Source organism: Gallinula chloropus (assembly GCF_964237585.1).
Source record: "Gallinula chloropus genome assembly, chromosome: 3".
Taxonomy (NCBI): domain Eukaryota; kingdom Metazoa; phylum Chordata; class Aves; order Gruiformes; family Rallidae; genus Gallinula; species Gallinula chloropus.
In genome coordinates, this window is record NC_140087.1 from 107375665 (window position 1) to 107437940 (window position 62276).

Below are 62276 nucleotides of genomic sequence, written 5' to 3' on the forward strand. Positions count from 1 at the left end.
CTTGAATACCTGAAATATCCTCGTACCTCACCTCTGCTCTGGAGAAGTTTCCATCTTTAAGTTTTGACTGGAACGTTTCGTGGTTTGAAACTGACCACAGAAATAAAGGATCATCTCTTTCAAATTCTCCTAAATTAAGTTTCTCTACTTACCAATACTTCCAATTTCCTTCCTTAACTGGCTAAACTGAAGCTAACTGAGCCATACTAGTCCCCAGCTACATGCACACATGGGATATTACACACAGTGTTCTTGCCCACGTATCCTCGTAACCCAAACAACATCAGGCCCCATCCTAAGCACTGGAGCATGATCACCTATGCTCTGCTCCTAGTAATACTTAAATTGCAGCAACGCAGTTACCATGGCATTGTGCAGAAGCAATTTGTTGTAACCTGTCTAAAATATCCCAGACAGAGGGTACTTGCTGTGGAGATCTGTTTAAAACATTGCCTCATCTATTTAACAACAGTGTCATAGTCCTGTTGGGAAATGTGCCCTTTACATCTGGGAAAGGAGAAAAACAAAGTAGCTATGACGAGCATGGGGAGAACTTCCCTTTTGTTGCAGTTTACAAGAGTATCAGCAAAATCCTAATAGACAAGATAATTACTTTTCACCACAGTCTCATTTGCGTAAGTGATTAAAACCTTACAGGTAGGCATGCAGTCTTTTCTGACCCCTTCTGTATTCACTTCACTTGTGATATGAAGTCTCATATTATTACATATTACAAATGTTTAAAACACATAAGAAAATATATTTACAGAATAAATGTTGGTAAATAGAACAGATGTGATACTAATTACTAAATTCAGATGATATAGAACTTGAATAGTGAATCTTTTGTGTAGCTAATGTAATTGTGCATGTATGGAATTGTACATAGTAAAATCATCATACTGTAGTAAAATCATTGAAAAAAATCATAGAACAAAACACCCCCACCCAAAACACCCAGACCCTTACCAAAGCAGAGCTAGCACAGCAATACAGATTTACACAGGGCAGGAACAGTGAATTTTTTGGGGGTTAAAGCAACATTTCCCCCTGCCTACCCCCCACGACATGCACAGGAGTGCATGCCAGCTCTTCGAACCTCCCCTGTGAGCTTTGATGCCACAGCTCTCCACATCTCCCACCCACTCTTTCCTTTTTAGGCCTCGGTCTCAAATCTGTACGTTATCTGTACACATTTGTGCTATAGATCCCGATATTAAAACTGGAGAGTAGATAGGCACCCCAGAAGAAATAGCCAGATGTTAAAACAGGAGATAATAAGTAGGAGAGACAGAGCAGCTTTGGCAGAAACCGCTGTAGGGAAGGGAAGGGTGGTTCCAGGAATTGGGAGCATAAATTTTGATTAGGGCTGGGCTGGTATTTCCCACTTCAACTGCCTAGTTTTCTCTTTAATGAGGAAATGGGATTTTCACTTTTGCCCCACTCAATGAAGAATTAAATGGGAACAAGGACTTGCCTTCATCAGTAAGCTGACCCACATGTCACTTACAAAGCAAGACCATACTGAGAACGATAGTGTTTTAAACTCATACCTGATCTTGCTGTAAAGCTACTGTACTTAAAACTAATTGAGTGCAACTGTCAAAGGAGGTACAGCACTTAACGCCTGCAATTACTTCTTTCAAACAGCAAGAAAAAATTACTCCTTTCTGAACATGCTCAGGGTCGATCCCCACCCATGCAACACTGCCATCTGAAACACCATGCAAAGAACAGGAGGCCAGATCCTGAAAAACAGTCAGCAGCAGAGACATTCCTGAATGTAAACCAGTATTGGTGATTTACAGCCACTGCAGTTTTCACTCACTTGTACCCACACCGCTTTACCTCTCTGCGTGTGAGCGTGCAAACTAGTCTATACCAGGGGACAGCCACAAGTGTTTTGTATGGAAATGCCACTTCCAGCACAAGCACAGGGTAACCTGTGACACATCAGCCACAGAAATTTGCCACTAGACCCCATGTGGATCAAGGACCAGGGCCAAATTAAAAAGCAAAGGAGGAAGGAAACGATACTAAAACCGAGCTAACACAAGCAGTGTCCCCAGAGAGAAGAATGGGGCAGAGAGAAGGCCTAAATTATAGGCCTGGGAATGGGTGTGGAAATCAGCAATACCCAGTTTTATCAGCTCACAACAGAGTGACTTACAAACCGCGTCGCAAGGTTTACAGTTCTCCATCTACAGTGTCTTTAAAACACAGGGATTTTTTTCCTCTGGTTGTAGGAACTGCAAGCTCTGCTGAATCTTATTTTTTTTCTGCAGGCTCTACTCCAAGTCGTTCATTTTGGTGATACAACTACTTCGTGTTCACCACAAAGAGGCAGTTGTTGAGTAAAATGGGCTTTGAAACACAGAGATAACTATCAAGAGCTGAAGTTTATTAATAGATTTATGTGCTTTATTCAGCTTTAAACCCCCATGCTTCCCAGGATCAGACAAAATATATTAGCTATGGAAACAAGCCAAAAAAGGTATTTAATGTTTATGAAAGAGATAAAAAGATAAAAACTAGTGAGTGATTCAGATGAAGGACGGGACAACGGGGGAAAAACGACACCACTCAATTAACGCTACATGCCTCTTCTTATGCCCTACAACCATTCAGGGAGTCATTAGGATAGAGAGGTCCTCTAAAGTTCATTAGTCCGTTGCTCCTCCTCAAGGCAGCCTCCAATATACCTGTGGGGTTCCTGCAGATGTTTAATCTAACATCACCAAGTCTTTCAGTGGGCACTGCCCAATGTCCCCAGGTAAGCAGCTACACTGTCCTTCTGCATCTGAAAGGTGGCCCGTCCTTCTTGGAATTCAAGTCTACTAATTTTCCCATCTGGAAACATGGAGAACACAAACGTAAAGGGCTGCTGCAAAGCAAGATGGAGCCACTGGAAAACTGTTACACCTTCCCTCACAACCCTTCCCAAAGTTGGTAATCTGAAATCATTCCCAACTTAAACTCCATATATAAACAAACCCCATGAGGATAAAAATGTCTATATACATTTTACATGCTATTTATATGGGGAATTTTTTAATTGTACTTCACTATTTTATTCAGATATTAAAGATCAGCAGTGTGGTAGAGTAAATTCTTTCATCGTTTGTATAAACTGATGGATGCCCTCCATGTTTTCAGACAATTATACCAGCCACAAGCACACAGCATGCTTCCTGGATTGGTAACAAATAGTTTTGTTTCAGTGTTTGCTCTATGACTAATAGCCTATCTGAAGTAAAATATATGACTTGAGTAATAAAATACTGAAGTCTCGGTGATGCATCCCATCCAGATCTTTTATTTCATTAGTATTTTACTCACATTTAATTACTATCTCTAAATTTATTTATAAGGAGTTTTTAAATTGATTCTCACCACTAAATTCTCACACATATGAAACAAAGTTTTCAGGACACTACAGCATCTGATCACTCTTACCTTAGAGCACGAACCTTCAATGTCAAACAGGATCCCAGCAGCTGTTCAGATTCAAGTAATGGCAACACTGGATCAATACAGTGGAAAATTAGGTCTGAAAAAATTAGGACTGAAAAAAATGGTTGATAGCTAAGAAATGCTTGCTTTGGTTGTATTACAAAGTTAATTGGTTGCAATGATGTTGCATTAGTATGTTGGATTCTATTGAAATTCTCAGATCCTCCTTCTACTAGCTGTTCAGACCAGCTTTAACAATCCCAATCCCTACCTTACCGGTCTCAAGAATCTACACAGGGTTCATGCCAGAGCCCCATGTGGGACCTTAAGGCTCACAGCTGCTCCCCAACCTTGCCAAGGGTTTGGCTGTCTGTGCTCAGGGAACAGTATGGCCAAGCTAATGAGATGTGGGAGAAGGAGCTGTGAACAGCCTTGCCAGACTTGCCCTGTCTTTGCTTGAGTGATACACCCTTGCTCCTTGCCTGAACTATGCTGCAGTGTGCCCTTGCCTGCCCAAGTGCCTCACTGATCCTGACCTGCTCACTTGACCTTGGACCTGTCTTGCTATTACACACTTGTGTGCCTGGTCTGTCGGTTGAACCTCACTGCTGTCACCCTGCTGCTCTTGCTGTTTGGTAGCTGCAGTGCTGCACCTCCTGCCAGGGAGCTCACTGGTCCTGCATGCCTTGTCACCCTGAGCTCCTGGCCTGCCTTCCCTCATACAGCTGCCAGCTCCTGCTGCTCCCCATACCTCAAAAAGCAAGGCTTGCAAGGCCTCTTCATCCTATTTCACCAAAAAGCTCTTGGGCTCACATGTGTGCCAGGCAGCTTGTAGCTCACCTGTGTTTCAGAGGTGTAAGGCTGGACACCTTGAGGAGCCATGCCCCACTGTGAAACACACACATCAAACACTTCTCCTGACCAAAGTGAGCAGCACAAAGCACACCAACATCTTTCAAACCTTTACAGGTCAGATTACAGCCTCAGAAATCCACTTTTCTGGGTATCACTAGTTCTAACAGCTGACGATTCATGGGAAAAAGTAGCCTGAAATTAAATATTAGTTCAATTAATTTATGAATTTTTAAATTATATACTTTCTTCCTGCTTTAGACATTCCAATACAGGCAGAGGGATACACAACATGACACATCCTTCCTTCAAGGATATGGCCATAGCAGGAAAACACCCCTGGCACTACAGATGAATTTTTGGTTAATTCTCTCTGGTCTCTCAAAACCTATACCAACTGCTGGTTATCCAGCAGAGCACAAATTCAGTCACAGCAAGATAAGGAGCACACAGAGCTTTGGCTCTTCTCCACCTGACACCAACATCCTGTTCCACCATGATCTCATGCAAGCCCCAAGTAATCCACCAGTGCACAAATGAAGAAACTGTTGAATGAAGAAGCATCCACAAGGCAGCTGCTCCCAGGCAAAGACAAGCAGATGAATTTACAACGGAGTACACCCCTGCTCCTTGGAGAAGCACATCACAACCAGTTGTTAACGTATGCTGTTCACCAATATTCAGATTCTTGGGCCAACTCTCAGGTTCATTACTCACAAATGCTCTCTGTGACCTCCAATTTTCTAGAATCATTCTCCAGAACAGCTGGTATCTATTACTTACGTTACCTCTACTTAGCCTTAATCACAGTCACAGTCCTATCTTTCTGGGCATCTCACTGGTTATGCCCAGTATATTTAAGCACAGTTTAAAGTACATCCCAAATATCCTTTATGTGAAACAACCAGTGTGCAGTTTGCATGTGCCTTCTCCCTAATGCAGTCCTTCATAAGTGGATGAAAATCAAAGCCTACACTGATCTAAACCAGTGTCAGTCATGAGAGTCTCAAACCAGAGAACGCTTTTTAAGCTGAAGTTAAGCAGGTCAAACCCTGCTCGCTACTATCAAGCGGATGGACAAGATCTTGTTTTTACTGCTCTTAACAACCAACAAAATCATTGCTGAAATAAGGATGCTTTAAACTATAAATGCACCTCTACCTCTTGATCAAACATAAACGGATTTAGGCCTTCCATGAAAAGAGGAAGACTCCTCCAAATTCCTGTTCTTACAGTGCCAGGTTTGTCCACCTGATCCCTGGTTTGTCCCCTAATCCTCTCGGTGTCAATCAGAACGGTGGCGAGTTTCCCCCATTGCTCTTTCCATATCCAGTGTAGATATGGATATGAAGCAAACACACCTGAACTGCATGCAGATAATTTCCAAGAGATAACACAATGCTCCAGGGCAAGATGTTACACTAGTACAAATTTTAACTTGTCGCTGCACTTGGATTTTAAAGGTTTGAACATCATCAAAGGACAAGACTCCAAAAAGAGGGATATATCCTGGAGCAACCACAACTACATTATGTTTCCTCAGTGGCTAAAGAGAAGTAATAATGGTACTTCTTGATATGCAGCAGGGGTGAGACTGACACTGAACTACTGGATAGGTCTGTGTTAAACAAGAGGCACGAGAAGCTTATGGACACTGCAGAAATTTGACAAAAAATAGATAATGAGGGACTCATCCTTCAGCTGATGCAAGGACAGAGAGGTGATGGTTACAAGGTATGTTTTAAAGGTGCAAATAACAGGAGCAAAAGGCATTTTTAAATTAAAGGAAATAATATAATAAAAAACAACAGTAAGGAATTAAAGCAGATAAAATTCATCAGTAGAAGAAAATAAATTTAACCATGTGACTGATTATTCTACCATCTTAATAAAAAAGCACCAGGCTATGGGTAACCAAGGTTTTTACTGAAATAAGTGCAAAAATTCTATGGTAAATCCTGTCCAGAGACCTGATCAGATTAATTATCTCTGGTTTATAAAGCTAAACTTTTGAGAACCTCCCAGTCTCTGAAAAAGATTCACAGTGATGGTGAGATTCACTGATTCTTGTTGGATCTACAGTTCAGTTTCCTGGATTTAGGAAAAAGAAAAAATTTAGAGCCTTTTAAAAAGCAATCACCAAAGCTCCTTCAGGATCAACGTAAAGAAATTCATTTTTGCATTAAGTAGTGAACTACTTAGACACATGATTAAGTTTGCAAGATAAAAAACAAGAAGAGATGCTGTATCCTGGTTAGCAACAAGCGTTTTGTTGGGAATCAAAGTCATACGGAAATGACCGATTCTTTTCAAATGTAGGTTTTAGTTTCTTAACCTATTTAAGTACATTTAACTTTCTGAATAATAGGAAACTACTGTCATGGCCTTCATGTGCTTGTTATTTGATTGTATACAACTTGATCTACCTTGAGCTATGTCTGGCTTATCAAAAGATAACAAACCTCATTCTTAGGATTCTAGTAAAGGCAATATTGAAAAAAAATAACTTAGTAAGACTATCCTTCTGAGATTCACCTTTGTTCATTGGTGTGGCAAGAGAGGTTTCCTTACAGAGTGCCTTTGCCCAATTTTAAGTTCCTCTTTCTCAAGCGGTGGTCTCTCATGATGACCATTTGTATCTCGTCCTGGCCTAAGGCAATCCAAGCATATAGAGTCAAAGTCAGTTTTTGGAAAACAAAGCTGTCTGTCATCCTTCAAGGGAATTTTGCTGTGCCCTTGTAAAGATAAGTTTTTAGACAAAATAACTTACTGTTGATCTTCTATCTAAGCATTCATAAATAATGATTTGAGAAATCAAAACCCCACAACTTTTAAGTTAAGTAAGAGACAGCCAATCTTGCTGTATATAAAATTCTTATTTAGAAAAGATCCAGGGTTACACAATAACCAGTCGCTGGTGATTTCTGCACAAATACAGTTCACACTGGAATTTAACACACACCACACTTGTAATGTCCTTTGGTCAGTATTTTACTCTTATAAACTTTCAATAATTATCACAGGGTTTAGCAAGTTCTGGTTGTGTTCATCGATGAATCTGAATCCAAGTACATATACATATACACACACATCGGTTCTGTGTCTCAATTCAAAAAAGTCCCGTTTTCAAATAAAAAAAAAAGAGATAAAAAGTTTCTTAAAAAGTCCCCATAAAATAAATCAGCGGAACAATCGTCCTCTTCCACGTTTACTCTTGAGATGATTAGCAGAACGCCTGAGAGTTTTCCTCTCTTGACGATGTTGTTTCTCAGCTTCCTGCTGTTTCTTTTGCTGCTCTGACTGGAATATTAAAAGAAAAATAGTCTTAGGTTCCTGTAAACTTATGTATCACCTTATTGTTCAAGTATCTCTATATAAACTCAGAGTTCTATTAGGGAAATCTGAAAATGTTATTGTAAATGGTCCCTTGCTATCTTGTCTTATACCTACCTGTTGATCCTGGGTATCCCTAGGCGTTACCATGTGAGAACTTACATTTAATGCACTTAAGGTAGAGCACAACTTGAGGCTATTTAATGTCTACTTTGGTTAACTAGTATTACCACATTAAATATTTGCACAAATGAATTTTAGAAAGACAGAACAATTAGTTAAAATTGAAAAAAAACCCCACCAGGTTATCTAAAAAGTGTTCTTAAAAGGTCTTGACAGAGTGCTTAACATGCTGTATGCAATTCTAGAAAGACTTTCCACATGAAAATAATTTAAAGTCTCTGCTCCTGTGGCACATGTTCTATTAATGTTTTTCCTGTTCATCAAAAGCATGCTGAAAGGGTTTAATTTACATACCACATAGATAAAACAGCTCTTGCAGCCACACACTATTTTCTTTGGAAGACGAAAGCTTGTCTTCAAACTAAGCATAAACTGGAACAAGCAGACTTGAACTAGCCAAGCTCAGGCAAATGTCTGTGCTATAAAATACTCCAGCAATTACAGCAATTTCAAGCCCAGCACTGGATAAACACATTAACAGCGTGACAGAATCACTGGATATGCAGCCATATCCCCACTGCATCTAATTCTGTAATCAGCAATTCTCTTCCTGAATCTCCCATTAAAGTACCATAGACAACATTTTGGCTCAAGTGAGACATGAGCCAATTTACCAAATGTAGCAATAAGCCCATACCAGTATCACGGTAATAAAAGCTAGCAGGCTTCAGACATGGCTGGAATTTATTGTATCCCTCCACTGCAAGGAGGGAAACAAGAAACCCACTACATTTAAAATGTAAGTAGTTTCTCTTTGTCTCCAGATTTTGTCTGAAACAGTCTTGAGAAATCTTACTTAATACAATGTTGACTGCTACTGCTAGTGTAGTGAAAACGAATGATCTATTGATTTGCAGAGCTTTGGGGTTTTCTTCAGAAAAAAATGCCCTCTGTGCCTCCCTATTTGTGCCAGTACTTAAGTATTTTAGAAATCCTGCTATTTTCTTAGATCTATTTGCTATGATAAAGCATGCTGAAATTGGCAGTCAGGATGTCACGGTTTAGGAACCATACTAAAATGCCCTGAGACCTAAACTGTGAAATATAAGTGACGAACAATTTCTCCACTGGATCTGTCAGTTGCTGGGCATTTGGGAAGCTGCTAACCTACCAAAACCGCAGCAGCCAACTTCAGTCTCAACTCCACTGACTTCCTCAACACACCTGCACTTTAAGGAAAAGGCTGCAGAAGATCATGAACAGAGTAACACAAAAATCCCTGTTTCAGTTTGCCAACTTTATCTCTTCATCCTCTGACAAGGAGTGTTGAGACACAGCACACTGCATAGCAGGACTTCTTCCTAGCTCTCCCTGCTCCATTCCCTGGGATTTCTGAAGATATACACAGGGGTCGTTTATTTCAGAGAAGACTTGTAAGTCTTATTTTGCTCTTCTGTTCATAGGAGACCAAATCTCCACTTCATGCATTATTTTTCCTTTAATTAGACTTAAAGGTGCTAGTTTCATTATTCAGTACCTTAGCAGTTTAAAGCCACTACAGAAAAAGACTCTGCTTTCAAAGCCCTGCAAAGCCCATTTCATCAGCTGCCAGACACTGACATATCAGTTACAGCAGCTGGTAGAGTCCCCAGAATGGTTATCCTACACAGCACCACAGAGGAATCTGTGACTTATTCCACAGTCAACACATCTTAAATTCCAGCACCACAGGAATCAAAAACAGATGAAAAAAGCCATCTACAAGCAGACAATAATCAGGTAAAACTAGAAAGATAGAAACAGTCCAATACACTTGGTTATTAAAGGTTTGGGGGTTTTCAGGCATACCCAAGTTACAGTCAAATGACCATGTAGCCATTCTTCTGACAGCAGTTTTACTGGTGAGAATAACATCTGACCACAGGTAAGGAGAAATGTGTAATAGCAAAGAGGCTTATCTGGGGAAAAATCATTTTATCTGAAGTACATTTTGTCAGCTCAGGTATGAATTAATGCCGGTCCTCAGCTTTCATTACGTGTCCTTTCCTCAGTTCTGAAAGGTTTTTCTAGAAGATGGCTTGTGTTCTCCAGCAGTAGCAGATGCACACACACATTTATCTCTGCCCACACTACAAAGTAATCACCTGTCTGCGATCTACAAAACTCCTCAGGATGGGAAATCAAAACCCTTTGGGAAAGGCAGATAGGCAGCAGTCAACCACACACTTCAAATGGAATTTGGCAAGCGGAACAGGACCCGAGCTCGTTCTTGTGGTCGGTGTTACAGAAGTTCAGTGACAAAGGTGGTTTAGGAGCTCTCTGTGTCATGCCGAGACCTAGTAACACTATCAGCCCGTCACCTACAGCACCCTGACCGCATCTGGACCTGCAGACCAAGATCTGATCAGTCCTGGCACAGAAGTCAGGTAAGGTCACAAGCTTCTGATGGTATGTCTGCAAATAAACTATTAAAAGACAGAAGCCAGTATTTTCCACCGGAACACAAGATTTTATGAGTGCTGCTTGAGTTATAAGGGTATAAACACTCAGAGTACTACCGGAGGCTTTCATTCTCTTGGCAAGAAGCAGGAGAGTTGGCAGCTTATAAAGAAATGAAGAGGGACATTTGTTTGACGGTTTTAAAGTTCCTGTTCTTTCATGCAAAAACTAAAGTTACTTGTGTATTATCTTAAAAATTATATATAGCTCACCTTCTTTAATTTGAAAGTTGCCTGTTTGCTGCCTACTGTGGTATCAGACACATTGAGCGTGCCAAGTTTTTCTTCAAGCTTTAAACGATCTCCAAGAGTTTTCCTGCAAAGAATAATTAACATTAGTTGCTATTCTTGCCATCTTTTTCCTATATTGAAGGCTGATAATGCAGTCAAAACTAATCTCAATTTCTCAAAACCTTGAAATACCAGAACTCTAAAAAAATAAACATTCAGTAAACAGAAAACCAAGTTCAAATCATTTTCTTCAGATATTGCTTTCAGTTAAAACATTTAAAATTTTTTTTTAAGTTCATGGTTTTTTCTTCTAAGAAAGCAATAGCACTCTAGTTGAGACAGAAACCACACCCTTCTATTGCTGTAGTTTCTATGAAATTTTAGAAAAAGTCCAGAATAGCCAGCTGCAGTAAGAGATACATACACAAACAAAAAAATAAGGCTAGGTATATTCAGTTTTCTTGAAATCTTGTAATTTCTGAATTTGAAACACTCTCAAGGGAAGAAAATTATCTTGATTAGAAAACAAATTAATTTATCACCAAATGGATGACTTCAGTGACAGAGAGAAGCCACTTAGCCCAAATAATTCACTTCCCAGACACTGCACCCACAACAGTCCAGTGCAATTAGTTTTCCAAATAAAAGAACAATGCAAGCAAGTAAATGCAGTAACTAAGACAGACCCTGATCCCAAAGAGGAGCTCCAAGTGAGCCTGCGCCTTCATGCTCATGGTACTCAGGGGTTTGTTTCTGCAAGGGACCTGTTGTAGAGCCTTTCCCTTGGGCACTGACCTCCAGCATTTCTATGGAGGAGGAGATAGCTGTTGTGGCCAAAACCAATATTGCTCTCAGCACTCTTCCACTGGAGGTTAAAGCCCCCACAAAAAACACATGGACATGCTCCAGCTGCTCCAGGTCACAAGCTGATATTTAATATCACCCTTACTGACTTCACTACATGCTTGTAAACGGGAACAGCTGGGGAGTGGAAATGCACCTTGTTCCTGCATAGCCTCCAGCACAGGGGTGAGGCAGGCAGGGATGGTGCTGGCTCCAGCCAGCCTCCCTGAAGGCACCTCTGAGTTGTAACAGGGCTCGTCCTTCTGTAAGGTGGATTCTATGAGTAGGTAGTGCCACCTGAGAATACGATGCGGCTTGTACGAGCGAACCCACTGTGTGATGGGGTCATTTGCCTAACTGAAAGAGAATTAGTTTCTGCATTTGTGCCTTGTTAGATCTCTCTCTGAAGAGGGCTGAGAGACATTTGTTGTACAACTTTTAAAGCGGAAAATAAGTCATCACTAAACTACAGACGATTAGCAGCCACCAAACTCAATGACATTTGCTCTGGATGAAGGGCTCATGGACTGTGGCCGGTGCCTGAAGTCTCTGAAGTCCACTGCATTTTGGTTAATGAGCCATTTTATGTAACAAAGACTTTACAGAGTAACAATGAAAAATTACTGTCAAGAATTACTTTATTTCTCATGACTAGGTACTTTGATTGTATTTTTTTCCTGTAGTATATTTTTCATTGAGTACATGTAAAAACTTGTTCCATCTGTGTGAATCGGGAAGACAAGCTAAGCCCCAGAGCTAACGATGGCAGCAGATCAGTCACTGACACTCTGGTGGGATTTCTACATTCAAGTGAAGTCCCATTTTTCTCCCCTTTGAAAGTGAACTGGAGAAATATGGCTACTGCCCAGCAATTATTTAGCATGATTGCCTAGATACTGCTTCAGTCAGGAGAAAAATTAAAAAGAGGAGATACCAGCAAAATGCTGTGGGGTTGCAATTTTACTGAATAAATGCAAGTATGTCTATATTTATCTGAAAACATGCAGATCTCAACTGATAGCGAGCTGCACACACCAATGCACAAACCCAACAGCTGGCTTGTGTGTTGTTTGTTTGTTTTTCTTTAAATCATCCTAAACAAATTGATTCAAGGGATACATTAACAATGTTATTAAAAGCAACTTCCCCTGCCCTACAGTAAAAAACAAACAAAAAATTTGCCCAGGCAATTCTTTTTTCCTCATTATAAAGACAACCATTTTTCAGGACTTTTCCTGTCGTTTTACTTTAGCAATACCTTGGAATGTCAACTATGCTTTTGTTGGCTTTTGTTGACTCCCTTGGCCACTTCTGAAGATGTATATGTTGACTCTCACACTTTATAAAGCATGGCTACTGTGGTTTTTAGTTTTGATATGCTCTAAACCTCAGTAACAAACCTTCTGAAGGGAAATCAAGACAAAAGAGCTTTTAGCATACTGATAAAAACTCCTTTTAAGGATTCACTTTAAGTTACTGTGTAAGGAACTTAAGCACTAGGGAAGTACAATTTTGAAGGTTTCCATGTGTAAGCATAAGAGTCCAAAAAGTGAAAAATGAAATGTAAATGGATTTGAGAGAAGGCTTTTTTTTTTTTTTTTTACCATGAGTAAGTTTTGCAGCTTTTCTGTACAAAAAATAAATACACAGACTGTTGGTCTATGAAGAAATTCATAGTACGCAGCACTGCTTTAGAAGCTGGGCTTGCAGCCGTGCTGAGTCAGGAACATGTTGAAAGAAACACCCAGCTTTATATAAGTCATAAACTGTTTCCTCAGGTAGAACATTATATGATTAGAAGGAAAAAAGGAGAAAAAAAAAAAAAAGAAACACCTAGCCATTAAATGCCTAGTGAAGGTATTAAGGTACTTAATTATATTGGTCACAGAGCGTCATTCCCTAACTTGGATAAATCAAATCAAAGACAAACACGCCAGCCTCACCAAACTGTGCACTCCACTGCAGTCTTTCCAATTTTCAGTACATTACTTGAATTAATTATTTTTATGCTGAGTGCTTATCAATGAATCAGGCCAGCAGAAAACACATTTAAGTGTTTTCTTCATGAAGTTCTAATCTGTAAAAATGCCCATTAGCCAAACAAGTTAGCTCACAACTCAGACTAAGTCGATATGACTACAGAATCTTATCAGATGGAGGCTATAAGAAATACTAGCAATTAATTTTGAAATTCTGTAGAATTTGAGGGGCTGATTATAGAACTAATTGCTTAGACAAAAAAAATCATAGAAAGATAATTTAATGATAGCAACTCAGGAAAATATAAAGGATGTAGTGCTGGTCATTCTAGTTTATCTACAATTTTCTCTATTTTTTAAATTTTAAAAAATTATTTCACGTTACATCCCATGTGTACACCTACCACACAGAGTGAATCTAACCTAAGCCACCCTAATTATGCATCATGCCTTGCAAAATATTCTGCAGGCGTTTGTCATCGCTGATATTCCTGAATCCACTGGACAGGTCTGTGGTACTTGCTTTTGCTTTTCACAAGCTGAAGCAATGATTCTTTTTCTCCCTCTACACACCAGGTGAAATAATTTACTTTGTCCTGTGTCACACTGTACTATTCTTTTCCTAAATGTTTCTCTTCCTTACACCTGTCTTGGCTTATTCACTTTGCTTTCAGTATGTTCACATTTAAGCCTTCCATGTCTTGAACAAAATGAAATCTTCATAGTTCAAACTAAGAGTCCTTGTGAATTTCCTTTAGAGGTCAGTAGCTGAATTTGTGTATAAACAGTATGGGAGTAGGCTGTATCCATACTGCCTCTGGGGAAGGATTTCAATGGCAGTGACAATACAGTGCCATTTGACCAGTTTCTCAGGCTCCTTTCAAGTCACTTGCTAGCATGACTATAAGTATAATGAAAATATCCTTAACCTACAATACTGACATGGTGTCCAGAGGAGATTTTCTCCTGATAAAGAAAAAAAACTGACAACAGTAAAAAGTTGCTTCATCTTCTGGAAGAAAGAAAAATAATCAGAAGAAAGTTGATTTAGAAATCTCAGAAAGTTAAGAGTCCAGAATGAGTGGTTATATTCAGCATAAAGAACAAAGAAAAAAATCCCTGTGTAAAACACTAGCTTATAAAAACAGCTAAGGAAAACACAGGAGTAGTTCTGCAGAACTGCTATAAATCCCAATTTACAAAAAATGTCTATTTAAGTAAGTCCTACACGTACAATATGGAAATCACGGACTACTAGAAATACTGTCTCAGTAATACTTAAATATTCAGCCTGCCCCTTAAATGTACAAGTTTAACTGGAATTGTGATGTAAATTGGTCTTTATCAAGTGCTTCTTGACATGCCTCCAGAAAATTTCCATCATGAAACAACTAGGTTGTAAAGCCAGTCATTAAAGACATAAAGAAACAGCCCCATTATATATATTAATCACTTCCTTTTCTTTGACTGTATTATTTCACTCTAAGTAAAAATGCAATGGCTGTAACGAGATCCATCTAGCCCAGCAACTCATCTCTAACATTAGTCAAAATTCTGGTCTGCATCGAGGGTGCTGCAAAAACTCTGAAGCTATTGTCTTTCAAGGCCTTACTATTAGTGTCTGTGCTCCAAATAATAAAAGGTTATTAAATCTCATCTTCTAAAGGGCTCAACTCACTTCCCCAAAACCCAAAAAATTGTATTTGCCAGCACTAACCACCTCAAGGCCAAGTCCCTCAATTTGACAGGCTCCTTATACAGTACCCAGATATTTCAGCTGGTCATCAACTTAAGGAAATCCAAATAAATAAAAAAATCCAAACAAAACTCCCCACCTTGAGTCTGATTTTTGTACTAAAATACCACAGAACTAAACACATGGAACTAGTAAGACCTGACAATGTAAGGACAATATAGTTTGAGAGTTTCTGGATGCCACTCAGGCAGAACAATTTTTCTTTTACCACCTTTTACTATCTACCCCCAAAATAGTAACTAGTCATGCAGTATCCTACATCCTTTTAGAGGGTCAGATGAAAAACATCCAGATTGTCAAGCTCGATCTGACAATGGTTGCAAAATATAACCAAGTCTCATAGACATCAGCATTGTTATTTGTGAGAGTAGCAGTCTGCTGACACTGAGCAATGGATCCCCAAATCTGGCTTGAAGTATTAATCTCCTACTCATCTGTGTTGTCTCTCTGCCATACTTTAAACATGGTATTTTTTTAAACTACAAAATGAAGCTTTCAGCAAGGATGTCACTTTAAGTTATATCCCTGAACTGCCAGATGTGGCTTTACTAGTAAGTGCTTCCAAGCCAAAATGCCACTGGCCTGTCTCACAGAGAAATACTTGAGCATTGTCCACCCCCAGCTATTAAAAAAAGAACATTAGTCTTACTTCATTAATTTTTGTTTTTTGGCAGAGTCTTTGAAGCTTCTGAATTCCTCTCCTTCTTTAATCTCAAAAAACTGAGGTTTCAGTAATGTTTGCTGATCCTCCTTGAGCCTTTCCTGCCGCTTCACTTTTTCCTCTTGGCGTAGGAGCTTGCGCTGTTTCCTGACCTCTTCAACCCAGCCTTTTTCATCATCTGAACTCTCCGAACTTTCTGCATCACTTGCTCTTCCTTCTGGTTCTTCCTCGTCTTCCTGCAGGCAAAAATAGTACAAAATAAGAAATCACTAACTGATTTTGTTTGCAAACCATTCCTGCAATTAGAGCACATGACAGCTTTTACAGACACAGTTGAAGAGAACTAAAATCTGAACAAAAGAAGTAACAGCAAATGAAGCAGAAGATACATTATGAAATTGTTTTTACCTACATGTTTTATGTTTTTCAAACCTATATTCATGTAGACACAATATTGTTCACATCCAAAAAACGAGGATAACATTACAAATTGCACTTAATTACTGTAGCTGATAAGAGATTCTTGCATTGCCTCCATCCTTCCTTCTTTCTAGGGGGAAAAATCTGAATGCTTGAAACAGGAAAAAACCCCACAAAAACCCTCCCAGCAAAACACAAAACCATATGGATTTTTCCTAAAGGAAATGGAAAACATGTTACCTGATTTTCTGCTTCTAGTTCCTCTAACATCTTTAGTTTCCTCTTTCTTTTTTCACTTATTTTAGAAACAAGTGGGTTAAGTAGCCTAAATTCTTCACTCTGCTCATCCACCTGGAAATCAGGATTCTCAAACATGACCTTAAAGCGATCATCTTTGAGAAGGTTAGGCAAGTTCTGGAAAGGAAGCAAAGTATGAGCGAGTTATAAAATTCTGAAACAGCCATTGATAAAGTCAGTAACACCTTCTAATTAAACAAAACTCAGAACCAAAACGTGAAACACCAGTTGCTTTATCCTTCCAGGTCATATAAAAATCAAGATTTATGCTCATTGTATTTTAGTACTTTCCCAAAGATCAAATAAATATCGTTCTAAGCTACCTGTAAGCAAGACAGGGCTTTTTATGCACACTATAGACATCTTAAATACACAATTGCTAATATTTTTGAATTAACATTTCACATACATTCAGCCAGCTTGTCTGGAGATGTGTTGTTATCTATTGACTAATCAGTAGTACCTCCAAGGCAAATACCCTGCCTGACAGGGATGATTCTAAAACATGTACAGCAAATTATCAGGGTAAACACGTCTTTATGCAACACTACTACTGTTTTACTGTAAATATGTATGAGCAAGTGTTTTTATGCATCTTACAACACTTTTTCTTCACTGCCCTTGCACATAAAGCTGCTAAGGCAGTTTCATTCATGTCAGAGTAACCTGAAATCAGTGTAAATTATGCTGCTGTTGAATTAGGAACACGTCAAGCTACAATTTCAGCTTATGTGAATACATGTTGCTGTCATTTAATACATGTTGTCGCTGAATACACAGCTCTATTTAGAAAGCTGATCTTTCAACATTGCCAACTTGTACAAGTACATTCATCCCACCCCAGCACTAAACTTGCATTGTTACCTAGATGAAAAAAAAAAAGATACAGGAAATCACAAGTGTGAATTTCAAACACAAAAACTGCTGCAATCATGTGGCTTGTATTCCCACAGCCAAAAATTAACTCCCAAAGCCTAAAGAAAATTGCTCTAGGACTCTAATGCCACTTCAGGAAAATAACCAGGGCATGGATTTTTTTCTGTATACTCCTTTAAGTCCACTTCACACAACCTCCTACACAAACCAGCCCGTATTTATTCAACTCCCATTTCCACTGTAGCCCTGGCTTAGGCAGTCTGCATTGGAGGTTTTACCACCACCTATTTTTTCAGTGGTTCATGCTTACTAACTGTAACACACAGGACTTCACTAGATGCCACATGAAGCTCATGCTTGCCTTTCAGGAATGCTATATTCCTGTGAAGTGCTACCCACTGAAACTCACGTGTCGTCTGCCAGTGTTGTTCCCTCCCACCGCCCCCAGAAATCAAACATTAACTTGTTTTTAACCTTAGACTTCATGTAGAATAAAAATTAGATTATTTTCAACCTCGGGAAAAGTTCCTGTTACTGTGTACACAAAAAGGTAGGCAACTGTATCTTCAGTTTTACAGATGATATCGATCTTCTCATGGTCACCATCAAAATACCAACAAATGGAAACAAAATGTCTTTTTAGAAGAACTCCAGTATTGACTCTGCATTTAGCTAGCTTCTGGAGTCCTACAAACCCCCTATCATCTTCACAGTGATTATTTCATCACTGTAAGCTTTCAGATGCTACATGGCCTTTTTGGTGCTGCAGCTACAGTGATGTCTACCTTAAAGCCACCTACTACAATAAATTATTTATGAGAAACAGAAAAAATGGAAATTGGAATCTGTTTGACCAGGTAACAAAACCAACCCTAACCACCACCAAAAAATCCGTACTGTAAGCATTACTAGTTACATGCTCCCTGTTAGAGATGTCTCCAAAACAAAAGCTCACCTTCTGTTTCCTTTTTCTGGCAACCTGTTGCTCCTCTTCCTCTTCTTCAATCAGTTTGAGTGCAAGCTCTTTATTGACTTTTGGAAGTTTCTAGAGACAGGAAAGCAATTAATCACTAAATTATTCTTTTACACATGCAAAATCTACATACTTCACAGTTTTAAGTGTGGTGAAGAGAGAAATCTTGTTCATTCCTTTAGCTCTTGTTGAAAAGCTCCTTGACTAGTTCCAAATATTTCTAGTTACTAGTAAATCAATAGCACTTGGAGAAAATTTAAGTAAGACTTCTGCATCATTCTTCCCCTGCAACACATCAGCTTCAGTATGTTAAATGCAATTATTTCTCCTTGTACGTGGAGCAAATTCAAACTAGAAAGCTACTAGTTATAAATACAATACAATTTCCATGTATCTTTACAGAGTGTTAAACTAAATAACTTAAATCATTAAAACTTAACGACAGAGGTAGAAAGTGCAACTTTTACCAGTGGATTATCTGCTCAAGTGGCAGATGCGATGAGAACTCTTTCACTGTCTCTCACCTGTGAGAATCACACATGTGGGAATTTTATAGTCCCATTCCAAAAGTTCTATAAATTACTTTGTGTCTCTGATGACAAACAGAATCAAATCCTAAGTCATTACACCTCTGAGAATACATTACTCTAAGAATAGCTTTCCCAGAGGTAGACCCATTGTTTACAGGATTTACCTTTAGTTGAACTCTCTGTGCACGTGTTTCTTCTATCTTCTGCCTTATTTTCTCTCTTCTGTATTCTTCGTAGGCAAAGGGGTTGGCCATCATTTTTGCCTTTCAGCAAGCAGGAGGAAGTAAAAGAAAACACCACACAGTTCATTATTTGGAGAAAAGAGAAACCAAAATACGCGCCCCCCTCCCCCCAAACCCAACACACCTCTGGTCGTTAAAGAGTAAAAATTTCAAGGATTTGCCTTACTTACCTTATGATAAAGTCTTATGTCCATGAAAAAGCCATGCATATATGCTCTGAGCAATGATGATCCAATGAGATGAGCAAGGCCTGGGAAGAAAGTTACCGAGGATTTCAAAGACCTTTCATATACAAAAAACTCCTATTCTAAGCCAGCCACTTCACTTACTCAATTCAAAAGGAACAAGCACTGCCAACACAACACATCAATCTAACAGTCACATCCATTACATCAAGACTAAGTAAAAACACCGCCAAAAAAGAAAAATCAGTTTGGCAAGCAAGAAATCTGAGCTTCTTCACAGTAACACCATCCAGTGTTCTTGTCATAATACATGTCACTGTACAATCTTTTAAAATGCCCACATGCACCATGCTTTATAAAAGTTTACAAAGAAAAATTCGAGAGGACTTTTTTTTTGAAAGTGCATAGATGTTCATCAACCACTTTCAGTGTGGTATAGGTATGTTCTTAATTAGAAGAATCAACATGCTGAAAAAAAATACAGTCACCCCTAGGCCCTACCCTAAGCTAAGTAAGAATGAAAATGCTTATCAGTTCTCTGATTTTCCTTCTCTCTATCTTCACAAAACTCCAAGACTGACAAAAGGAAAAGCTTTTTATAGCTATATACCCTCTACAGGCCTCAAATCCACACAAAATAAAAACTACCAAACTTCCTTCTAGAACCAAATGGCAAAATAAGAGAGAGAAATCATCCTGCAGCTAGGAAAGCAACATTGTCTCTAAAAACGTTGTAGCTATTTACAGGAAACAATCTTCCTGCATATTCCAAAATGAAAGTATTCCAACTAATGGCGAGGAATATGAAGAAACCCTGACATAAGAAACACAAAACATCCCTCAAACTGGGTCTTCATTTGAAAGCCTGCATTTACGGGGTAGTGAACTTGACTGAGTTTGAGCAACACGATGAAGGGTCTAGAGCACAAGCCTGATGAAGAGCTGTTGAGGGAACTGGTGGTGTTTGGTCTGGAGAACAGAAAAATCAGGGGAGGATTTATTGCTCTCTACTACTACCTGAAAGGAGGTTGTAGCCAGATGGGGGGTTAGTCTCTTCTCCCAGGTAGCAGATAGGACAAGAGCAAACAACCTCAAGTTGCTCCAGGGGAGCTTTAGGTTGGATATTGTGAAACATTTCTTTACCAAAAGGGCTGTCAATCACTGGAACAGGCTGCCCAGGGAAGTGGTTGACTCACCATCCCTGGAGGTATTTAAAAGATGTGTAGATGTGGTACTGAGGGATATGGTTTAGTGGTGGATTTGGCAGTGCTAGGTTAATAGTTAAACTTGATGATCTGAAAGGTCTTTTCCAAGAAAGATAACTCTGATGGCAAGGTATCATTAATTTAAAGCAGAAAAATATTCCCAGGCAAGTGTCTGTTGATAATGCTACTTTGCCTACATCGCCGTATTCCAGTATGATTGGGATAGGGTTCTTCAAGGTACATGCAGACCATCTAGAACTCTAATGCTGAAGATGCTCTGGATGACCTCCTTGTATGGCCTGCTGCCAGGCCAAACCCAACTCCCATCTTCAGACATAAATTAATTTAACTGGAGCAAAACTTTGTAATCAACACATGTAACAGACAGAAAAAGGGCTAACCACTTTGAGAGAGCGTATTACGCTTACCTCCTCTGCTATCTAATTTTCAGCATTCCCATTTCCTGAAACTGTTTCTATTAGCCCTAAAATGATTTGTATTTTCTGGAAATTACTACATTCAAATAAGGTAGCTGTTGGCAGATTTTGCTGCGAGTTCCAACATACTGTTTGAATACCTGAAAAATATTTCAAAACCTAATCCCACTTCTCTTCCTATGCCTTCCATTTAGTGTCTGAAAGCTCATGCAACAGATTTAGACCCATTAAATCAGCAAATATCAGTCACCATCTTACGATAAAAATCTTTAGAAACACAAATATCCAGTGTAGTGTTGCTTGGGAACCAAAGAACATAAAGCCATCAGTCTGGTACAGCAATAACCAAGAAGACTGCAGGAAACTCCTGCCAGTGAATTTCTAGCAGTCCTCATATATCACATTAGGATTACAACATTCAACATGTGTGCATCATCAGACACTGAACAAAGTTGTCAGCCAAACAGGACAGTTGATTGTTTTACCTAAATTTTCAAGGTCTTTTCTGGTAACAAATTTGTAATCATCATAAACTGTGCTCTCTGGATTCTCTTCCAGTTCTTCAGTCAAGTTGTCCAAGAAGGAACACCATTTTGGGGCAGGTCCTAAAACCTGTAGATATTACAGAAAGTTATAACATTATATATTCTTACAGGGATAACCACCACCCACCAAACAGGCTTTCGGCTACAGAGCTGTAATGGAATAACAAATTAATCCCTCTGAAATCAAGCTGACCTTAAGCACAACAGTAGTTAGAGAACACAATTAAACTTATTACTTGTATCACCAATAATGAGTACTACAGTTAGGCAAGTGTTAATTTAGGTCAATTATGAGACCAACAATCTAGAGGTTTCAAGTTCAAGTGTTTCAAGTGGTCCCAGTCTGTTTGATTAATTTATTAAAAGGTCAGGGCCAAACATTATAGATAAAATTATGAACTAATAGCATTAGATAGCAACTAATCTGTAAAGCACTGTTGGATCATGAACTCATTAGATTCCCTACTCAATCGTGTTAAAACCTATTCTCCTCTATTTTAATTACAACACCACAGATACATTTGATGTATTTTTGGTCAAGGATATCTGTTCATACAGCCTGGGTTCAATTGGAAATATTAATAAACATGCATATTTCCACCATGAGGCAAAGGATCTATTTGAACAGTATTATGTTGCACTATCAATGTACTTTTCCATATAAGCTTCCTCCAATTTCCCCAGTTAACAATTAGCTCCCTTCACTTTTTCCTCCCAGTGTTCTGATTGAAATTCCTCTCTACCCTGATGCATGCAGCCACACTCAACTGTTCCAGTACTATTATTTCAGAAGGTGAGTTAGCTAAATGGAAAAACACAACACTACGTTTTTCTCTCTAGAGCAAATCAGTTGACATTTCAGAATGTAAAGTGGCCACTTAACTCCTAGAGTAAGACTTTCAATAAGGCTTCTGATTTTTTGTTAAAAATTCACATCAACATGAGCACAGGAATGGTTGGGATTCAACACTATAAGATCCTCTTCGACTACGGCCACAAGCAGGATGATTTTATATGTATAAAATACATGATAACGTGGCAACAGGATGAGATAATGCTGTTCATTTAAAAAGCGTGTTACTACTCATTCAAGTCTTCTTTTGAGTGACGACCACAGACAACTACACACAAAAAATTGTAAAATTGTATTCTAGACCATAATGTTCTACTGCAATACTCCAGAAAATAACACTGTATTCTGGACCACTATTGTCTCTGTATCAAGTATGATTCACCTTCATAAGATTCCAGCACAGCTGAGAACCATGACATGCCAAATGAAAAATAGGTTTTATTCCTCCTCTCAGAGCTGAGTACTTTATTCCAATTAATAAGAGCTTCCAAGGAAAGACCCAAGATAACCTTCTTAATGAATTAAACAAATCCCCATGTCTTCTCCAGTAATAGTCATCTTAGACACTATATAACATTCAGCCTAAGTTCTTGCCAACATTGCAGAAGTTTTTGTCTCCATCCAGATTTTAAATTTTTCAGGTTTTTTCCCCAAGCAAGTTGCTTACCAACTAAACAAAACTTCTAATAAAATTAAGTACAAGATTCTCTCCTGAAGATTATTAGAAATGAGATTAAAGAACCCTTGACTCACATCCATTTCTATTAAATAAAAAGTTCCCCTTCATTCCATCTTGCTGATTCATCATGTAAAGATCTCTATCACTTCAATAAACCTTTTTCATTATTTCCATGCCTATGACACTATGTGCTCAAGCCTTACAAAGCACAGGTTACTCTTTAGAAATCAAGCCACTCGAACCAGTTAGGGAAAACCTCTGATGGTATAGATCTTTGAACAAATACCTAAAGCAGAGGTCTCGTAAATAAAACCTTTTGTGGCACACAAAGCCAAAAGACCTGGTTATTCACTTCAATCTGTGGAGAGAGTTAGATAACAGATCACAGAAAACAAGGGGGGGAGGGGGCGGAAATGAGGTAATTAATGGAAAAAACCAGTGGCAGAATACCAGGAAAAAATAGAAAGTCCAACCACTATTCAAATTTCACATATAAACTGACACAAAGGAAAACCCTACAGAGATATCTGTGTATGTTTAATTGACTGATTTCCCCACTGAAACTGCTTGTCTACCTATTCTAAGACACCTCAGGAGCTTTACTTTGTATTTTCAAATGGAACAGTTAAAGCTTAGGAAGAAATTTAGAAACAGAAAAAGCAAACACCACCAGTCACAATGGTAGAAATGTAAGAGAAGTGTCATCTCCTCTTGCAACAGGAGTTCTTCACAGAATTTAACAGCCACTACATTTTAGCTGTAGAGTTTAACGCTCCACTGTCAACCAAGAGATGTCCCAGGATATTCCCAAGAACTCCCTGAAACATCAGGCTCCACCATTCCCGTGCCAAGGTACAAATGCCACAGCTCTGAGGGTTGGTCTGCACCAGGCCACCAAGGGTGAGGCAGGGGGTTGCAACCTGTTTGTCACCCCATTCCACACAGCATCAGCTCCATGAAGCAGGCACATGGAAGCACAGGTGGGACCCCAGGGACTCCTTGGAGCTCCTGGAACAGTGGTCCCCACCAGAACAATGAAGCTGTGGAGGTTAGGTAGCCTAATTAATATACTTGTCAGTTTAGATTGGGAACCTACAATGCTACCATGCCTAAGAGAGAAAAATGCACTGGAATTCACAGCAAGAGTAAGAAAAATGTTCCTGAGGCAGGTAATTGCATGCAACTAAGCCAACAGGTTTCATTTTTACAATCAAGTAGGTTCCTCTGCAAGATTTATAAAAGTTGCACACAGCTAATGGGAAAATCATTACTGACTGCATATCTGCACTGGGCTCTGGCTCAAGTATTTCTCTGGACAAGAAAACCAGACATCACCAACAGTGATCAAAGCAAGATTTTTGCTATTTTCATCATTATTCTATTTTCAGTAGAATAACTACGTATTGAGACAACTTCCAGAAATTGCTGGTGAAAGTCAAGAAAATATGTGTCTTCTAAGATATTTTTGCCACAGGACCCATGGGGTAACCAAAGCACAGTTATTCCACATCATCACCTAGAGCAGCAGCTGGGTGACACAGGACAGGAGAGGAGCAGTAGATAGGGAGCATGGTGCGGTCCTCCTCTCCCCACAGCTGGCTTACCACAGGGGCTTCCCATCAACACACTGGTAACACAAACATCTTGCCATTGCCTTTTGTGTCTTACACCAAGCCACCAGAAGTAAAGATATGGACTTTATCATTGTCAGTATCGTGTCACATAATGCCACAGTTTTTAAATATTTAAATATTTTAAAGTTATTTCTCACACCCCACACCCCACAGTTCTTTATATTCTATTTTACAAGATGCTTAACTTAGGATTTGTGGTGCTACAAAACGATTATGTGGTACAGCCCTGCAATGCCCTGTGCTTACAGCCATGGCTAACTTCTGAGCACTTCTGTAGAAAATACCATCCTGTCATCAGTCAGTAATCCAGCTGGAATTAATGAACGCTAGGACAGAGTAGGTATTATTCCCAACCCACAACAGATGTTCCTTATCTTCAATCTGGAACACCAGACACCACTTTACACACTTTTAAATGCCACTAAACAACCTGACAGCCAGCTCCACAGAGACCTCAGAGCCACAGAAAAACTGGGTCTAACTCATACTAAACACACTCCACAACGTAAAAGAAGCCCAGGATTTCCAGAGTCTCCAGAGTCAGATGTCACAAGACTAAAACTAACTGACTTTGAATGCACATACAGACAAGTATTGTTAAGTATCTGTTTGAAGGTTTCAGGGACCAATTCTACACAAATGAACCAAACAGCACTCTTTTCTTCTTAGGGACTCAAAACAGGTTCCAAAAATCTATTTTTTAGAATATCAGAATAGCAAGTCCCTGGAAGATTTCATACAAGGCAGTGAAACTCTTCAGCTGCAAAAATATATTAAGACTTAACCAGGAGAAACTCTTCCCAGCCCTCACTGATGTATTTTAGCAATCAATCAAAAACATGAAAAATGTCCACAGATGGCATAAATCAGATTTGAAAACAGTTAACTACAATTTGAAAAGTTTACACTCCCTGAATTCCCATGGGAAGACTAACAATGTATGTGGACATAACAAAACAATTCCAGAGGCTTTGGAAAGCTGAAGCCTTACCTGCCATGGCTGTACAAGACAGCACCATGCAGCTTCATAAAAATCAAGTGTAACGCCATACCCCACCATACCATAATAATAATAGTTACTAACAAATAAATAAGGAAATACTTATTTTACAAGTACAACAATTTAAAAAAATCTTCAAATTGTGTGTTGTGATACCTTCAATGGACTTCAAGTTAGACTGTAAGACCTTTACCAGGTAGCAAAACTGTATTTGTTATTCAAGTAGTACAGCAGCGAATGACTTAATGTTGATTATAACAAAACCAGAGTATTTTTAAGGCATCCAACAGAGCTTTGGGTATAGTGTATTGTGTAAGATTACTAAAATAAGAATTTTAGTAACTGTAAAGCAAGATAGGAACTGGCTAACAAGGAAGTTTATGCTGAAAGGAGTGCTACTGCACTGAAAGTAAGTTACAAGTGAAGCTCCAAGGGCCACCCTATTAAATATTTTTGGTAATGACTGCAACGTACAGTAGGAAAATGCCAATAAAATCCTCTGATGACCAACACAAACACAAGAAGGTTCAAAAACATTTTCGGGAGGGGGGAATCTATCTTGAAAACTAAGATACTGGAAATCAGATGAAGTGTGTAGCTGATCACAACCAGCTGTAAAGAACAGAACAGGAAAAAACCCTATACTTCCTGCTCACAAGAAAACAGAATAGTCACAGAAGGCCACTGTATTAACATAGGACAGGAATAATGACTCAGGGTAGATACTGCACAACCCCAGGCAATAACGCTCAGGATACGTGTATGCCAACTGCAGCAAGTACAGAGCAAGGCTGCTAGGATGATTTCTGGAACAGCACCGCCTGCCCAAGCGTAAATACACACTGACTTATCACAGTGGTGCTGTGAAGTCAGAGCGCTAGCTACGCATCGCGGGAACGCGACTCTCCAATACCCTTTTCATGGACACAACAAGGAAACAAACAGCTGATTCTCAGATTAAATTTGACATGTTCATGGAAAAGATTAGACAATCTGATAGCCTGTGATGAGACTGGACTTCATGATCCCAGAAAACTCTTCCATTTATCTATTTCCATTTAAAAACAAGAAAAGAAACAAACATCCCGCCCCCTCCCCCCCCCCCAAAAAAACCCAACACAAAACCTAATATGAAAGATTCTTTCCTAGTTTATAATTCTTTTAAATTAAGCATTTTATACATATGACACAATGAATTCACATGGATATTGACCTCCAGGAGACAAAAATAAATCTTTGGAGGATAAAATAAACAGTATAAAGAATTCAGTGGATTTTTAAGATAAAATAGCACCATAAAGAAATGTTTAAAATTCTTAACAGGACACATTTTCTGGAGAAAGCAAACGCACATCTATGCATACATAGTCTCAGTTTCAACCACGCCATTTAACAGGAAGAGATTACAGAAACTCTAATGAGGGAGGAGGAAAAAAAGGGTGATCCCCAGGGTGTGGGCAGTGATTGAAATGTGCAATTGCATTTTAAACATAATTAGCTCCCTAACTGCATAGCCAAGTTTAATTAATGCAATTACATGAGTAATTAATTACTATTCATTCTAAGAGTACTGTTTTCGATGTTTTGTTCTCTAATTTTAAGAATTAGACAGATCTCAATATGTAGTAACTTTGAAGAGTTTCCATCTATATGCATTGAAAAGGCAAGAGAAGAAAGAACACCTTGATGTACCTTGTTAAAAGTCAAGGTTACATCAACTGCAGTTGGTAACTCAAAAATTCAGATGGATTACTTGTAACTCACAGACGTGGAAAACTCCAGCTCTCTCTTCTTGTTTCTGTGCTTTTGGGCTTCAGGCAGGCCCAGCCCAAGAACTTCAGAGAACCCAGGAGATTAACTCGTGTTAGGAAGGAGCCTTGGAAGCATGTTGCTTTGTTTCTATCCACTACATTTCTATATACAGTGTGTTTCCCTTAGCAACCAACATGCTCCAAGCAATTTTTGATGTTGAATTTTACTCTGTCATTCCTTTCTAATCTACTTTTGCCTTATGAAGCCTCTACAGTTGACTCCAGTCATGCTCTGTTAATCTCATGAGTAATCCCATTTAATGTACTGAATAAAATTAATTCTCTGAATTGTTTGGAGTTTATTCCCCAAGCCCATTTAAATTTCCCATATACTTTCTTTTTTCATAATTTCATGCTTTCGTTCACGCTATGTTACATGCTGTAGACCTGATGCTTTTACAGTAACTGGACTTCCACAGCCATCAAGCAGGTCACTGGAGTACAGCCATGACCAAGAGAGATAGAATAAAACATTTTTCCTTTTCAGCACACCACTGACAACAGCACTGTGTTTGGTAGTAAGCCCACACACTCATAAATTCCACTAAACTATACAACGAATTGACTCTTTCTTTCATCCTTACTCCAGCACAACCAAACACTTTTGGCAGATTCATTAATCAGAGGTTGGTTTTCCTACCTTTCACCATGCTATGGAAGCTGTCAAATCAACAATTTGGAGGTTTTACTCCTTGGACAGCATGTTAAAGGAAATGTTGCTTTTAAGATCTTCCCAGTGTTAAACAAAAACTGCTGCAGGAACTTGCACACATCATCTAGGAATGAAATATTAAATCTTTCTGCCACGGCAGTTATCAGATAGTAAGTACTTTTTCTAATCCTAAGCAATTTGGCTTTATAGTGGGTTGGGGTTTTTTTTAAACATCATTCTCTGATCTGACAGGTATTACAGTGAGTTAACCAGTCCCAGATCTGCTCTTGCTGTATTTTCTTGGTGAAGCCACCTTCTTTTGAAGGAGGAAAGAGTCCCGTTGCTCATAAAGTTGGGAAAAAGGTGACCTCTGAGATAGGAACAGCAAGTGATTTTTCAGCAAAGTTACTCCTTTAAACTGTAAGATCAGCAGAACAGTTCTCTTCCTCACAAGGCAGGAAGAAAAAAGGACACTTCCCACAATTCACCTGTAATTTACCCACCATGGCATTATGAGTAAGGAGTCCAATGCTTTCACCAATATCCCTATTGTGTTCTGACGTGCATCAAAGATAAACATTAGCAGTATTGCTATGGATTTTCTTACTTATCAGACTCGCTGAATGCTTTAGGTCTTTAGACAACTGAAGCTGAGATTTGAAATCAGAAAAATACACAGAAACTGGGAAGTATAAGATCCCACAACTTTCACACAGTCAACTAATCAAATGCAGTACAAGAGGCAAGCAGAGGTCAGCTTCTCAAAGCCTGCACTACAAGCACGACCTGCTTCAAGCACTTTCTATCCCATAAATATCTGCTGGAAAAGAATTAAAAGTTCCTGTTCTTAATCAAATGTAGGAACTTCTATAGCACATATGCTGTAATAACAGAGGCACTCAGGCAAGTTACTTAAATACAGTGCAGGACGTTCAGCAGAGACCCAATTCACAGGATTTTTTTTGTGTGAACATCTGCTGATGGTCTGATTCTTCACCCATGGAAAAAAATGTTGTGGATCAGGTATGATCAGCTGATCTCATGTCTCGCTGATGATACAAGGCAGAAACCACATTTTACTTTGGCCATCCACACCTCCTATTCCCTACCACATCCAACTACATGCTCTTACCAATGCCTCTGTGTAGGTTCTGCTATTCGTTAGACCCTTCACAAAGCCCATTTACTGTTCAGTGACTCAACGTCACTGAAAAAGCACAACTCCTGCTCACAAAGACACCTCCATAATCTACATGAAGTCTAATAAATCCCAGAACCCACCCTACCACAATATTCATTGAAGAGTAAATCTCTCACAAAGCTCTCCCACTGCAATTGCAGCTTCAGGGGACACAAGAACAGCAATGGCAAGTAGGAGACTCCATAAATACCTTGGCCTTTTTCTTACACACGAGGAGAACTTCTACACAACTTCTACCTGTTCCAACATGGTCAGAAATCTGTTTCTCAAACTACAACAGCATTTCTTGCAATACTAAGGGCACAGACCATCAAAGGAAAAAACTTCCACTACTAATAGAAACAAGAGTAATGCACATTGATTTTAGTATTTACATTATGGCTTCTGATTGCAATCTAAATTAACCAGTAAGAAGAACTAAGAATAAGCAAAGTCCTGGCAAGTCCCCTTCTCCAGGTGTCTGACAGGACAGGAAAATCCCCTATTATCACACTTGTGCTTTTCATCAGACCTGTGCTCTAGACCCATCACCAGCTTTGTTGCCCTTCTCTGGACATGCTCCAGCACCTCAATGTCTTTCTTGTAGTGAGGGGCTCAAAACTGAAAGCAATACTGAGGTGCTGCCTCAGCAGTGCCAAGTACATGGGGACAATCACTGCCCTAGTGCTGCTGGCCACACTTTCTGATACAAGCCAGGATGCCGTTTGCCACCTTGGCCACCTGAGCACACTGCTGGCTCATATTCAGCTGTCTATTAACCAGCAACTCCAGGTCCTTTGTGACAGACAGATTTCCAGCCACTCTTCCCCAGGCCTGTAGCACTGCACTGGAGTTTGTGTCCCAAGTTCAGGACCTGCCACTTTTAAGTGTCCAGAAACACCAGGGCTCTCACAATACGAGTCAGATGACAAGAAATGCTATGGCTTAAGTATCTTTATGGTCATAAAACCACAACTTACTGTACTGGAATTCAGAGCATGAACTACATTTTAGGGAAATTCAAGGGATATAAAGGTAGGGGCTGAATCCAGCTGTACATCTGCCTTACATAATTGTCAGACTACTGGAAATCTAGGAACATGTGAGCTTTTAATAACTCTGTGCCATGGCAGCTTAATTGCTCTTCCAAACCTGGGAGGAAGACTGCTCTGAGTTTATACAACTGCTGCCAGACAACACAAAGGGAAGGAAAGGCAACTACCTGTTGGGAACATGCAACTCCTCCAGACAGATAATGAAGATAACCTCAGCATAAGCCAACCTACTCTTTATAAAGCATAATGCTAGTGAGAAGAAATTTTACATAACTTATTATTTTATTTTTTTTTAAGTGAGAAACATCTTTCAAATGTCTATTTGAATGCTTTCACCAATCTGATGGTTTTATTTATCTCTTGGTTTTGTGTGCTAGAAATCTTAAATCCTTAAACCTTCTTTACTGTTTTTGTATAAAAGAGTCGTAAGTCACAATACATCCGGCTTACTACTGGATGCAGCACAGAAGATGACAATAGAGATAAGCCACAAGAGTTACTTCCCTTTGCTTTCACATACAATGAAGGACTTCATTGAAATTATCATACAGATAAAATTATCATGTGCTTTGTCTTTTGTGATCCAAAAGCTGAGACAGACATTCATTCTGATTACACGCTGATCGACCACTGTGTAGTGCAAAACATCCTTTCAGCAATTTCACCTCTCTCTTCACTGACTGAAGCTGAGCAGCCACACCTCCAAAGTTTCATAAACCAGGTAAAAAACACAGAAAGGCACAAGTGAAACTTAAGAAATAAAAAAAACCTTTCAGATACTCAAGACTTCATTTTTATACCACTTAAAAAGGTGAGAACCTCCCTCCTTCAAAAGCTGCTTGTTAAAAACAGAGGGTCTATCTAGCAATTGCTTAAGAATCAGTCACAACACTAAAAGACACGAGTCAATCAACTGCAGAGCAATCACCTTGCATAATTCAGGAAAACTGATCCTTTTAATAGTTTTCTCCTTTGCTGCGTGAAAAGTGTGATGCAAACTATAAGGAAGTACAGACTTAATAGTGAACATGCTGCTACCTATTAAAAAAAAAAAAAACCCACTGTGAAGCAGCACTGCCTATCATCATCCACAACAGCAGCTAGTCAGGGATCATACACCCTCATAATCTACACATGATGTTGACCTGCTGCACCATCAGCACCAAAAAAACATCTGAAACAAGTTTCACAGGAAGACCAGAAAGTGTTTCCTGATTATGGCATGCTGGTGTTTTCCTTCTACATACGTGTGGTAAGTGGCATTGCATCTCTCAGCCAGTGCATGGGAAATGGAGGATATCCTTTGTTGGGAATGAGCCCAGTGTGTTATTTTTCACTTTGAAAGTGTTTAGGTTAAAAGTAGGAAGCTCACATTTCTGTTTGTGAAGATAAACAACTTTTTCCTATGCTTGTTAATACTGTGAGATAGGTAATGTATCATTCACCACATTCTATTTATATTGTTTGCACAATTTTTCTGTGTAAAGGATCAGACTGTTCTGAATGGAAAGCACAGTTCTAAAAGAATGCTATATCAAAACTCAGAATTAGCATAATGGTCAATGATGCACTTTAGTGTCTTTTTATTAAGAGAAAGTTTTCTCCTTTTAACACTTGGCAGTCCCAAAGCATAACTGTAATGCATTGCTTCATAACAACCCTCTTTTCCAGTCATTACAAAGCTTGCATGCTGACCAAACTAAGGTTAAGACCAGTATTTCCCAGTCTCCATTGTAACTACTGCATTTTATTTTAGATTTTTTTACCAAGGAATTAAAACATTTTTCTACACTGAATGTTGTTTTGGGGTAGGAAAAAAAAGTCTTTCAGCACAATTCAGTTTTGGTGTTGCTTTCCACTTTCCCTAAAACTTCTTGGTTTTAGGCTGTATTGAAAGAGATGAACAACTGTCTTCCACAGAATTCAGCCTTATCACAAGATCTTCAAGACAGCTGAGGCAGCATTCATCCAGAATGACTGTGTCAATCAGAAGACAGAAAAACATCCTTCGAGAAATCAAAATCTCACTCTCCAGTCCTAATCTGCTCCATTAGTGTCGAAGTGCCAGCCATAAATATAAAAGGAATTGTCTCATTTGCTTCATAGCTTTTACCATGCAGAAGCCAGAAATCTGTTCAGAAGATCTTGCTGGAACAGGACCCATAAACCATTTGAACGACAGCTGACTATACTGAACATTGGGCTTAAGGGCATGAAGCACAAAGGATGGATGGGCGTTCCTCTCTAACTGTATCCCCATCACATACAGACCCAAAAGAGAAAAGAGACAATTACTAGATCCCAAAATTATGAAAGGATGAGAAAGTCTTAGATTGAGGAAATTGTTCCAAAAGGCTATGGCCATAGAGGTAACTGGGGAGCATGGCACACATAGGAAACTTACCGAATTCTTTGAAGTGAGAAATGACAGACAGTAAGAACAGGGGTTCCCAGCACCAGACAATAGGCTGCTGGAGTGAATGCACAAAGAGGATCAGAGGGCCAGAGCACCTCTGCTGTGAAGACAGCCTGAGATGGGCTTGTTCAGCCTGGAGAAGAGAAGGCTCTGGAGAGACCTTAATGAAGCCTTCCAGTGCCTGAAGAGGCCAACAGGAAAGACAGAGAGAGCCTGTTTATCAGGGAGTGTAGTGATAGGACATGGGGGAATGGGTTTAAACTGAAAGAGGGGAGATTTAGAAGAGATACTAGAAAGAATGCCCCCTCCCTGGCAGTGTTCAAGGCAGGGCTGGATAGGGCTTTGGGCAACCTGATCTAGTAGACGGTGCCCTGCCCATGGCAGGGGGGTAGAACTGGGCGATCTTTAAGGTCCCTTCCAACCCAAACCAGTCTGTGATTCCAGGTACCTGACAACTACAACTCCTTGCACAGAACTACTGAGAACACCCTGTTACCAGACTGACAGAAAATAGTAGACTATCTCAAATAAATGATTTTTCTTCCTCTGAGTGAACTGAACACAACTCTTCAACCAACTCAGGCACATGTAGGTTTAAAAGCAGCTAACCTGGAAGCCTACAATCAAACTAGAGCATGTTTATCCTTAATTTTCAATCCAGAGATGTTCAAAAATAGTATTAAGAAAGGGTAAATTCAGGTATTCAAAAACTGCCTTCATTTGCACTTGCTTCTGTACAAGTTCCACATTCAGAATTGCTTCATAAATATTCAATGCATGAAATGGAAGCATATGAACTAGTAGAATTTGGTGTTTTATTCTGTGGTTATGGGATTTCAGTTTATTAAGGAAAACAGCTTTTTCTACAGTTTTTCTATTTTTTTTTTCTGAATATAAGGAAAAAACATCTTTAAGAATGAGCATTTTTTGAAACTTATTAAAAAAAATAGGTGGCAATAAAGAGAAACTGAAACAGGCAAGTAAGGGACCTAAAAAAGGTGAAACTAAGTGAGTTAAAATAGTATGCAGGGAAGGAAAGAAGTACCAGAAATGGTTGGTTTAGCTGAAAAGCCATCCGATTTGGAGAGGACAAAATTCATAAATATTTCTAGCAGTACAGAGATCCACATATCCAAAGTGGGTATTGTATTAGAAACCAGGCCCATGATATTCTTGGAGAAACTGAATCATTGAGTAGGCAAGAAATACTTGCCCTTGAAACATTTTCAGTTTGTAACTCCAACAACCCAGAACCAGGAGAGCGCCTGGGTATCAAATGATTTTCCAAAACCACCTGAAAAGAAGCCAGAGACGCTCCGGGATTTATTTTTTCTTAAAGAGCTTAATATCTTCTCTGCACCAAAAGTACATTGCTTCTAGCCTCAGCAGGGAGTTTTCTGCCAAGGCTGCAGGAAAGTTTAAAAAAAATAAAAAAAATCCAGAACACTGAATAGTGCATTCAATTAATTACATGCTTAATTGCTCCCTTCTTTTAACAGCCTAATGAAGAAGAGCAAGTTTCAGTTTCAGTATGTATACAGAGCCTAAACTTTCAAGTCCAATAAAGGAGACAGGACTGATCAGAAATGTCTGTGCTAAGATCAGACATGTTCGTGTAACCAGTAGTAAACAGAATAAATAACATCTATGCCCCTTGCTTTCCACCTAGAGCATCCAGGAGCTGGCATGTAAGGGTTTTTCTATACAACCTGAAAAGGGAACACTGTATGTGACAGAAGCTGAAAGCCTCAATGAAATTTAAGGGAATCAGGCTCATCTCAGATCACAGGCCAGTGGACCACCATGTGTCGGTGGAGCTTCTCCCTCTTCGCTTCTTTGGCCAGATCCCGGTTGCACTATTGACTCAACTTACACTTCTGAGTCAGTAGTCTGAAAAGTATCCCAAGGCACACACAACTTTCATTTCAACCTTCCCGAGGCGCACATCAAAGTGATACACCAGGAAGCCAGCTGGCAAGAAGCAGGTTCCAAATGTTTGCATAAACTGCAAGTTAACTATTAAACTGTTGGCAAGCGGCCCAATTCCAGTCAGAGGCACTTGCCCTCATTAAAGCCCAACAAAATAAAACAAAAACAAAGTCTCTAAGCTAAGCCACTCAAGATGTTACCTATGTAAAACAAACATTTCATTTCAACGGTCAGATTCAGCTTGGCTTTTACCTACTCCCTGCACTGTGTACCTGCACAGGACAGCATCTTGCTGTTTAAAACCAAGCTTGTCTTTTTAACAAGCCCCAAATCACCTATTCCCTCTGCTGACAGCTTCACTCACAAAAGAAAAGACTGCAGTGATTTTTTTTTTGTTTTAAGAAAGCACAGCTCTCTCAGACATTCCTCATCTCAAATGTCATATCTATCTTGTTGAAAATTCTGCAGGAAAAGCTGAAGCATGCCATTTCATTTATGGACAATATTGTGATAGCCGTTGTCAACCCTTTTATAACCCTGAAGTCCAAGAGACAGTCGTTTCTTGCTTTTGCGATGGAAATTGGCGTTAACAATGGAGAGAATGGGCACATTCACACAGATAATTCACTCAGACATGAGCTCAGTCAGACCCAACTCCAAGCTGACCGAACATGAGCCAGCTCTAGTTCACAAGTCATGTAGCTGTGTTAGCAAAGCACTGTGCCCACACTAATAAAACCTGCTGAGAGGCAGGGTATATTAGGCTGGGCACGGTATTCCACTGTCTGGCCAACTTCAATCAAGGACAGAGGACGCTGGGTCTGTCTGCACCCCTGTGCATACTTACGTCCTCCTGTGCTGTGAGACTGACTGCTGGGCACCTCTTGTGCTGAAGATTGTTTGGTTTTGTTTTTTTCTCTAGAAGAGCTAGAGGACAGCAAAGTACAGTTGAGATTTTAAGTACCCTCCCTGACCATAAATATGGTAATTCCTTGTAGCTGTTCTGATGAAGACTTAAAAATAAATAAATAAAAAGAATAATTACTAGCACTACAGGGGAACCAGAAGCTCTGAAAAACAACTGTCCTTTATAGTAGCAGCATTTCCCCTGAGGGTTTATTCTGTTGTGGAATTCAGGAATTGTAACTCAGCTCTTGTCAACATCTCAAAAACAGAGAACACATTTTACATCTACCTCAAAGTAAACAAACAAACAGGAAATTGAGCTGCTCATTGGAAAAGCAGTGAATCCTAGTTCTTAAGTCTAGTTTGCTGGCTTTTTCTATGAAAAGAGATCAGGTAATACAGCAGATCGGTGGTTCTTTAACACGGTGCTCCAGAGGCATAAGAAACTAAACATATCTTTGCCTGTGCAAGGAAATTACTCAGTGTTTCAAGGATGGAAAAAACCCTGTCTTAATAAAATCTACTGACACAGAAACCAAAGGACAGGTGTGCATCTCTGAGCTCAAATAACTAACCCAAAAGATCAAGGAATAAAACAGTAACATGAACACATTAATAACACTGAGTTTTCCTTAATAACAAATGCCCTGGAGCAGCTTAAAGCTGACATGACTTCTCCATTTTATATTTTCTTCATTTAAAAAGGAGATTAAAACAAAAGCAAAACAGCCAATCAAAACAGATTTGGAGAGCTATATGCTTGATTCTTAGGAAATACAGTAATACATACTTGAATTACACGACACTTTGTGCCAGCCACTTCAGCCTTGCCTGTGAAAAGGCAGACAGGGTAAAAAAGCCAGTTACTACAGTGTGAGACTTCTATTTCAATGTAACTTCTCCTTACTACCTTTAACTTTATATAGTTTAAAATAAGCATTCCATGCTTTCAGATGAGCTACAGATCACTGACTAAAAAAGGGTTATACCAATATTTAAGATATCTTCAAACTCAAAGCCATTTATGTGTAATGGAGATTAGCTTATTCAAAACACAAATTTAATCTGAGCAGGAGCCTTTGAATCAAATTTTAGATGTTCTTACATACAATATTTTAAAAAATAGAGCTCATATTTGGATTTATGATTTAACATTCATCATTTGAGTCCATTTGTACGCTTATGTGTTACTGAGAACACAAAACTCATAAAAAGGTATGATCCAAACAAGTTCAGGCAGACTCAGGCACCAATAATCAGAGAATGGTGACAAAGGAAGATGGCTTAAGGAAAGAAATGTGTTAGTTTTCATTGGAATAGCCTCCATGCTGCAAAAATACTAGATTGTACTAGTCAATATTTAGGTTTGCAAGAATGTCTCTTAAGTCTGATCTGAATCTAATATATAGTGCTTAGATTTCTCAGCTAAAGATTCTCTGACTTCAGAAACATGAACTCAGTATTCACAGAGGACTCTATGAACGTGAGATTTGTCATAGAGTAAAAAAAATAATATTTTTCTTTTTGATTTACAGTATGTGCAAGAATACTCAAAATAATGCTGGCCAGAACAAGTTCTAACAAAGACCCATTGCTGGTGACAATCAAGATGACAGAATAACTTTTTGATTACGTGGTGATGCTGGATGTGCAACTCTCATGTACTAGAGCTGAAAAGTTCATGTATCAGGCACAACTGCATAGAAACATCACACTGCAGAGTTTTCAGAGAGAAGCTGAACCTTCCCCTTAGTGATAGAAGGAATGCTTTGTCCATCTGAATTACTTAAAACTGAGACACTAGTCCATTCAAGTTTTTAAAACTCACCAAACTTTGAAAATCTGAGAGTTTGGCTTCCCCAATACATTCATTAAAAAGACCAGATATTAAAAAAAGAAAAAAGCTTGGATAGCTACTCTAAACCTTACAAAGGACAAGGTACATAGAAACAAAGTGTTTAGCTTATAAAGATGGCTAACATTTTGTCTTAAACACAAAAATACTTGTTGTTCCCTCCCTTTGTCACACAGAACATGGAACAGCACCATTTAATAAAATACAAGTTGATTAGAACAACACCCTGACACAAACGCAACGCAAAGAATTTGTGTACCAAGTTCTACTTTCTTCAAACACAAAAACCTAACAATACAAGTAAATATAACAGGACTGCAGAACTGTTTAGAGGGGCACACTGTTGTGTTTAGACATGGACATGCAAAAGGTATATATATATACACACAGACACCAAGAGAAGTGTAGACAGACGAATCTCTGTCTTAAAACTCATCAAGACCATACGGGTCTTCATACATAATTTGAATTCATAGTCTGAATTTGATTATCTAAATGAGTACTTCTTGACTGATTTAAAAATATACTTCAAAATATACCAGTTAAAAACATACTTCAAAATTAACAAATTTTAGTTTGTCCAGAATGTGAATTAAATGACTGAAGAAGTGTTGTATGCATTTTTAGAGTCCGGTCAGCTATTTTGCATGTAATCTTTGCATAAATATCCTTACTATTTGTCCCCTACAAAGCAAAAAAAAAAACCAACCCTAGTGAATGCACTGTAGAATCACACCCATGAACAGAATAAAGGTGTAGTTTTCTACATTCCCTAACAGCAGAAGGCTTGCTGTTAAGTCAGTGACAGGCGGAGTTCCTCAAGGATCTGTACCAGGACCAGTGCCATTTAATACCTTTAATAATAATACTGACAGTGGGATTGAGTGCACTCTCAGCAAGTTTGCTGATGACACCAAGCTGAGCGGTGAGGTTAAAGTGCCAGAGGGATGGGATGACATCCAGAGGGACCTGTGCAGGCTGGAGAAGTGAGCCCAGGTGAACCTCGTGAAGTTCAACAAAGCCAAGTGCAGGGTCCTGCACATTGGTCAGAATAACCCCTGTTACCCATACAGGTTAGGAGATGATGTGCTTGAAGGCAGCCCTGAGGAAAAGGACTTGGGAGCACTCATGGATGAGAAGCTGGACATGAGCCACCCATGTGCATCCGCAGCCCAGAAGGCCAACTGCATCCTGGGCTGCATCAAAAGAAGTGTGGCCAGCAGATTGAGAGAGGTGATTGTGCCCCTCTGCTCTGGGGAGACCTCACCTGGAGTGCTGTGTCCAGCTTTGGAGCCCTCAACACAAGAAGGACACGGACCTGTTGAGGCAGGTCCAGAGAAGGGACACAAAATAGATCAGGGGGATGGAGCACCTTTCCTACGAAGACAGGCTGAGAAAGTTGGGCTTGTTCAGCTTGGAGAAGAGAAGGCTCTGGGGGGAACTCGGAACAGCCTTCCAGTACCTGAAAGGTGTCTGTAAGAAAGCTGGGGAAGAAGGGCATGTAGCAGTAGGAGAGGGGGTAATGAAAAGGGAGATTTAGGTTGGGGAAGGTGGTTGAAGGCCCCATTGCTGGAGATATACAAGGTCAGGCTCGATGTGGCTCTGAGCCACCTGATCTAGCAAAGATGTCCCCGCTTACTGCAGGGGGGTTGGACTAGATGACCTTTAAAGGTCCCTTCCAACCTTACAAATTCTATGATTGTAAGTCACCCTAAAACAAACCTGCAGAGATAGAATACACAGTTAACCTACGGTTAAGCCTTTTAAGTAAAGAGCTTCTCAAGAGAAAAGCTGCAATTCAAGCAGGACACACTAAGAAGAAGCTACAGCCAAGAGCCATACTTGAAGCCACACAACAATGTTTCTTTCTCAGAACAGACAAGGATATTTACTGCCATGATTAATATGTGGTATATAGTGACATAAAGACAGTAATGAACTATTTCACAACACAGTGAAATTATTAGCTTGAAAGTAAGCTATGTAGTTCCTACTTAGGAAATACTTTTTTTAAATCAGCTGTGAAAACCTACTTTTTCTGGAAAAGCTCCACTTGAATTTCCTATTGCTACTAGCTGTTTTTGGAATTGGTAGAAAAAGGCTATTTTTTTAGTAATTCAATACGGCACATTAATAAATTATAGTTACCTTAAATTTACTTTAGCATGAAAAGTCAGAGAGTATAGACATGAATCTGCAGAAGTCATTTTCCAACATGAAAACTTGAATGGCACCAAACAACTGAGTTTTAAAAAAACCCACAATGTCAACAATAATGTGTATTACTTACTGGTATATAATAGATATTCATTTTAGGGGCTTCATTGGCAGTCATTAGCATTCCTAAAAAGAGATTTCCACATTTAAAAATACTGGTCACAAACAGATAATGCTACTCTCTAAAAAAAAAAACAAAACACACAGATATATACACACACATATATACACACTTGAGTAATTTAATTCACATGAAGTTTGTGCATCAGACTTAAAAAATGGAAAATCTGCTAGGAAAAAAAAAAAACGTTATTGGAAGGGTAACCTGAGTATTTGTAGGGAAAGAACCTGTCATAAGTTAGGGGAGGAGGGGTGAAATCACATTACCTGTTCCTCCTACAGTACATATTCTTGGCCAGTAACGGAACGGCCAGTTGGGACCCATAATAAAACTGTTGCCTCACATGCTAAAGAGAGGTCTGACAGCAGCACAACTAATGAAGCTTCTTTCCCTGTGTGCTGTCCTCTGTCTTAAAAAGTGTTCAGCACCACTTCCAGCAACACTGGAGCCCTGACAACTGTGGGCTGCCAATTTTCACAATAAATGATAAATAGTTCACTCCGTAACACTATTTAGAACAAACCCACTTATTCTATCTTGGGCATAAAGTTGTATTACCAATACAAAGTGGTTCTGGGTTATTTTGATTTTTGGTTTAAACACACCACTATAGTTTAAACAAAGTCCTAAATCATGACATGGCTTACAACTTTATTCATATTTCACCTTGGGAAATTGGCACAACAGTAACAACACAAAATGAGAGACAGGACAGTGTAACTTCAAATGCATTAGTACTAGTGATATCAGCCAACCAGGGCAAATGTTCAATTTGAAACACCTATGAATACACCCAAGAAACACCATGAGTAAGGGCTACAAATACTCTAAATATAAAACAAGTACTGTAGAAATACTAAAATCCATAGAAAGTCTACAACTGCCACAAGATTTAAGTTCAAAATGAGTAATACTCTCAATTTCCTTCTACATAAGAGAGAGTAATAAGGACATCTGGCATATACTTTCATGCTTATCTCACTTTTGTCTTTCCAATATAGCTGACGACCAGGTAATATGAGAGATAGAACATGAAGAAGAATAATGGGGTTAGATAACATTCTGATCTGAAAGTACTGTAGCATATGCCACTGAGACTATGAATAATTGGGTCAATTACTACACACCCAAAGGGTAGAAATATAATTTACACCCAACTAGAGGAACGCAATTAAAACGGGTGGAGTAATCCTTCCTACCTAATCCTTTCATTAAAAATACACAATACAGATGGACTTAAAAATGTCAGAAAAAAGGGGGCTTGCTTTCCTGGCAAAGCATGGGATTTGTGAAAGCTTAGTCAGCAAACCGAGGCTAAAAACTCTATGTGGAAAGCTTTGCAGGCATTTTAAGGAAAAAGCAAGAATTACAGTATATACATACTTACAGATAATGTACTAGATACTATGTATATAGACTACATGCTTCCTTAACACATCAGCACACTCGCTACTATTGCGGGAAACAAAGCATTTCTCTGTTGACTGAATATGAATCACCAGAGATAAAAGGATAAAACTATTTCTGCAGGTGCTTCGAATCTGACAGCAAAGGGAAAACCTCCTCTTGGAGAGTCTTCCACCAAAAACTAAAAGGAGGGATACAACAGACCTTGGAATAGCAGATGGGAATATACTACAGGGGAAATAAAAGAATAAAAAAGGAACGAGTCTGTGTAAGGAGAAGTCCACTCCATTGTTTCAGCTTGCTAGTTTTAAACATTTTACTGGAAGAGAGACCACACCCTAACAAAATGCACAGCAGCATGGTCTGATCCTCTAAAAGGGAAATACATGAGAATGATTTGGGGTTTTTTTCCAGAGAAAAGAAGAAAATAAAGACCATCTTTGGAAAGTGGTCTATAACACAGCTCCATCAATTTAAAGGAACGTGAATGAATATGAAGCTGTAGCAAATGGGAGAAACAGTTTTAGAAAAAGCAAATTTTTTACTTTAAAAATATTTAACAATAATTGAAACACGAAGCACAAGTTTCCATACTCTGAAGATGGAATTAAGTTTCACTTCTATTGTATGACTTCACGGAAGCTGGGTTAAGGCACCTTGGTCAGCAATAACCTTTTCTCCCTCCTCACCCCATTCTGTGCACGTGTGATTAGAAAAAAGATTCATAACTAGTTTAAGGGATCCACTAAAGTTTGTCATCAAATTGCTTGGTCAAAGATACACCAGGATTTGCCTCCCATGAAAGGCAGCAGTATTGAAGCTGATTGGCAAGATAATTTAAGAAGCCACAATTGTAACAACCACCAACTACAACAGAACTAGAAATCTACTGAAAAAAAGTAATTCACGTTTTATTGATCCACAATTTACCATAAATAGTTCTGAATGTTTTATGTTACAAGGTAGACTTGCTTCTACATTTTTTTACAATTGTGACAATTCAGTGTTACAATTATTTCATTACTGCACACACAGCAGACATTTTGATGTGACACAGTGCTGCAACTAACATAAAGTATCAGCTACCTTCAGCGGTTTTAAAACAAAACTTGATTATCCCAACTATTGTAATGAAATTATAAATATAAAAAAGTAGAATGTCTAAATATACCAGACAACCATGTTCCCCAAAAGGATTCTAAATGTAAATTTAATGCCTTTCTAGTTCATGACATTTCCAAAACTGTTCTCTTTATTTTGGCACAAAACCTGTAAAGGTATGAAACAAATTCTGAATTTTGACCCAAATCAGTGAAATACAATATGAAAGCGCTTCCTTCAATGCAATGATGAACTGCAAAGTTGTTTTAAGTGAATATAAGAGCATAAGGGTGAGATTACAACATGGGCTTTCTGAGCAGCATCATCACATGAACTGTTAAAGAGCACAAGCAAGGCAATTATCTCTTGGGCTTTCTGTGCCCTGCTGGTTTTACAAACATCCAGGGTGCTCTGAGAGTGCTGGAGCACCAGTGATGGCACCAAGCCAAAGCCATACTAGTACTTAAATTACACTGTATTGCCATCTCTCCACAACTGCAAGTACCTCTCGCTGAAAGTATTTCCTTCTTTTCAGATGTTCAGACAAAATTGTTCTTTAAATTCTGAATGAGCATGAGGTGGTGCTAGACATCTTAAATTCTGCAGCAACAGAACTTGTGAGAAACATGCAGTGCACTACCTCTTACCTTAAGTCTCTCAGTTTTTCACCACAACATGTGCTAGTTTTTCCCCTCTATCTTTTGCATTATCTTAAAGTAAGACCTAGTATTCATCCCACAGAAGTTCTAACCAAGAGACATCAACCAGCTCCCCTAACAGATGTGGCTGAAGAAAGAACAGTAAGAACTGAGAAAAGCAGAGCTAACTTGAGGAGATGAGGGACAGAGGTTACCCATAGCTGGGTAAGGTCCATCCTTGCAGGTATTCAAACTTGACTGGTTATGACCTGAGCAACCCAATCAGACTTTGGCCCTGCTTTGAAGAAGAAATACATGATCCCCAGAGGTCCCTGCCAACCTAATTACACTCAGGTCCTACACTGTCAGATAACTTCTGTTTCAGTCCCTGCCAAGAGCCCTTTATTATTAACGCTGCATGGATGTTCAGTCACTCCGTGGTGCTCTCCTGGATAAAGTCTGTAAGCCCAAAAGTGAAACCCAGATGAAATGCTAAGGCTAATTCACTCTGACGATCTCTCTCTCTGTAGCCACAGATCAGAGAAAACCAGGTTTGTCTACTTCCATATTGCACAGTCCACACTTGTACCACGGTTATTCTCAAATTTCCTAACAGGAACTCAGTACATACAAGCAGGGCACACAGGACGTACCCCACTGCCATGCCACAAAGTCCCTGTTTAGGCAGGCCTCAATTCTTTGCTTACAGTATTTATCTGGGAAAGACAAATACTTGGAACACAAATAAATAGTATTGGTGCCTTTTTGAGGGCTCAGAAAAACCCAGCCCAATACCTAAGAACTGAAGCAACAGTCTGTTTCAGAGGGGCCTAACCCTGAGCAGCAAGGAAGCAGGTTAGTATTTCCATCAGCAAGGTCTAGCAGAACATTACAGTTTTGCTGCTATGTGAGGTCAAAAGTGCCCACTGTCTCAGGAGGCATCAGGATTTAAGTGCTCATCTTGGGAAAAAAAAAAAAAAAAGAAAAAAAAGGAGGCACATTCTTAACTGAAGTTGGCAGAAGCAACGAGATAAGTTTTAACTCGTTAGAAATCTCAAACTCACTTATCTACAATCTTGAATTTGAACGGCTAGTATGAATCAAAGTCCAAGTCGCTCTATCTTCACTGCTAGATTTCTCTAAAATAGAGATGATAGCAAAGTCTGCACCACAGGCATTCTCTGGATCAAAAATTTTGTCCTGTGCCATCCTAGTGGCCCTAATTTTTAATTAATCTTTTCCAATATTGCTTTCTAAAAAAGTAGTAGGTGTCACATACTAGATAAGAACTAAGTAAGCAACTCAGATCAAGCAGAGAAAATTAAGGCAAGTTGAGGTACAGCCAAAGCACATGTGCACATACAAACACTATTTTGAAAATATTTTTACTCCTAAAGGTAGGATCCGTAAGCTTCAGTTAAAAGTGACCCTCAGTTTTTACCTCTACAGTTTCAAGACTCAGGAAATCTGAAAACAGTCCTGAAGAGAACACAAGTCTGCACTTAGGATCTATGCTTAAACCCCAGGTATTCAGTTTCAAGGAGAGCACAGTAAGTGCTGTATCCAAAATGAGGAAAGATCCACTAGCTGTAAACACTTGTAGAATTTTTTAAGCTTGCTCTAAGGAGATTTTTCCTAGCTCTAGAAAGCAAGCTCTAACTCACCTGGGTCTCTGCCGAGACGAAGGGCCAAAATTCCTATTCTTATGAAATGAAACACTAGAGATATTTGAAAGGGCAAAAGAGGTCAGTCACTCACTAGACAGCACAGCAGCTCCCAACTGCCAAGAGGCTCCTATTTAATACAGATGCAGAGGAAACAGTGACACTAACTGACAAGTAACCATTTTTTCCTAGCTCTGTCATAAGGAAGAAAGCAGACCTAATTTGTATCACCCAAAGAGAAAGAAATATCCACAGACAAGCTGTCCTTTTTGAAATTACTAAGACATTAATATATGTAACATACCTGAATTGGGATATAGGCAGACATCGTTTATTTCATATTCTGGCTCCACTGAAGTAAATATCTTCCCCTGAAATTGTAGGAAGAAAATATATTATAAAAGAACTCCAAACAATGTAATTAAATTTAGTAAACCTAAATGTTAAGGATAGCTATTATAGAAGTTAAAAATGTGATAGATTAAAGATAGGACAGATTTTACAGAACATCACACAAGGAATCAACACTGTATTTTGTCTCTGATCTGATCCCTGATAAGGAAGTGTAGCCTGCTGGTTAGTGCAGACACAGCAGTGTACACTGGCACTTCCAATTTCTCAGCTCAGACTTCTGTGCTGAAAACCTCTGTCAGAATTCCTGTATTTCATGCCGTGGGGTTGGAGTGAGGTCTGTAACTTCCTGGCATGTTGCCACTGTAACCCTCCTTTTGGACAAGTTTGAATGTGGTAGTTTTCAATAATTTTGTTAAGTATCATTAGCTGAAACAATGGAATGGGAATGGAATTTAATTCCAGAGCTTGGTTCCTCTACTCTGCTCATACCTACATAAAATTAAATATAGCTCAGGGCTTTATCTGTAACTTATAAACTCTGTAGTAAAGAGGTCTAAATGTAAAACAGAAGTAGTAAAAGCATGCAGTGGTACCTAGCTTAGGTAAAAATTTAAATGGAAAAGGTTTTTAAGTAAAAGGTAGAAGTGGGAAACTACATTCTCAAAAAAAAAAAAATATTTGGAACAGAGTCTGAAAAACCCAGACAAAATACAGGTGCTCTTATAAGCCAACACACAAGACAGCCAGTAAAGAAGAGTCTCCAAGAACTGGGCCACAGATTCTGAGGCATGAAAGTACATGCCTGCACGGTTCTAAACGAGGGACAGGAACAGAGCAAATTTTGATCCTATTCCTCCTCTTTCTTTCCCTGAAGCAATCCCACCTACCTTTCTGGGCCCTTCCTTTCCCTCCCAGTTACATGCTGTTACCCCACCCACCTCTGGTCTCTCCCCGATGATTAATCAGGAGTCCTCCCACCCCGGTCTTAGCAGACAAAAGCCTCACGCTCCCCACCCCAAGGCACGTCTCAGCATGGGGCTATTCTGGTATCAAAGCCATATGCTCTCCACCCCAGAGTCTGCCTCTGCAGTTGGTTCCCAGCCAGAGATAGTCAGGAACCAACATCTGGGAGAGGTGGAGCCAGCTGGAACATACTCTAGGAAAGAGTCCAAAGCTATCCATGCCTTCCAGCAGTAAGAAACCCTCCCTTTTCCCACTGCAGAGGCCACCTGACAAACTTCACAGTGCTTTGTTGTCAGTGAGGGAAATAGAGATACCTAGGAAAAATGGGGAGAGGTCTGCAGATGTTTTAAATAATAACCAATCATTTATATGCTCTTTTAAAGAATAAAATGTAACTGCAGAGGGATTTACAAAAAAACTGCTTCCAGTCACAGAGAGAGTAACAGAGGCTGTTGAAAGTTCATGAAGAAGCACAGCAACAGAGAAATGACTGCCTGAAATAGTCAGAAAAAAAATGCCTCTCAACTACTGTAACTGCTCTCGGTGTTTCAGTATAATGCCAGAAAAGCACAGGTGGAGCACGTTTTCTAGAAGGAATACAATAAAAGATAGCTCCTCAAGCTGAACCAAGCTACAGTAGTATTGCTCTCTATCTATGGGGTACACTTTGTGCTAGCTGCACTGATGGAAAGAAAAAGTACAGTGTAATATAATGAAATTAAGGCTTGGGAAACTCAAGAGATTTCAACTTCACTTAAGAGGTGCGAAAGGGAGGGAGAGAGAGGGGCTGCCTATTGCAACATAATCCATTAACACAGCCTAGGACACGCTGTTATCTGGACCTAGGCATAGTAACTGCTTCAATATCCAAACATAAGCAGCACCTCATTTTAATAGGTTATAAACCAACTGATCTACCTTTGGAGTTAGCCCTTCTACGAGCAGGAAATTGGAATAACCATGCTTTCTCTGATGAAAAATCATAACTGGATGTGTTCAAATACATCATGAGAAATACACACACCAGGGCAATGGCTAAAATATTGATTTTTATTTCAAATCCTCCTACTGAAAGAAGCATATTAGGCAGACATGTACAAACAGCTTAAAAAGACCCACAACAGCCTAAAACTATATCTTTATACCTGACAGGCTATTGAATACCTTCCCAGATGTTAGCATATTTAGTCAGGCAGGACACAATGCCATGTAAATTAGGACATATTAAAAACCCAACTTCCTACACTGAATTTCAGCTTTATTATTTAAGCTGTATGGGGGAGAAAAAATAAAAACAAATATGAATACAGCAACAGAAAACCACTTACTGTATCTTTGTTCCACATTTTTATGATTCGAGAATCCGCAGAGATAATTAAATCCAACTGGCGCTGAAACTGAACTGCCTTAATAGGCAGCCCATAGTGGTGATCTTTGACTATTAATGGATTACTAGACCGGAGATCATATAATAAAACCTTGAAGAATGAGAGAAAAGGTTAAACTTGCAATACCGTAAGATTAAAGGGAAGTCACACACGCTAGATCTTCACTACAGATTTAACTAAACTTGAGATTAAATACATGGAGAGGATTAACATAAAAGTAGTAAGTTTAAAATCTGAGAGCAGCTTAAAGTGGTCCCAGTTTATTCTGACATTATTTTCAGTTTGGAATGCTTCACTCTAGAAAAATTAAAAACAAATTTAGCAGCTCACCATCTTTCTAAAGTTTTTTTAAATTCTATTTGAAAAAATGAACCCTTTTCAAGGCTCTTAATATTTCTTAATCACTAATATTTCCGTTTCGTATTCTTGTGCTGTTCTCACAAGGTTTAACTTTTCAGACTCCCTTCCATATTCAGCGAAATACCGCACAATGCAATTTCTTATTTTAAGCAAAGCAGATAATACAGGCCCTGTCTTCTAGAAACCTGCATTTGGATCTCCAAAGTTTCCTATGGAGCTTGATCAAGACAAATCTTTAAAGCACAAAGTGTGACTACTAATATTTTTTTAAAAGTATATTAAAAATATGATCTCCAATAAAACTTGCCTGACATTATCACAAAGAACTCCTACATATGTATTTGCTCTTGAACAAACTACAGCTTTCTAAAGCCATCAAAATACCAATGAAGGCAGAAAAAAATCCCCAATCCCCATTTTACAAATAAGATGCCAACAATTAATAAATGAATCTAAATGATCCTTTATAGAAAGATAAGGCAGTAAAAGCAATAGCTGAAAGACAATCACTTCTGCTTCATCAGTCATCATCAAGATCAGGGACAACACAGATGGTACACTGAGATGGTACTGAGAGCTCAAAAAGCAGCAAATTCCCTGCATACTTGACTCTTCAGACATAAGGGAACTGCAGAATTTGGAGTTACACACCATGTAGATTGTGAAAATTTTAAGTGGTCCCTACAGCATTCTGAAGAGCAAGACCATCTGAGAAAATTAATTTGCCGTTTATGAATCACTATTACTACTATGTAAATGTAATTTATGCTCTTACAAATACTTCTATTAATATATATTTACATTACAGTAAGTGCACCCAACATATGATAGACCTGACTGGCAGTTACAACAACAGGATCTCCTAAAAACTGATGTAGATGAAATTAAGTCTACCTGGCCAGTAGATGTTCCAACAGCCATATTCAAAGCTCCATCAAATTTCAGTGCTGAAACAGACGGTAGACCATCTATCCTGGAAAAAGCACACTTAAGAGTTAGATATTCTTTTAATAAAGGCTGAAAATAATTTGTCAATGATAAAAAAGTTAAGATAACTAAAATATATTTATTTACAAATATCACTCAGAAGTACTACTTCGAAAAGCCACACCGTTTACATTCACAACATCTGTTTGTATAGAAAACTAGCCACTACTAATCAGATAAATAACTAAGAGACTATTCACACTAGCAACAAGACGACCATGGGTAGGTCATTTTAATGCAAAGTGGGATATGTTTTTAAAAGCAGACTTCTGAAAAAAACAGACCACCACACTTCACTCACTCTGTGTCTGCTGTCACACTGCTTAAAGCACAGTCCAACAGCCCAACTCGATTTCTAGCTCTGGGATCCCAGCATTCCACTTTACCCTAAACAGTGTAGGAAAAAGAAAACATTTCAAGCTTATGCAACAGATGTCTGGTATTCTGAAAATATTTAAATAAAATCAGGAATTATATCAACTGTGAATAATTAGTTGCACTTCCTGGGTTGACATGAGTTCTAGTAATGGCATACAAGCTCCACACATTTCACTTACATTTTTATAAATTATGATCTGAACTAAACCCATTAACACTAAATTTCCAAAGATTAATAGGGTACACATGCTAGCTAATTTCTACAGATGGCTACAAGGTGAAGCAAGATAACATTATCGTCTCTCCCCTCTGCAAAATCTCTAGCACCTCAGCAACCAAGGTAGCTGAGAAATTATATCTGCACTACGCTCTAAAAAGTCATCTGGCTTAATGGATCTATACTCAACACAGCAAATGAGGTCAAATTAAATAATTTGGCTGCTGTCATGAATTCTTCCTATCCTCGTGCAAACCAATATGAAAGAGAAACAAACACTACTGTCCTTTTCATAAAAGGAATGCTAACATTTACCTCAGCCGTCCCCATGGCAAACAAGAAGTGTACAGGATTTATGTCACAGGCATTACTCTCTCTAAAACAGAAAAAAAGAGCAAGTTTAATGACCTCAGAAAAATTTAACACAGGAAAAACTAAAAAGATTTCTGTAATCATGTACACTATTGCTCACTCAGGAAAAGCAAAAGTTGAAGGGAGGGAGAGATAGCCACCTAACAGCAGCTGCCCATATTTAAGAGGAGCTTACCAAGAATTTAGAGCCACCAGAGACAGTGCTGATTACTTGAAACAGGTAAGGTTCCAACTGGACGCAAGGACAGCATTTTTATGCCATGCAGATAACTGAGCACTGGGACGGGTTGCCCATAGAGGTTGTGGCATTTCCATCCTTGGGAGTTTTCAAGGCCCCCTGGAAAAATTCATCTGAATTCAGCATGACCATGCCTCGAGCAGGAGGCTGGGCTCTGAGGTTCCTTCCAACTTGAATGTTTCTCTGCTTACCCACCACCAATGCCTTTCCTTACTGCTCTACTCGCTATATTCTTAAACAAGTAAATCATGTCAAAAGGCGTTGCTGACTACTTACACTCTGAAGCTTATACCTCCCACATATTCTGATGAACAGCCTGTCTTCCTTTCCCTCCTCCAAGTATCCTGTTTCTCAACATGGCATCCAGGAGCCCTGTATTGCTCCAATAATTCTTTCAAAGTACAAATATTTCTCTTTACACCACCCATCCTGGCGCCTTCCAACTTCCATTCAAAGCCCTCCACCTTTAATTCCATAACTCATCCAACTCTCCTACCCTGACAAACTTCTCAACTTCAAGTCTCGTCTCCCCAGTTCAGAAATTATACCAGACCCTCAGCATTCCTGCTCCAGGATTTTCCTGGGGTTTGGGGTTTTTATTGGGTATTTTTTTTTTAGCTGCTGCTCAGTTTCTCTAATTATACCTAGCCAAATATTCCTTCATCCATTAAACTATCCTACCCACCTAGCACGAGCTGTTGCCCACCACTTGCTTTATCTAGTCAAGTCTCCTCATCTGCCTCTCCCCACATAAAAGAAGCCCAGCTCCTGCCTGGTTTTCCAAAAAAAAAAAAAAAAAATCAGACATGCAAAGAAGAGATATAAAAATTCTCTTTGGGCTACTCCAAGAGCAGAAGGACAAAGACATGCCTGGGAAAGTACATACCCTGTGGGTAGATCTCTATATGATGGCTAAATTGAGCAATAATGGCAAAGTTTTAATGAAATGCTCTTAAGATAGAGTTATATAATACCTACTACAAGTCTGTATTAAGCAATTTTAAATTATCCACAAAAGAAAACTCAATTAAAATATAAAAACTAGAACAAAGAATTACAGAACATAAAATAAAATGAGGCTCAGACTCGGCATATGTTCCTTTTCAACTCTACAATGTGTCTGGGCAGCACTCAGATACAGCAGTGATGGTGAGCACGCTAGGAGTTTGCTTCCACCTGGTGGAAAGGAGACAGATGTCATGCATTACAGATAACTTACGAAGCATCAGTCTGCAGGGAGTTGAGAAACCTTCCTTGTTCCAGATTTAGCCTGTATACTTCAGAACTGCAAAAAAAAAAAAAATCCAAAAATTACTCCTTTCTCTAAGGAGGGCTGAAAAATACTGTTGTAAATTAGGAGGAATCATAAAGGTTCTTATTGGCAGCCTAGTTTTACCAAATACAAAATTTCCACACTTCACATTCCGAAACATAAGACACACCTAATTCTTCAGTGGTTAAAATACAGAGAAAAACTTGCATGGCCACCAGAGATATTTTTTACACTGTAATACCCTACCAATTACTCTTTTTCCAGGGAAAAGATGCATTAATTCCTTTCTTAAACCATAGTAAAATAAAAGATCTTATGTTGCACCTTGAATTGCTACTTACTTTGCTTAAAACCCTAAAGATCAATTTTAATTTTACTGTGTCTTCTCACAAACTCTATTTCATGTGATTTGACTCACACTTTAACAGCCACAAAACGCCAACCAGGACAGAAAAGGTTATTTAGTTTTTCTAACTTACATGATAATGACTTTTTAGAACAATACATCAAATTGCAATTTTTATTAACAAAATCTGCAAATACATGATGCACCTGGTTTAAGAGTCAAAGCAAAAAAAGATGTTAAAACAGTACAGGAAACTGAATTAATCTTAAGTCTTTGCACATTTCCCATGCTTCAAAAACTGTCTCCATTATTAATTTGGAAGAAATTGCCACTTCTTTTAAGTTTTCTGGTCTTTTAATGTTTGGTTTATTCTTGGAAAAAATTGCTAACACAGGTGAAAAAAATAATCCACTTAATGAATACCTTGCTCCTACAAAATACAGGTCACACGATGGATAGTGGTAAGAGAAATCTCTACCAAATTTTGGTATTCTTGTCCTGTAGTAATGGCCATGTTGTGAATGAAACTCCACAAATCTGCCACACTGCAAGAAGACAATCTGGAAATAAAACAGAAAGAACTGAAACATATAGAAGCTACAACAGTCATCCTAACTTGTCTCAAAACACAAACTCCAGTGATGTTTTTTTAGGCTCACACAACCCATTTAACCATTTCTACTGAAATGACAGAATCAACTAGTGCTTCATCTTTCCCACCAGCCACAGCAAAGTGCTTAAGATTAAACGAATCTTCCCAAGAGTATATGCAATACTCTGAAAGTGACTCTGCAAACAGAAGCAGCACTGTCATCCTGGTGTTATGCTGCACCAGAACTAACATCTGTACTTCTTTCAGACACCAGAATTAAAAGTCTCTTCCAGGTACAATGCCATGCAGACACCAGTATGCTCACAGGCACTAAGCACATGTACTATACACTCTGATGCATGGCAGCTTTCCAATAAATGGCACCAACAATCGTTGTGCTTTTTTTGTTGCTGTTGTCTGCCAACTGAGTACGCACACTGTTTCTTTCTGAAACATAAGACAAACATCTCAGCCCTGGAAGAGCCCCCCAGGGAGGCATTAATAGAAGGCTAGATCTGTACTAATAAATAAAATAGGGCAGAACCTGCCCCTGCAGTCCTGATGCTGAGTTAATGGGTCACAACTCATATCTGTATGAAGTAATTCTTCCCACTTCCAACAGAGACAGTATCATCCACAGCATCTGACACACTCAGGCCGTACCTCAAGCCATGCCCAGGCACTGTCTGATGGAGGAGGAACAGCTGGCTGGGCCCAAACTCATACCACAATGCATGCAAACAAATTATATAGAAAAATCACAGTCTAACTCCTCTCTCTGAGCCTCATCCCTATGCAGTTTAGATTGGAAAAGTGCTGGTTTCATTTCTAATTGATGCACAGTCCATGCATCTTCTGGAAGTAGTAGATAATGATGCCTTTTAAGTTTCCTACTGTTGGACAACATTGTTAGCAACACAAATAAGGATGAGAAGCTGAGGAAAGGTACAAAAGTTTGTTTGAATCTGACATCATCTTCATTTATCTATCTGTATATTCTTCCTTTATCAGATACAGGGAAAGTACTGACCTGGGCTCATACTCATGCATATTTATCATTAAATTCCCCTTACTTATGCTTTTGTCTGATATCAGAAATCATAGTGCTTCAACTTTCATTCATGTTCCCACTCATCTTGGTCCTAGAGCAAGCAGAGTATCACCTTTCAGAAGTGTAACTATGATTTCATCCGAGATCACAGCTGCAGATGGACAGCTGATGTTCTATGTTTTTCACACACATCGTAATCAATCCTTTGCATTCCCTGTTCAAGCTTGAAATGACACCTGAAGGTCCCTTTCTAATCAGTATTTTTACTATTCTCAGCATTTCAGTGTAATTTCTCATTGTTCCCTCTAACATGTTCAAAACATTATGACAGCTACCTGAAATTAGTTTTCTTTCTAATGTTTTGCTAACTTTTAAGCAAATAAAATTGAATGCAAGGCTGTATTAAGTTGTGAAAGCAGGGCTCCAGTCTGAAATATAGTTCAACAGACACACAAGCCTTACTGCTTGTAACCAGTCAGAAACTTATTTGTGAACACAGCGTGTTCCTTAGCCTCCCAAATAACCTGTGGTCAGTACAACCAGAAACATTCTCCCGCAGACAAGTGGGAAGTTAATGCACTCTATCCACAGGCACCTTCTGCTCCCTGAATTCACACACCTTGTTGGAAATCTCACAAGGGAAAAATTTTGCAAAGATTAAAACTGGAAGGCTAGATCAGAATGCCTCTGATCAAATAGAAACATTTATTAAAACAGAGCTGCACTGGAAATGCTAAGGTTTCTTCTTTATTCTTCTCAGAAAATAAAGAAGTGTGTTAAACACTTCTAAAAAAGGGGCTTGTCCTAATGAAATCAGCAAAACCATATGGTCAAATTTCATATTTAATTTGGAGTATAACACCTTGATGAATCAGCAAAGTTTACAGAAAGAGGTAACATTTTATTACACCAACTGCTGCTGGAGGAAGCAGACAAGCTTTACAGCACATGAACACTTTTCTAAGTACTGTGCAGGATCAGAAGCAGTAACTCTTTCGGGCCTGAAAAAAGGCCCTAAGAACTCAACTGTTTCCTCCAGGCACAGCACTTCATGGGAAAAAAAACCCCAACATATTACCTCCTTCCACAATTTCTCCCTCATTCACATGCTTATAATCATTAATGCTACAACAATGCTGACAATCAACTTATCTATAGCTTTCCAACCTATCAAAAATGGCATGTTTGTGTATCACTGGCCATATAGGATTGTGACTAACTGTTATCCTGGTAAGAATAACTAATTCTATTGTTTGCATGATTTTGTTTGTGGGATAGATAATTATTTGAAGTTTTCTCTACTACAGACAAAAGGCTTTAAAAGGCAAATTACAACACAAAGAGAAAACGAAAACAAACATTCTGAAGTTACAAAAAATGTTTATCCTGTTTACTTTTCTAAAACATCTTTTCTGTTCCAAAAGCTGTGTTGATTGATTGCCTTTACTATATATGAAAATGCATTTTAATGAACGTACTAAACATTTTTTTAATTTATACATTGAAAACATTAAACATACCTTTGAGTAATCATCTGATAAAATCTCAAATGTAACCACTAGAGGAGAAAGCAAGAGAATTTTAAGTCAACTAAGTAAGCAAACTTATTTGCAAACATTGGCATAAATCCTGAAAACATTTACAATCATGCAAAACCTTTAGTCATGTAAGTATTCCCCACAGGTGTCAGTGCATAATGCAGGCATTGCGATAAAATCTTTAATTATATAACTTTATTTGCAAAATAGTGGGTAGTTTTCTAAATCTTTAGAAACATATGAAGCATCTTGTAATCTTTTTATCGTTCTTGTACACTTGACACGTTCCTAAACACAGTGCTCAACCATGTACTTAGTGGCTGGGGGAGTGTCTAACCAACTGCTTTTCAGTGAGCGTGTGGTCCACGGACCTTTGCTAACCCATTAAAGATGATAAAAAAATGACATGTATTCATATATACCGTGCACAAACCTACACACATGATCTAAGGGGTCAGCACGTCCACAGAAAGTTTTTGAGCCTTAAAAAAAACCCCACAAATTTCAACGCTGCTATCAGTGCTGAACACTGCAACGTATTGAACTTTGCCTAGTTTTAAATGAGTTGGGTTGGGAACATTAGGGAGTTGCTGCTTCAGCTAGATTGATTCCATTTAATTGAGGTAGTTCATTTAAAGTTACCTGAAGTGACTCTATGTTACATTTCAAATTAGACATACTTTTGCAGTCTAGTAAGATGCCAGTTAAAAAAAACCCCAAAAACCTTAAGGTCTAATTACCAGCAAGCATTTACTATTACAATGGCTCCTACTCTTTTAAAGTGGACCTCATGCTTGCCATACCTTCCCCACCCCCTCCTCAGCCTTTCTGAACCTCTACCACCTCCCCCTCACCATTAGCACTGTTCCTTCACCCTGCGTGACTCCTTGTAGTCCTGAAGCACTGGGTAAAGAAACACCACCATGCTCTGATCTCCTTTCCTGACCTAATTCAGAAGTTCTCAATATTTACTTTCTCACATCACTCTCACACGCATCACAGATCAGTTTCACTCATCTTTGGTAACTCAGGACTTCTGCCACTCTGTGCTCATTCCCTCACTGCTTTGGTTACCCCTGTATTCAGCAATCAGTCTTCTAACAAACAAACAAAAAAAAAACCCCAAACAAAACAACCCACACACACACCATTCCTCAAGCCTATGCACTCTAAAAATGAGGCATAGCAGCTCTGAACTCTCCTAGTCTAACTGCCAGAGGATTCTCCCTTTCCATCATCTAGATGGCTCCTTGCTTTCCTCATCATAGTTGTTTGCCTCTGAATTAGTAGCAAATAAGGTGTAATTAGGGCCTTGGCCATGCTCTCATCTATCCCCATGTACCTCGTTTGCAAGAAAACAACCAAACCAACAAAAAGACTCTCAGGGAATTACCTATAACCCACCTACTGAGCCTGACCTCCAGCAGGAAAACAGTGAGAACTCACGTCAGTAATGATGGTACAACCATGGAGCATTCTCCTACCTTACTGCTTCACAGAAGAGGGAAATAGGAAGAACTGACCACTACCCAGCCACTGAGCTCACACAGCATTCCCCAAACTGAGCGCAGCCTGCAGCCACATTCACTCTCTGAGCCCCACTCTTACTGGCTATGGGTAAACCTTACAGACCTCACACTGCTCCAAAAGAGGAAAGAAAAGGGAGCAGGAAAAGGGAAAAATACAGAGATAAAAACTAGGTGATGTTTTACTCTAAATTCTGGTGTTTCCCCAAAGTTCATTCTGTCCCCTCAGCACAGGGAAGGAAATTTCTTCCTGAGTCCAACCTGAATTATGTATGAAAGATATCTTGTACTAACAGCTGTAGCTTACACTAACCTTCAGAATCTAAGCATCTTTCAAACTTCTGGGATAACTGGTAGGTATCAAAACAGCGGATCCTTGGTTTATAAGTTCCTGAAAAAACAAATTCAAATCTTTATTAAAACCCAAACAGACAAGAAGAAAAAAAAAAACCTCAACAAAAACACAAACCAAAAAGATAACATTAAGGCATTTTTTCTTCATGCCTTACATGCACAGGCTTTACTGCACTGCAACTACAAGTATTCTGATCTTATCAAAGTCTCTGTGACAGGAAAAACATGCCTCTTAGTGACATAACCTTATGGCCTGGTTTTTGTCTTTGGTGCCTGAAAGTATCCTACTTGCATGCAGGTTCTTCTGATTACCAGACAGATTATATGGAATTTAATACCTCCCAGTAAGTCTGAAAGACCAAGCCTCTTCATGCTATTAGTGCCCACTGAAGCATTCGTATTTGGGTCCTGCTTTGACAGTTACAAAATGCAGCATTATCCTCAATATTTAAAACAATACTCTAAAAATTATGTTCAGAAGTTGTTTAAAGCAAATCCATGTACATATAATAAAAAAACCCTAAGCTTTTAGTTATGTAACTGTATTATTAAAAGTTTAGGTTTTAACTGTATTATAACCCCCCTCCCCGAGACAGAGGAACTGGATTAGATGATCTTCAAACATCCCTTCCAATGCAAACCAATCCATGACTCCAAGAACATCCACATCCTTAAAAAAGGCATTTCACAATACCCTTACCAAGATCGCCACTCTATCACACCGTAAGAACAAGCTTCCAAAACCCTGTCCAATGCTAATACCAAGTCATTCGGCAATCAAGATTTTTTTTTGGCCTCTGCAGCAGAGACACTTTGTGAACTCACCAACTGCCATAATATACTGTCCATCTCTTGATACCTTAATCTTTGTGCTAACTGTGGGCATTTCAAAGTCTTGAATAAGTTCAATTCTTCTACGGATATCTAGAAAGAAATAAAATAATATTAGTTTTTAAAGGTAACACTATTGTATCAGAGAAAAACCCCATAATAATTTCTCATGGATGCATGCTGAGTTAATCAAATACTGGCAGTATCTTTTAAGATATTTTAAAACATAAAGACCTTTTAAGCATAGCTAATACTTGTTATTAGCAATTAATACAGTTTGTTAACCCTGAGATGCAGGCTACTTCCATGCAAAATAAATGCCTGTTCTGAGGTGGTAAATACGTAACAAATTATTATATAGTGTAATAGCATATATTTATCACATATTTTACACACCTTCTATGTTGTGTAACACACTCCATCCTCCCGTTAACTCTATGCATTCTTGGTTGGCTGAAGTTTTTATACAACCCATTCTATGGTATGTAAATAGCCATACTTTATTTTAGATTACAAGTTCAGACTAAAATTATTATGTTCCTGCACTCAAAGATGAACATCAAGGAGTTTATAGCTGGACTTCACCATAAAGCATACAAGGAAGTCATCTGTCACATTTCTGCCTAATCTACAACCCTAGTATTTAATGCTAGAAATTTAAATCAATATTGGTAATATTCCACTTATACAAAGCTGTGTAGAAAGTTAAAGTATGACCTTCTAAGCATAACTATTTATAGACTTAATTTTGTCATTTTTAAAAAATGAGCTGAGCATAACTCCCTTACATCAGTAAAGCTCCTTCCTCCCTCTAGACCTGCATTTTGTGTCAGTATTACTGAGGGCCTGGCCATGGGAAAACTCACCCACATCTTTCTTCTGTAAAGCTCTTTTCTTTCGGTCTGAAAGCCACTGTAGGAAAACACATAAATCAGTTTTGAGCTTGTTACACATAAAGGAACTAGAGAATCACTTAAAGTTTATCCAGGTTTAAAGTACAAGAAATGCACATTATTAATTTTTTTGATTATTTAAAAAATTTCCACTGGCAAGTTTAGCTATTCCACATCAAGAAAATATAAAAAGTAGGGGGTGTGTTTAAGGATCTGTCTGAAAAACCAGCAACAGTTACAGGTCATAGACTGGTTTGGGTTGGAAGGGACATCAAAGACCATCCTGTCCCACCCCCTGACATGAGCAGAGACACTCACCACCAGCCCAGGGTGCCCAAAATTCCATCCAGCCTGGCCCTGGACACTGCCAGAGAGGGGACAGCCACAGCTTCTCTGGGCAGCCTGTGCCAGGGCCTCACCACCCTCACCGAGAAGGATTTCTTCCTCATATCCAATCTAAATTTGCGCCCTTTTAGCTTAAATCTATTCCCCCTTGTCCTATCCCTACACTCCCTGACAAAGAGCCTCCCTCCAGCTTTCCTGTTGGCCCCTTTAGGTACGGGAAGGATGCAATACGGTCTCCCGGAGACTTCTCTTCTCGCATCCAAACTGCATTTTTGGTTTAAAAAAATACTTATGGTTGTTTTAGGTGACGACCTGCCGCCTGAGCAGAAGCGCAGAGGGAGAAGGGGCATCTCGGTGAGCCGCTCCGGCCCAAAGCGTGCAGCGGGCTTCCAGAGCCGCCTGCTGCGGGACCCACGGCGACGGCCTGCGGGAGAGGCCGGGCCGGCTGCGTGGCCCCCTCACAGCGCGGGCCCCACCCCCGCCAACCCCGGCGCCCCCAAACCCTCACCTCCGGGAGGCTCCTGCCGGCGCTGAGGCTGTAGATCTTCACCTCGTTGAGGCTGGAGACCTGCATGGCCACGGCTGTGCCCGCCTCTTCCCGGGCGGAGAGGAAGCGGAAGACGCCACGCTTCCTGCCTGCCGCTGCTTCCGCCCGGCCGCGGGGTTGTGCTGCGCTCGTACGGGGTGGCCGGGGGTGGTTCTCGCCCCCTCTTTGTGGGGAAGAAGCGAATTCACGGGAAAGCGAGCTTTGCCAGCGCCGCTGCTCCCCTCCGGAACGGCTCGGCTGCTGCCAGCTTCCCCGGGAGCTCAGAGAGTCCCCGTGCCGGAGGCTGCCGGGCGCGGGAGCCCGCGAGGAGGGGCACTGCGAGGAGGGGGCTGCAGGGCCGGCCGTGTGTGAGGAGAGTCGCTCTCTCCCTGCTTGGCAGGCGAGACCCCGTCCTGTAAGATCCAGACACTGGTGGGGCGGCAGTACCGAGGAGTCACGCTGCCAGAATTGGGAGGACCGTGTCTATCCCTACAGAAGCAAGGGACCCGGGGTTTGGTTGGTCAGAGCTTTGCCTGCAAACGTGAAAAGACATATTTTCACTGCTTTGTGGCACTGCCATTTAAACAAGGACAAGCAAAAGCGAGACTGGTGCTGCTTAAACCTACAAGAACAACAGCAAGGGTCAAAGTAACATATCCAACCCATGTACACCCTCAAAAAAACAATTAAATCCAAATACTTCCCACAACAATATGTAAGAACTGTACAGGATGCAAACTGAAGCTGGGCAAGGACATAGAACACCTTGAAAGAGTCCAGTGCAGGGCCACCAAGATGAGTAAGGGAGTGGAACACCCTCCTTATGAGGACAGGGTGAGGGAGCTGGGGCTCTTTAGGTTGGAGAAGAGGAGACTGAGGGGTGACCTTATCAGTGTTTATAAATATGTAAAGGGCGACAGTCAGGAGGATGGAGCCAGGCTCTTCTCAGGGATGGCCAGCAACAGGACAAGGGGCAACGGGTGCCAGCTGGAGTGTAGGAAGTTCCATGTGAACATAAGAACAAACTTTTTCACTGTGAGAGTGACAGAGCACAGGGACAGACTGCCCAGGAGCCTCCTTCTCTGGAGACGTTCAAACCTGCCTGGATGTGTTCCTGTGTGATTTAGTCTAGGTGATCCTGCTCTGGCAGGGGGGTTGGACGAGATCTTTCAAGGTCCCTTCCAAATCCTAATGTTCTGTGATTCTGTGATTCAATTAAGTTATATATACCATTCCCTGGATGATACAGTTCAACAATGGTGATACCATCATCGTGACTAGAAAGAACTCTGTTCATATCAGAGGGCGTTATAGCCAAGATCCATGGGAGATTAACACACCTAAATCCAGGTGCCTACATAGATGCTAGATGTCTAAGTTTCCCTTTCAGGGAGCAGTCTTCACTTGCTTAAATGTAGGTTGTCTAGTGGCATTTGAGATGCTATATAGTATCTAGGACACCCAGGTGGGGCTGACACAAGACCTACGGAAAACCCATGCCCTTCTGCATGAGCTGGAGGCCAGGAGGGATGTGAAAGGACATCTCAAGTGGCACTAGAAGCTCAGGCAGCTGAATTTCATCCCTAGTAAGTGCAGCTAATGAGGAGCAATGCAGTGTAGTAGCCACCAGGTGTCTTCTGGGTGAGCTCAGGCATTTCTAGGTTCGGCTAATTGCTTAGCCCACCGCTGTCTTTTAATAGGTATTTAAGACTGAATTCACTTCACATGTAGGGGTTATGTGCCATTCGGGATGCCCTAAGAAATCTCAGGCATCTGAAGGAGTGGGTCGGTATGCTGCAAGGTGTACAGAAGACTGATGTCATCCTGGAAAAATCCAGTGCACCTCAGAAGGCATTAAGCAGGATCAGGAGGACTGAACTAACAAAGAATTCCTGGAGGCCTGGAGCTCTGGAGATTCTTACAGACTGGGAAGTTACATGACTTTCTTAAATTCAGTTCTGAATTTCAGAAATTCAGTTCTCAGGCCAAGTTGAGAAATCTGAGCCTGGCCAGTCCTACATTTAAGGCTTCTTAGAAAATCAGTGGGATCAACTAGAAAATCAGTGGTCAACTAGAATGTGGACTATTAACATCTCAATCCAGAGAATTTGAGAGCAGCTAAATCTACATGCTACTCTTACTACAGAGATAAAGCAATCAGGATCTGAATGATGCAGGAGAAGCTTTGACAAATGGTTTTGCTTTCTGTATATAATGAACCTTTGTTGGGTTTGGTAATGATATATGTGTAGATTTTCCATTCAGATGATGCAGTGAAAAGTTTGCTGGTTATAAGCAAACTGAATGGAATCTTTGCTGATTCTAACGATGACTAGACAGTCCCCCTTCAGTATGTCCATACATATAAGTATGGTTTGTCAGGAGTACTCACACTGAAACAACATTTCACATTGAGTGTATAAAAGCCATTCATCAGGAAGGTCCTGCTTTACTTCCCTGTACAGAGACTGAATAGCCAATATTCCAATATTCTTTAAGGTAATTAAGAAATGGATGTACAGCTAAGCAATTATGATGAAGTAATTTGTGCACTAATCTTAAAAGTACACAGAAAAATGTTTTCATTTAAATGATATTATCCATTATCAAGTTATTTAGGAGATCCTTCGTTGAAATATTTTAGACTATAAATACATTGCTACAATAATAATAAAATGTACCGGACTAGGAAATAGGATTTAAAAGATTCTTTCTAAGCAGAGGGGGAAAAAAGCCACACATTACTAGAAGACTAAACAGGTAATGAACATAATAGGTACATAAATTATTTTGTAGAGAGCTACAGCTCTGTAGTAGTTGCTGTTTAGCAAGCTTAAGACACAAACTTTCCCATTAGTATCAGTGTCATAATTGTCTAGGTAATTGATTTTCATTATGTTAGGGAAATCTGCCTCAGGACGTATTTCATGAAGGCTATTTCAGAGCTCGTCATGACTGTTGGGAGGCTGAGCTTCGCTCCCTAGCACGACATCTGAAGAAGCACTCGAGCCCAGAGAGAGGCAAAGTCGCAGAAGGGTTCACTGCACTGATGGATCAAAGGCAGCCAAGAGACACATGATGGTCATGAGGGAATTAGACAGCTTTGAGATCACAGGGCACAACGCACAGTCCCAGCCAGGGAAATGTCAGGGGAGACATGAGCTGTCATAGCTGTGTCGCCACCAGA

The 62276-nt window shown here is 39.5% G+C and overlaps 1 protein-coding gene across 3 annotated transcripts; it reads right to left on the reverse strand.

Moving 5' to 3' along the window:
• Positions 1–7278: 7278 nt before the first annotated feature.
• NOL10 (nucleolar protein 10) lies at positions 7279–59137 on the reverse strand (the record flags this gene model as incomplete). Of its 3 annotated transcripts, XM_084262401.1 has the most annotated exons (21): positions 7279–7605; positions 10473–10575; positions 15718–15965; positions 16390–16563; positions 18278–18367; positions 18990–19088; positions 19238–19317; positions 21380–21506; positions 39700–39752; positions 44862–44928; positions 47203–47352; positions 48517–48595; positions 48911–48996; positions 49520–49580; positions 51034–51099; positions 51857–51993; positions 54597–54634; positions 56454–56531; positions 57320–57418; positions 58192–58237; positions 59072–59137. In XM_084262401.1, 21 exons carry the CDS (start codon positions 59135–59137, stop codon positions 7486–7488), a joined length of 2067 nt encoding a protein of 688 aa, XP_084118527.1. In that variant the 3' UTR covers positions 7279–7485. The 3 variants fall into 3 exon arrangements, with proteins under 3 accessions (XP_084118527.1, XP_084118528.1, XP_084118529.1); XM_084262402.1 differs by lacking the exon at positions 56454–56531; XM_084262403.1 differs by lacking the exon at positions 47203–47352.
• Positions 59138–62276: the final 3139 nt, after the last annotated feature.